General features: G+C 42.4%; 2 protein-coding genes across 2 annotated transcripts in view; both read left to right on the forward strand.

Annotated features, from left to right (window-relative positions):
* The first annotated feature begins 12,531 nt into the window (after positions 1-12,531).
* ahnak (AHNAK nucleoprotein) lies at positions 12,532-44,289 on the forward strand. The gene is made up of 6 exons (XM_086136894.1): positions 12,532-12,778; positions 19,430-19,493; positions 24,599-24,658; positions 24,746-24,902; positions 25,004-25,221; positions 25,552-44,289. Exons 4-6 carry the CDS (start codon positions 24,746-24,748, stop codon positions 43,378-43,380), a joined length of 18,204 nt encoding a protein of 6,067 aa, XP_085993020.1. The 5' UTR covers positions 12,532-12,778; positions 19,430-19,493; positions 24,599-24,658; the 3' UTR covers positions 43,381-44,289.
* Positions 44,290-51,533: 7,244 nt separating this feature from the next.
* The window catches only part of klhl4 (kelch-like family member 4), a 32,461-nt gene continuing 11,905 nt past the window's right edge, over positions 51,534-72,089 (forward strand). The window contains exons 1-4 of the mRNA XM_086136907.1: positions 51,534-52,344; positions 64,668-64,835; positions 65,639-65,775; positions 66,210-66,406. Of these exons, the coding sequence (XP_085993033.1) occupies positions 51,893-52,344; positions 64,668-64,835; positions 65,639-65,775; positions 66,210-66,406 (954 nt within the window). The 5' untranslated portion in view covers positions 51,534-51,892. The remainder of the gene's footprint in view (positions 52,345-64,667; positions 64,836-65,638; positions 65,776-66,209; positions 66,407-72,089) is intronic.

Below are 72,089 nucleotides of genomic sequence, written 5' to 3' on the forward strand. Positions count from 1 at the left end.
TGCTCCTACCGTGGATCAAACCATTGGGATAAAATTGAAACCAGCTTCAGCACATCAATACATTGCAGATGCTGCTAGTATTGAAGCTCTTTTTTTGGTTCAGCTTATCATCAGAGACGAGAAACTTATAATTAGAGAAGGGATGTGCAACTTTTTCTTCTTTTAAAAAGCTGAAGCCATGGCCGCTGGTCTTAAATAGACATGGCCTGCCCCTTTTGACATGTTTAAGGGCTCTGTCGTAAGCCTTTATGGCCTATACAAGTCAGTTGGCGGAGGAATGTCTGCAAGTGGACAAAAACAGCTCTTAGCTGCCACACATGCACAGAGCCACCCTCTGAGTTTTATAGAGGCTTCCTTACACTCCAGTTTTGGGGTTGGGCTTAAAAATCCCGCTAAGCACACAAACACGCTCAACTTCAGGGGCAATTAAGACAGGAAAAATGGATCCTTATTCAGCATTTGGGGGTTTTACCCCTAGACGTGGAACCATAGATGTTTTAGTGGTTCAGCAATGGCAATTCAGGACCTGGACAAAAAATAGTACAGGAATGCATATCTTGGGTTGTGTAACCGTATCCTAGGCGAGAAAGTGACTTCCAAATTGTTTTGGTGGTCCTTCTTGTCCCCTCCTTTTTTCGCTCAAAGCGACACAAATTTCCGTGGCATGAAATGCAGCGTAGTAATTCATTACCGGAATGCAATGAGGGAAGTCAGAGATGACTCTGTCACGGGGTGAACCCCCCGCTCCCCCAAAACAAAGCCCCAAGAGTGCACCCAGATACAAAATGACGTTACCAAAGCAGACACAGTTATGTAACAAAAGGAGGCGTTTATTTCTCAGACAGTTTGTGTTGCCTTGCGGCGTTCGAGTGTGTGATGGGAGGGAGGAGAGGCAGAGGTACATTGGAGGGAAAACAGGCAGCCCCTGCTTTTCTGGATGTGAAACCCCACAGTTGACTCGAGCTCATGTTACTCGAATCTGAAGGTGGAGCGTGATGACTTCCATGTCAGAGGATAGTAAAATGCAGGCGCTCTAGGATGACCACAAGAGTAAGAGGTATTGATATCGGCAGTGATCATAAAGTGTCATCACTAAGGCTGTAGTATAACAAATACTACACTGAGAACATATTGCGGTGTAAATAAACAATAGCTTCCCAGACAGTCTGTGGCTTGGGCGTGTACTGAATGTTCAGTCGAGGATTTGATTATAAGTTCTGCCTGGGCCCCGGGAATGTGCGCAGCCTCTCGCCCAAAGTCGGCCAGGATAGGCTCCATTTACCTACGATGTGAGGATGAGCAGTAGAGAGAATAGATGGATGAATGCTTGTCAAGTGTCCTCATTAAACAGAAGTACAAAGCCTTACACCGCCAATAAATCGAGTGGCCTACAGTGTGCTGAGGCCTGGACACATGCTTTTGACGACCCTCTCTGGTAAACGCTTCACCTCTGCTACATGTATTGACTTGCTGGTGGTGTCATTACACTCAGAGGAAAAAGAGTTGGGGTGTTGAAATATCTACAGTTACGAGTGGAATGCACAGCTCGGGAAGGCGCCTGTTGTGTTGAAGAGCAACAGATGGGAGGTGTTCCTCAGGGTGAAGCAAACTCTTGCAAGCCCCCAAATCGCTCACCTGTCACTCAAGGCTTCAAGGGTGTGAACTGTGAGTGCTTTGAATGGTTTATCAGGCGTTGTGGAAGAAGTGGAGTACACTGTGGTTTAATTAGTTGTGAACGTACGCACACGTGTCATAACCGTGTTTTTCTGTGGAGAGACATGACTGCCTCAATGCTGATGTGTTAAAATGGGTAAACAGCAGAACAGTGAAGGAGGTTTCTCAGTAACTTTGTTACTGTGCAATCGATGTGGTGGCAGAAGCAAGGCTCAACTTGCAAAGGGAGGAGTATGTCTGTCTGTGTGTCACCTCCAAGACAACAACAACAACAACAAAAAGAAAACGACTGTACAAGGCGGAACAAAGTTCCTTATTACGAAGTGCTTTGCGGCATGTGATATTTATCCATACACACAAAGGGCATTGCTATGGAAACAACCCAGCTAGTACCTGCCCCTTTGCTTATTTTGTTGCTATAGCAACCATCCCAGAATAATCTTTTCGCCCCCTCCCTGTTCTTCCCTCGTGTTTGTGAGTCATAACTGACTGTTGAAACCACAATCCAGTATGTCGCCTTTTCCTCACATTCTTTTCATGCCCAAGGACCAACTTCTTGAATCATCTCTGTGCGTGTTTTTTTTTTGGGGGGGGGATTTCCAGAAAGATTCATGACAGAAATACAACAGTGATACATTTCTATGGTGACGTATGCAACGTAAGCGGTCTGACCCAGGAGTTCTAACAACTTCGAATCCTCGGGTTCTACGCGTTGTCATCAGCTACCAGGGCCGAGTTGTAATCATGGAGTTTGTGACTTTAGTTTTTTTCTTGCTTTTGAGGAGCTCTAGTGTGTTTACTCCATCTGCTGAGTCAAAGTGCTTCAGGGCAAAGTAGCACAAAAATCACTTGTGTAACATACAATGGAACAAAGACTGTTGCCGGAGACAATTTGAATTAAGGATTTCTGTCTTGGTGCACAGCCACATTAATACAGTGCCTTTGTTTTACTTGGAGTTTATTCCTTAGAAAAGAAGATCAGGAGAAACTCATTTTTGGTGCTGAATGAATGAAATTAAATCAATGTCAATCAACAAAAGCTATGCACAATGTGGGTTTGTTTCCTAAGTTGGGCTGCAATTATTGAGTGCATTATGTTCAATTTATGTGAACTGAACTGTTACTAGCCTTTTGGTGCGCATGAGACTGTAAAGTTTTAATCAGTTGAGAATCATAAAAAGACACATTATATAAGTAGTGTAATCCTGCCCCTTCCCCCCTACCCCAAAAGTCATTTTGCAACATATCACGCGCCGTCTCACTTCTTCCACATACATGACATTGATTCATTCAGGCCACATTTACACCACTGGTTTGTATGCTGGTGTTCTTCTATGCAGGGCTTGGCTGAAACTCTTTGTCGCCACACGAACAATGTCGTATTGTGTTTGAACATCTTAAAGCGGCTGTTGTTGTTGCTCTCAATTCACTTTGCGGAGTGAATGAGCACTTTCTCAAAGTATTCAAGGATGCAAAAGCGATTGTTTCAAGACTTAATTGCATTTCAACGCAGCTGAAAAGCAGCAAACAGGACACATTTTGCTGTGAGCAGAAACTTGAAATGGGAGTGTTGTTTGTGTTAATCACAAATTTGCTTTGGTGAGGCGCCAAGGAGCATTGTAACTTTCAGTTTGCATTGATTTCATCCACTAAAATCACAGATCGTACAAAAACATATTTTAATACAATGGCACAACAGACTATTGGTTACCTGTCAGAATTACAAGCCATGTAGCCAAGTCGCATTGTATCCTTAGAAAGTAAAAAAAAAAATGCATTTATTGTTTTTAGACCAGCCTTGTGATTGGCTGGTAACCAACCAGTCCAAGGCTCCAGCTCTCCCAAGAACGCCTTCAGGACAAATTTCTCCATCGTGAGAGGATAAAGGTTTTCTTATCTTATCTTAGGACAAATGCTTGTGAATGGCCTTATTTATCCAGGGAACAAGCGAGACCAAATTTTATGGCAAATGGATTGATGGCCTTTTCAACCATCCATCCATTTTCAACGCCGCTTATTCTGAATCGGGTCGCGGGAGGTTGCTGGAGCCTATCCGAACCGGCAGATTTCCACCTGAACTGGTCGCCAGTCAATCACAGGGCACCTATAGAGACAAATGACCATTTACACCCACATTCACACCGTAACTGAGTGGGAACCGAACCGACGCTGCCCTCACACAAGCCAGACGAGTGCACCACGACCCCATCATATTCAACCACCAACCCCTTTTTGTCCAGGATAATGACGCGCTGTAACATGCCCATTGATCATTGACCATTTAAAACAGCAGTGACAAATTTTAAACGGGAATCATCTTTTTATACTTTCAAACACTACATAAACAGGTTAAAGAATGCAAATTTACTACAATTTGGCATCTCGGTTACTATAAAAATGTGCACCAGGTTTATCATTATTTGTTTTTGTTTTTTGTAAAACAGTAAATTAGAAAATTCACAGGAAGCATTAAAAATGAATGATACTTTACCTAAATATATTTTCTGTTAAAGAGCTACTGCATACTCACAGAAAGACAAGACATGATTCAGTAATTACCGGTTCGTTTCATTTAGGGCAACCGTGTCATAAACAGTGGGCGGGCCACTAATTTGTTAATTAGTTTTTTTTTTCTCTCTCTCTCCATCTCTTGAAGCTCCTACTCCAGCAAGCAAGAGCAATGACTCATAAACAGGATTTTTGACTCATGCACCTCAACCGTTGGCTGTGATTTAGCAACAATAGTAACTTAAATATGTGTACCGATGACGGTTCTTGAGTAAATGTTTTTTTTTTTGGTACGTAGCGTCAGTATAGTTGGAGTGTTGATTTGTACAGGGTGGGGATTCTATACTCCCTGTACAAATCAATATGCAAAGACAAGACTCAACATAATTTGTCTGTCCTAGGTAAAATCTTTGAATTTCTTTTTGAGAAATATTATCAAACAAGTGAAGCATCTTAACACTTTAACAGTAATGTAATAAGTACATTACATTATTAACAATTGTGATGATGACAATTTTCCCATTTTCTTACATTGATTTCTCAACAAATAAATTTGGGCCAATTTACAACAGAAAGTGACATAAAATCTGTCATTTTTAACCACTTCCTATAAACTCTGACTCATTTTATTTGTGGTACAAATCTCGATCCAATGATGTCCTCCATTTTGATATGTAGGTTGTTTTAATTTTACATACTTACATCGTGTAAATTATTACGATCCCAGTTTTTGAAGAGGTGAAGTTTGGTCTCCATGTGCAAGTCTCTTGTTGCTCACCATGGTCAGCGACGCCCAGGAAGTTGGTGTGAATGCTCAGACACGTAGAAAATCAGATGGACCATGAATGTGTGACTTAATTTTGTATCATATTCTCGCCAGACATTTTAGTAAATTGCCTGCTCTTTTTCCATTCAACATTGGATAACCCTAGCTTTGATGTAGTTCCAGACGGATTTCTGTGAAAAGTGAACTTGAGTCCAAAGTTGATCCGCATGTCAGCTGGCTCTCATGCCTGATTTAACAATTTAACAACAGATAACAATTGAATTCTCATGTTGACGTGCAATATCAATGTTCTGCAACGGAATGTACAGACATCTCTTCGTCTTCATAGATAAATGTAACAAATGCTCAAGCAGTCCCTCCCCAATCTGATCTTGATGTTCTCTCCTCTGCTGTCTGAGCTATCCTGTTTTCATTGTAGCCATGAGCGTGAATGACTCACAGTGTGCCGGGGCCAAGTTATTTGCTCTGTTTCAGGATGGCCGGCACACCTACGACCATGCAGGAAAAACACCCATTTCCACATATCCTCGTACTCCGCTCAAGTGGACCTGCCCTGGATTAGTGATAGACGGCAGGGATTTGGTTGCTTAAAACGTTTCGCCAATGCGGAAAAAAAAGTGAAGGAAATATCCTCCATTGTAAGACACAAAATCCCCGATTGCACAATCGTTTGGCTTGATTTGACTCTGTTTACCTGCTGATCGGATCATCTCAGTCCCACTGTTGAATGATTTCAGTGGGTGGGGATCAATGAAGGCTCGCTTAGATTTGTCTTATCATTTTAAAGACAGATTCCTGTAAAAGAGTAAACATAACCCCTTGGTTGCAAAGATGCAATATAGACAGTGTTTACCCACGACCTTATTCTGTGAGCAGGGAAATCTAAAGGGTTGCAAAGCATCTCGTTACACAAAAGAGCATGCATGCGACACAAAAGTTGTCCATCTGGAAGCCACAATAGCTCTGAGCTGAAACAGTTCTTCAAAGGGCCACGCCTCACGACTGGAAAAAGTCAAACATGCACGGAGCTGAGTAAACAGGTGCAGGAAACACAGAGAGAGGAGCATAACAAGAGACGCTTCTCGCGCACGGAAACACAAATGCAACGTGAAATTTTCTCATGGACAAAGTACCTACCTGTAATATCATGCAATGGAATCTGTATTCAGGGGAGTGGTTCTTCTGAATTGTAATTATTTAGGATCAGCATTTAAACAAGTGTTCTTCATAGCCCATGAGGACATTTTTTTAAAGATATTTTATGGTGTGGGAAATTCTTACTCTAAATGTTCTGATCAGCAACTGTATTTAGATTTTGAGCAGAATGGCAAAGGAAGCCGTGACAGAGACGTTCATGGATGTATGCAGCCAAGTGGTGGAATGCATTTGGATGGTTTTTTTCCCCTGATTAGTCAACAAGTGACAGTTCCTTTCATGCTTAGAAAATGGGCAAGTTGTATTTGTGTGAAGATTTTTGGGCAAATAATGCACACAGTGTGTCAGAAGAAGTTTTAGCCTTCAACGTGTGGATACACGATCAACCAACACATCTATAAAGAGATCGTGTTTGCTTCGTTCATTGCGCAAGAAGGTACAAGAGTCGTGGCAGGATCACTCATAGCTGCTTTCTCCATGACAACGCACCTGCTCACAATGTCCCGAGCATCTGACACTTCCTGGCTGAGAGGACCATCACCCTGCTTGTGCAACCTGGTCAACATCTTAAGGGGGTCTTCAAGGGGGCCCACTGTAAAGACACGGATGACATCAAGACAGCCTTGATGACGGAGCTCTGAAGGGATCTGTGTACAATCGTCCCATGAGTGCACAAAGATGTGGCTGAGCATGCTGGAAAAGTGCGACGCCAGGTGGCCTACTTCAAAGGCGAAAACTTGTTTGTAGTTTGAATATTTAGAATATTGTCTACCTTTTATGGGACAAGTGAAACTTGTCTGACACACCTCGTAGACTCAAATATTGATGCCGGAATCAGTAACCACTTAAAGACAATGGCAAAACAAAGTATTTATGTTGCAAACTAAAGTGAGGCGTATCCTTCATATTTGCGGACATCACGATTTCTGAATATGCTGCGACAAAGTGTTTTGGTGTTTGTGCTGCGGCCTCTCAGAATGGCCAGTTGTGTTTTCCTGTAACATTTCGGACTTAATTCGTGTTGGGCAACGTGCAAACTTACTCAGTCATAGAAGCTCCTTTCGGTCAAAGTCCTGCAGATTTGCAATGTTTGTTTACGACACAGCTGCAGTCCAAGGAGTAGAGAAACTTGACATGTGGTTTATTTAAGCTCACTCTGCAGCTTTTATCTCAGTTTGCACAGCGATTGACACACAGTAGCTTCTGTCTTTCACACTGTCTCTAGAATATCAAAACTGGCCTTCTTGGGCTGGCTGGTGGTGCAACATAACATTGAAGCAAGTGTACGTGCATGTGTGAGTGGAGATGTGCCACTCCCAGTTGTGTTGCAGCAAAGACACACTCACTTCCTGTCTGTGAAAAAAGAAATTGGGTGTGACTCTTGGACAAGAGGTGTTTAGAGGACACTGAACATTTGATGTGCGGCACAATCTCACTTGTGAAGTGCGCAGTAATCAACACTTTTCATCCAGGGTTTGCTTTAAAAGCCCCTGAGCTCTTTTTTTGACATGCTGATACCGGCCGGCCATGATTCCAACTTGAGTTGAAAAACGACGCACCCTCTTTGATGCTCACTTCATTGAAACTTGTCAAAGTGAATCACGCATATACTTTTACATCCCAGTCTTCGTCCTGTTTGTTTCCACACAAGCATCAAAGTGACGAACTTTTTAATGATGAATTGGAGCACGCTGCATTTGCTTGGGCTGGGTGTGACACGGGGCCTCATCCAAAAAGTCACCGTCTTGGATCATCGATGGTGAGATAGGAAACGCGTACAGGACCATGCATGCAACACTGAGCGGCTTTTGATTGGTCTCATGAAATTTGACCTGTTTCAAGATATTGGATTGGATGGATTGGATAAACTTTACTGTCAAATGTACTGTATGTGTAACATACAGCACAGATGAAATTTCTTCCCTCTCAACATAAAACAAGAGGAGCCGCTGCGGGTGTCCGTGCCGCTATCAAAAGAAAAGTTAACAAAAATATGTAACCACCTTTGTTTAACAAGCTGGAAAGGAAGAAAATACAGTACTGTGTGGTCTTCCTTCTTATAGTTACTGAAATTGCTGTATTTGACAGTATGTGAGGATGCAAGCAGATATAGCATGACGGAAAAAATGAGAGGAGTAAAGAGTAAAACATGATTCGGTTAGTATTTTAAAAACATACAAACCAAACATAAATACAAACAATTTTCAGCCAATGCACTCGAGTCCTAAAACGTTTTTGAATGCTATTGTAAATACGTTTCTATCACAGTGTGATGCCCATAAATGTGTTGGAATCCACGCAAGGAAGCCAATGCTGCTTTATCTAAAAAGAGGTCGTGTAAGCCAGCCAACAATGTGAGTTACTGAAGGCTAAAAAAAAGCATTTCTTTCCATCCAGCCATTTGCTTCTGTGCTTGTCCTTTATTGAAGAGGACCCCACCCATCTTTTAGGCCACTGCCCGGTTTGTCTGATCGGCATAATAAATACATAGATCAATAAATATTTAATGAAACATTATTATGCTCATCATTACGCTGACTGGAGCTGTATGTTGAGATACTGCTTTTTTTTCTTTCAAAAAACTCCTAAGGCTTGTCTTTTGATGCTGGACGCTTGGGTCCCATGTGCTGAAGCAGTTTTGAATGCTTCATTGTCTCGTTTGCAAACCTGTCGCGACATATTGCGCAGAGTGGGTTTGGTACAGGGCGGCCCGGTAGTCCAGTGGTTAGCACGTCGGCTTCACAGTGCAGAGGTACCGGGTTCGATTCCAGCTCCGGCCTCCCTGTGTGGAGTTTGCATGTTCTCCCCGGGCCTGCGTGGGTTTTCTCCGGGTGCTCCGGTTTCCTCCCACATTCCAAAAACATGCATGGCAGGTTGATTGGACGCTCTAAATTGTCCCTAGGTGTGAGTGTGGGCGTGGATGGTTGTTCGTCTCTGTGTGCCCTGCGATTGGCTGGCAGCTGATTCAGGGTGTCCCCCGCCTACTGCCCGAAGACGGCTGGGATAGGCTCCAGCACCCCCGCGACCCTACTGAGGATCAAGCGGTTCGGAAAATGGATGGATGGAGGGTTTGGTACATGTGAGTCACCATCAATAAACCTGCAACTTCAGCAGGGGTGCCGATATTGTCTCTTGAAGACAGATTTCTCTGAAATCATAGGCTCTTTTTTTCTCATTATTTAACCTGTTCACTGTAAAATATTTTGTTGTTGTTGTTGTCCGCATTGACTTTTAAAATTTGACAGAAGGGCCAGGTCAGCATGAGTTATGGTACATAATAAAAAAACTGCATTTGTTGACAGTCCATATAAACATCAAAAGGAACAAAAGCATGAAAGTACTGTATTAATATACTTTTTTAAATGACAACAGTGTTGTTGATAATCTATTTTAGCCTGTGCATTGCTGCAGATGGGTTGTGATCAGACCAGTAGAAGTAGAGCGATACATACCTGTAGGTCCTAGGTGGTCGAAAAGATCCCCCACCCCTCCCCATGTTCTGCAATTTCAAGTCAACGCGCCACCTGGCGGTGAAATGCCTGTCATTACAAGTACAATTGAAATGCATGCAATCATTCACATCGAACCTTAATTGTGGACCAACCTTCGGCGGGCCGGATTAAAAAGACCAATGGGCCGGATTCGGCCCGCGGGCCGTAGTTTGCCCACCTCTGCACTAGGCGATGCACCTGATGTTCCAAAAAAAAACTTATGTCAAACTCTGATCAGTAAAATATGTCTTGTTCAGTATCCCTGTTGGAGAGCTCAGCTCGAGAGAGTTTCAGGTGAGCAGACTTGGGCAAAAGGCGGATTACACCCTGGGCTGATCACCAGTCAACCACAGGGCAGTTGTTAATACACTCTTCCCTCACATTCACACCTATGATCAATTTAGAGCACGGATGTCAAACTTGCGGCCAAGGGTCCATATACCGGTACATCCCACGAGATATCTGGCAGACCCTTACTTTTAACATCAAAGTTTAATGGTCATGTCACTCCAAGGTTTTTGGGTTTTTTTGCCATCTTATTGCCTTGGGTGTTTTGATGCCAGCCCAGACACATCCAGACTCGATATCCAGTGGGACCCACATCACCCCTGATTGAGAGTCTTCAATGAGACTAACATGCATGTCTTAGATTGCAGGAGCAAGCCCGAGTACCTGGGGGGGATCTCTTAAGGCACAGGGACACTCCTCACAGGAAGTCTGTAGCTGAACCTTGAACCTTGAGTCAGAAATGACTGCCCAATATGTGATAGTGGACAAAAGTATTAGGGTGTGTGTGTATATATATATATATATATATATACCGGTACTGTTTATATATATATATATATATATACCTGTCTATATATGTGTGTGTGTGTGTGTGTGTGTATATAGTATATATATACACAGTATATATATACTGTATATATATATATATAGTATATATATACACAGTATATATATACTGTATATATATACACACACACACACACACACCCTAATACTTAGGTTCAAGGTTCAGCTGCAGAGTTCCTGTGAGGAGTGTCCCTGTGCCTTAAGAGATCCACCCCCACAGGTACTCGGGCTTGCTCCTGCAATCTAAGACATGCATGTTAGTCTCATTGAAGACTCTTAATCAGGGGTGATGTGGGTCCCGCTGGATATCGAGTCTGGATGTGTCTGGGCTGGCATCAAAACAGTGTGTGTGTGTACACACACATACATTGTATATCTCAATGGATATATCTATCTATATCTATATATCTATCTATATCTATATATCTATCTATATCTATATATCTATCTATATCTATATATCTATATATCTATATATCTATCTATCTATATATATATATATGTGTGTGTGTGTCTGTATCTCTTTCTCTCTCTCTCTCTCTCTCTCTATGTATATATATATACTGTATATATTTATATATATTAGAGCTGTCAGTTTAGCACGTTTTTATTAGCATTAATTTAAATGAATTTTAACGGGATTAAATTTTTTCTCGCGGGATTAACGCGGCACACGTCACAGCGGATGTTACTTTGCTCTATAAATAAACCAGAAACAAAACAACAAGCACACTGCACAGGTCCACACACGCGTGAGACACCGAAAACGGATACTTAAAGAGTTTATGAATGGAAAGTTTACTTTTAAAAAGTTGCCAGATTGTTCCACTGACAAGACCAAAGTTACCTGTATGTTTTGCAGTCGTAAACTGAGCTACCATCATAGCACGCCGAGTCTGAAATACCACTTAATGGCCAAGCACACAGCTGACGCAAGTACTCCGCCCCCTCGTCTCAGACGGACAGCTATGGATCATTTCAAAGCGAAGAAAATGGATGACATGACGAAGAACAAATTTGCTGAAGCCATAGCTAAATGTATGGCTACTGCATGCAAGCCTGTCAACATTGTCCACAGCTCGACTCAAGCTGAAATCATTCGCATTGCATCTAACGACTCCACTACGGATTGCCAGCGAGAGCCTCCATTACAAGCTGTGTACAGAGATTGTACGTAGCGGAGAAGGCTAAGGTACACCAAGCAGGTGAAGACACTGTTTCGGGAGAGAAATAAGAGACTAGGTTGATGAGCCTCTGGTGAATAAAGAGCAGGTAGCCTGTCGAATACGATGTATGCCACTGACGCGATTGTTACTTGTTTGGAACTATTTTGTGTGGAAGGTTACAGTGTTCCGTGTCCATATAAATAAAGCGGGTGGAGCTTCTCTGTGTTCATCTGACAGTGACGGTGCGCTGAGGCACGTCGAGAGTTCAGCGGTGCAGTGGTAGCGACCTAGCGAACACACTGAAAATAAAACGTCTCCAGTGTTGTCATCGAACCAAGTGTAGTCATCCGAAATTATGACCACACAAAACCATAGAGAAACCTCTGCGCAAGAAGGACCAACAGAATCAATATAGCCTGACTGCTGTGTTCAAAGCAAACTTGAGAAAAACAAAGTATGCAACCATGGCTTAAATCCACTATAGGCGGAGTCCCGGTACTAGTTTACCTTAGAGCATTAAAATGGGGAAAAATAGGACAAAAAAATATAAAAGGAAATTCAGAAACGATAAAAAATGTGTGAGTAATCACGATTAATTTTTTAGTTCATTTGAGTTAATTATGACAGTTGCATTTTTAATTAGATTAAATATTTTATCGTTTGACAGCTCTAATATATATATATATATATATATATATATATATATATATATATATATATATATATAATTAACACCGATTTTTGCTGGTTGTCTTCAGAGGCCCCCCTATGTGGAGCAGTAGTTTGTCCCTTGGCTGCGAAGGACCACTCCCTCGCACTGGTTCCCTCCCCTCTGCAAACTAGGAGTTCAACCCAGCACCCTATCCGAGCACTCTGCTCAGCCCAGAAGAGCAGCCACACAGGGAGAAAAAAAAAGTTAAAATCTACTCAGCAGAGAGAGGAGGGAGCAAACGAGAGCGGAGGAGGGTGGGGGGGAAAGAAAACGCCCTGGAAACTTTGCTTGATCGAAAAGTTGGAGAAGTCATAGAATCTCATCAAAGTTGAGAAGCGCTCTTTTGGGCTGGGGAGAAGGGGAAGACAACGACGTTTTCAAGGATGCTCAAGCTTGTGTAAGGCTTCTCGGGCGCAACGTGTGCGCACAGGTACAGATACTTTTGTTTATTCTATACATACTTCTTACTCGTGCTGTCATCTGAGCTTTGCCTCAAGTGATTGTCATAGGAGGAAAAACCAACAAACTCGGCAGTCTAGCATTCCTGTCATAATTCAGATGGCATTTGCGTCGAGTGTGGATCACTAGTGACGTGTTCTAACTTTTGTAAGGTCTTTTTCTTCTGAGGGCGGGGGTATTACAATGGTGTGTTAATTATTAATGTTATTATTATTTTTGTAGTTAAAATGGAGCAGGTTCAAAAAGTGGGTGTGTACCCCCGCAGGCTTCACGTGAAGGAACAGTACTGGAATTGCGCACTTCACTTTTCCTTGAACTGCGCAACAGCGTGTGAGTCAAAGGCACTGAATGCATAAAAGCTGAAGTCAGTGATAATTACTGCGTTGCATTTACATTTGGGATTTGCTTTACCAAAGACTCAGATACATTCTAATTCTGTCCAGACGCAACATGTGACTCGGTGCTTTTCAAGGGGCACTGGAGTACTCCTCACTCTTGATAAAGGTTGAATAGAGAAATGGCTGTCAAGATAAGAGTCAAATTGCCAGTGTTAGGCTTATCACTTGGTGTTTTCCTGTTGTCTGTCACCCTTTGCAAAGCGTTCCCTAAGGGAAGGCGTGCAAAAGATGTGGACGTTGAAGAAGTAGTTACGCAGCCATGCCCCGTCTGTAGCCACCAACCAGTATGGGTGTGGATTCCACTCCTTCGCCTCCTTCCACCCCCTCCTTTTTCTCTCTCCCTGTGTTCTTCTTCTCGTGGAGGCACACCCTTTCTGCAGCCGAAATCTCCATGCTTGAACATTTATGGCAAATCCACCAAAAATACCCCAATTTAAGTATCATGCTTGCTGTGAAAAGGAAATCTATTTCGATTCAAAGCGGAGTTTCACTTGTTTCTGCATTTGACAGCATATTTGGTTTGCCCAAAAATTAATAATAATTGAAAATGTGTGAGCTTTGTTTTTTGTTTTTTTGTTAACCTGTTTTATGACTCTTAATGGGGTTTGCATAACATTCCTGCTCATGAGTGTCAGACAGTAGAAAGTTTAAACAAAACGGTATTTTCGATCTCATAGATACATATTGAAAATGTTTTGTTTTCCAAATTATTCGTCTTTCTCCATTTCCTCGTGGGGCTTTTAACTTTGGTTCTTGGACTGGGGCACAGGGTGGTAGAGATGAGGGGAGAAGGCGCGAGGAAGACGGGAAACGGACGAGTAAGAAGGAGGGAGTCTGCGAGGAGGGGCAAGAGTGGGGGGGAGCAGGGGTGAGGAGGGGAGTCATGGAATGCAGTGGTTTGGAAAGACAAGCTAATTGAAACCAGGTTTAAGGCATGAAGGGGGAACTCAGACCCTGCACATTCGTGACAAAAAATGTTTTTTCTGCATCCAGAAGTTTGGTAAAAGATGACATATTTTCAGCTTTGCTTCTAAATAGATTCTTTGTCATCTGTATCAAATTCACCCACAGCGAGTAAAACGAGAGGGGGGAGGGAAGGGGCTAAAACAATTACAAGAAGTCATTCATCTCTTGTTGAGTTCTAGCAGAATTCTAACAGCGTTAAATGTCAACGTGTGCAGTTGCCTTGTCCCCGCAGCGCTCTCCTGCCACACCCAAAAAAGAAAAAAAACATTTCAGTGAACTGTTGCTCTTCTCTGCATACTCTTTGCTCTCCATTTTGTCTGCTGAGGTGTTGTAATTGTCTGGCGTTCCTCAAATTGCTCCTGTCAATTGTGACGTACGCCACTCACAGAGCCAACTACTCCTGGAGCGGGCGAAGGGTCTCATGTAGTGTACAGTACTTTGGCAATAGCACTCTTGGAATGTCATAATTCGTGTTTTACCTGGTGATAATGTGGTGATAAGTATTGTTTGACACATTACTCTGAGTGAAGGCTTGTGTTGTTCATGTATCTGCACGACACAAAAATGAATACATAAGCAACATCGATCGGAGGTGATGAATCGCTCAGAACTGGTTGTGAAAGACTCCCCACTGAACAGGGACTCGTTCGTGCTCCAGGCAAATAACGTTTGTTTAAATACTCGTGTTGCTTAGCAATGAAGTGACACAGAAACCACATTATGGTGTCATGTGAAGTCGTTGAAGACATTTTCATGGAACACATGCTCTTTTGCATCAAGTCATGTGATTTTTTTCCCCTTTTTTTTCTTAACTGACTTAACTGATCTTCAAAATACACCAGAAATACACCAGTAAGCACCAGAATATATATATATATATATATATATATATATATATATATATATATATATATATACACACACACACACACACACACACACACACACATCCTTCCATTTTCTAATGTGCACTAACACTCACAGCTAGGGACAATTTAGAGTGTTCCATTCACTTGCATTGTATGTTTTTGGAATGTGGGAGGAAAAACCGAAGCACCCAGAGAGAAGAACATGGAAACTCCACACAGGAGGCCCGAAGCCGGAATCAAACCCTGCACCTCTGCACTGTGAAGCCGACGTCCGAACCAGTCGATCACAATGCCACCCTATTTATATATTAATATCGAATCATTACTACTAAGATGACTTCCAACCTAGATCCACGAGGAAAGAAGAAAATGAAATATCGATAATGAAAGGGGTGGTTAGCACGTCGGCTTCACAGTGCAGAGGTACCGGGTTCAATTCCAGCTCCGGCCTCCCTGTGTGGAGTTTGCATGTTCTCCCCGGGCCTGCGTGGGTTTTCTCCGGGTGCTCCGGTTTCCTCCCACATTCCAAAAAACATGCATGGCAGGCTGATTGGACGCTCTAAATTGTCCCTAGGTGTGAGTGTGGGCGTGAATGGTTGTTCGTCTCTGTGTGCCCTGCGATTGGCTGGCTACTGATTCAGGGTGTCCCCGCCTACTGCCCGAAGACGGCTGGGATAGGCTCCAGCACCCCCCGCGACCCTAGTGAGGATCAAGCGGTTCGGAAAATGGATAATGAAAGGGCACGCAACTGAATCTGCGCCAGAAATGAACAGCTGATCACCCTTTTCCAAAGTTTTTGCATATTCTTGCTCACTAACAACATGACTATCATCCCTTCAGGCAGATGTAACTATCCAGCAGAGCAAGATATGCTGGGCACGTTTTGTAGCACCGCCTTCTCCGTATTATTTTCTTATTGCATGGCAATACTGCCCAAAAGGAGCAGTATGAGCCAGGGGGAACGGAAAGAAAGTTGCCTCTAGCTCACTTCCTCTTCCTTTTCCTCTGCTGGGTCTGTTAGATTGTTAATCGGAGGGTGGTCCAGTGTGAAGAGGTGACCACAATGCTCTTGGATCGATATAGCAGCTGAACTTAAAGAAGACGGCCGCTATTGCGCTACGGCTTGCTGTTTTATCTTGCTTTTATTTAACCCTGCACTTTGACAGCCATTCAGAGGCCTCAATTTAACTCTGAGACATCGCAGATCTGTGGAGAGAAACCCTCGTGCAGAGTGAGGAAATAAAACAATAGCAGTTTTGCAGATAGAAAAGTGTCTCTGTGAGGGGAGTTTACACATTCTCTAGCAGCGTATAAACATGTAACCATAGTGTGTGAAGTTTTTAAGAGCCCCCAGAGACAGTCCACCCTGCAGCCACTCCCTTTTCGTCCATCCAGTACTTGGGCTTGGAATGTCTCAGAGTGTCCACAGTGTGCATTTGTCTGCCTTGTTGTCCAGACAAAGTGATTTGAGAGGTTTGGTAATACATTTGCCATAAAACAAAAATGATTAACATCCAAAACCTTGCAAGCCAAATTGTCTCTCATGAGGGAAGACACGCTCGCAGGGTGTGTTAGGTCTACCCCGACCTCTGTTTGTTTCTAGCATCATCCAAAAACTACTTTCAGGATTTTCACTCAATGTCGAACGACTGGAAAAAAGCAGATCCAGGATTTTTGGAAACTTTGATCAAACAGCAACCGTTAATGCTCACCGCATAAGACATCGATGTTAGGCCCATTTTTTTTTCCAACCCATGCAATCTGATAAAGAATTCCAGGTGTAGTTTGCCAGGCAGCCTGCATCGAAGGAAGTCTAATATCTATAAATATACATTGTGAAACTATGCTTGCAATTCCGCCCTCCTCTTCACCTTCTGCTCTCCAGCGCTATGAATGGACTCGCACTTGCTCTTGTTCCAATGGCAGCTGTGATGGACAGAAACAAATCCTGACTTAATTATGAAGTGTGTAATGCCGCGAGGGATCATGTGCAAAAGCCTCATATTGCCATCTTATTTTTGTTGTGGCACCGTTTCACTCATTGTGATGTCAACCGAGTTGAAGAAAATGCGCCTCTCTTGATTTTGAGTTCCATAAGGATTTCTTTCGGCTTTATTATTGTGCAAAACAGTTATTTCGGCTTATCTTTCATCCTGATATTACGTAAATGGAAAGAATGGAATCTGTCCAATAAAAGCAACGGGACTTAACAAATCCTCGTTGTTTTGGAGGAAACACTCGCTCTCAAACATTAACCTCAGGAGAGGAAATTCAATCAGAGGTCCTCCCACCTCGCATATCCAGTAATGCAAGTGAAAACAATGAAAACCTGCCCCGGACATAACTTTACCTTTCATTTTGTCTGTTGAAGTTCCTTGTGCGTATGTCTAGTTTCTTTTTTTTTTCTTTCCATTTTCCGACGTCTCCCGAACTCACAACGGTTTTAACAAGCAAGCGTCAGTGGGCAGGCTTTGTTCTCATTCAGGACTTGCGGTTTGGTTTTGGGACGCAGTACTGCATGTGGACTGTGGAGCACTTATCTTGACATGCATTCCTTCTATATGCGCTCACACATGCATCGCCTAGCTGCATATTTGAAGGGAGACGGAACCGAGGCCTTCTCTCCTTACTTAGTTGCACAGTGTGAGAACAGGGAGTCCATTCTGTTTGACAATAATTTGCTACCTCCTTTCTTCCTTTTCTTCTTTGCGGCCTTTATTTTCAGGCTTTGCCAAACCCTACAAAGTGGCTTCCTCACTTACACTTGAGCCGTTACCACAGTCACACGGGTGCTGTTTTATGTTCATCAAAATGATTGCATTTGGCGATCAAATAGACGCGGGCTGACTTGAATCCCAGATTTCTTTGACCCAAATGGATTGGGTGTCTAAGCAAGGCGCATTTTTCTTTCCTTGCATGAGCCAGTGTAGCAAAGAGGTAGCCAACAACAATTTCATCGTGATTTTCGAAAACCCCCGATGTTTGAAAGTGTGTGCTAGAGATAGAAAGGAAAATGTTCGAATGTGTGCGCCGTTCTTGTTTATTTAAGCAGAACCTGCACATTGGGGGTGTGGTGGACTCACTGCACGAGGTGGGAGTGGGCACTCTTCTAGGGTGCATGCAGGCCTGGCGGTACAGAATGGAGGCCGAGTGAGGCAGAAAGAGAACATTTCTGTGGAGTTAGTCAGTGTGGGGAGAGGCTGGGCTCACTTCCAGCTGGCCCGACGGCTCTATCAAGGAATGCGTGCGAGTGGAGGCCTGGGTGGGGCCATGCTCTGAGCTTCTCCCTCTGCGAGCATAGGTGAAGCAATGTGAGCGGACTTCTGGACTCCAGGCACTGTGCTTTCTTCTGGACATGCGTTTTTATTTGTTAGCCCACTCTTGGTGTCCGCTTGTGAGCGTGTGGTCGCCTGATCGGTATCAAGGCCGGAGGAGCGGTATCTCTGAAATCAGCGCAAGCAAACCGGCACAAAATCTCACCCCAAGTGAGTTGTAACCTCATGCAGATCAGACACCCATCTAATTTTGTTTTCGGTAAATTACGCGAATACAGCTGTGAGTTTGTTTGCATGATTTGGTTGAATTGCTGCTTCAATAGCACCCTGACGATTATGATCCTGCAACAAGGGTGCGGGATGCAAAGTGTGCACAGCTGCTGTACCTCAGATCTCCTTATGCAAACAAACCACTGTTGGGTGGCATTTGTCTCGGCAACGTCCCTTCTATTTGAAAGGAGAGTCAATTCAAAAATGCACAAGGGAAAAATGAGGCAAACTAAGGTCTTATGAAGGCCGACAAGTTCACCGCTGTTTTTCTCCTCGTTAACTGACTATTGATAATGAACAGGATGGATGACTAAGGGAATGATTAATGCTGGAGCTGCAGAGCTTGCCGCAGAAATATTATTCCGAGGGGCATGTTCCCACTGGCAGATGCCTGCCTTTGTACACATTGAGTCTGGTTCTGCTTATACTTTGCTCTAACAAAGAAAAGGCTTTGTTTCCAAATGTGCGAGTGGGCTGAAGCAACAATTTGCGCCTGTCATGTAAGAGCTAGGGCAAGTCGCAGCAAGAAAACATATTAACATCGCAAGAAAAGTGAGACTTTAAAAATGGAGATAAGTTTCAGGCTGTGCAAATATTTACACATGCTCAAACTCGGCCTGTCGAATGTTAACAATATGATAAAAAGTTGGCGATATGTCATGGACAGTTAACCTTTCACTTTTGAACTGGAACTTCAGATCTAATCATCATCATCCGACTGTTTTTCTGGAGCAGCCAGCCAAGCAGCTGACTTGAAGAGTGAAGATTGTTCATTGCGATGAAAATGCAATGTGGTCATATCATGTTAAATACATTCTCATCCTGTCTGCTTTTCTGTCACCAGAAGTCAAGAAAACAAGTACCGACGCATCGGACTGAAGCCCGTGGCCTCGCTTGAGCTATCCAAGGTAATTGTCCTTGTCTTCATGTCAAATACGAATCCTCTCTACACATCTGTTACTGGTCGGGGAAGCAAAACGAGACTTCTGATCCCACCCTCCCACTTGTGCACTCCAAGGCCATCTTGTCAGTGTGACTTCAGAACAGCCCTCCATTATGCAGACAGAGAGCAACAAGTGCTGGAATGTTTGTTGCAAAGCCTCCTCTGACTCCAGATCGTGGCTGTGCCTTTCGAACTAGAACAGAAACCTGATACTTCTCTACCCCGTTTCCCCCTTTTTTCTTTTCCCTCCCCCGGCTACCACCTGTTGGGCTCCTCGCTCGCCCTTTCGGCTTTTTATGAAATAAGTCTATAAGAGCCTGCCAGGGTCGCCCGTTTTAAGTCAGCAGCATCGGATGATTTATTCCCTCTGAGCCGAAAAAAAAGGCGAGTAGAAACCACTATGCTGTCTCTGTTGCGCAACCTCCAACTGGGTCCCAAAGCGTCTCTTAAAGCCGCAGCGACCCGGGTACCTGCAGACCCAGTTGTCGGCTGTTGACTGGGAACTGTTCGTAGCCCGAAGGCACGCCCAACACCGCTTAGAGGTCGTTCCCGAGTTGGGCTGCTGTCTCGGTAGGCCAAGAGCAGAGCAGAGAGAGAGAGACATCCATATGTTCTTTGGTCACAGCCCAGTAAATAAAGGCCTTTGCCTGGCTCACTGTCCTGATCCAAACCACAGTACATACGATGATGGAGTGTTTCATCTCTCTGCTTTAATTTCCATCCCCTTTAAAGAGTTCTACAGGAAACCTGTTTGTGAACACAAAGAATGGGACACTGACGCAGCAAGAGAAAGAACAGATAATGACTGTCATGGTGTGCGGCTGCGTGCCTGTCTTATGATGAACACAAGCTTACTCATAGACGATCAGTCTGCATGGAATTACATGATCCTAGCTCAGGGGTGGGCACACTTCTTGGCTCGGGAGCCGCATTGACTTTTAAAATTTGACAGAAGGGCCAGGTCAGCACGAGCTATGGTACATTAAAAAAAAAACTGCATTTGTTGACAGTCCATATCAAACATCAACAGAACAAAAGCATGAAAGTACGGTATTAATATACTTTTTTTAAATGACAAAAGTGTTGTTGATGACCTATTTTAGCCTGTGCATCGCTGTAGATGGGTTGTGATCAGACCAGTAGAAGTAGAGCGATACAGAGGTACTAGGTGGTCGAAAAGATTGCCCCGCCCCCCCGTGTTCTGCAACTTCAAGTCAATGCGCCACCTGGCGGTGAAATGCCTGTCATTACAAGTCCAATTGAAATGAATGCAATCATTCACATCGAACCTTAATTGTGGACCAACCTTCGGCGGGCCGGATTAAAAAGACCAACGGGCCGGATCCAGCCCGCGGGCCGTAGTTTGCCCACCACTGTCCTAGCTGATTACAGGATGCCCGATTACAGTAGATATAAAAAGTCTCCACGCTCCAGTTAAAATGCTAGGTTTTTGTGACGTAATTCTTTTAATAAATAACCCCCCCCACCTCAAATTTCCACCCGTACTGTGACCTACAACCTGTACAACTCAAATGATTTAAAAAAAGACGCGAGTGGAAGTAAAATTGATTAAACAAAATAAGTGTGCACGCCTTTTTATAACTGGGATGATTCTGTGTTCTAAATGAACCAATCACACTCAGACTCTTATTAAGTAAGCGTAGCTTGGTGGCGGGAACATTATGGGGCTGTTCTTCTTCATCTTGAACCAAGCCCTCGTCAAGGCGGAGAAAATTATGAACAGTTCCAAGTACCAGTCACTGTTAGCACAAACCCCCCTGGCTGCTACAATAAAGCAAAGCAAAAAAAAAAAAAAAAAGTCTCACAATGTCTCAAAGCACAACTAGAATTTATTTGCGATCAGTCAGAGCCACGTTACATTCTCGAATGTGATTGGTTCAATCTGATCACAGCCATATCCCATTTATAAGAGGCTGTGCACGGTTGTGCATCCACATTATTTGCAGAGGGACATGTAATACTTGAGATGGAATTCTATAAGGGGTTGAAGGACTTGGACTACCCTTGAGGGCCACCTCCCACCAACCTCGAAGCTCAGTCTTGTTATAACCATGTGTTATATTTGCGTTACTGTTCTCTTGTGTTCTTCCACTCCCTCTCCGGTTATCTCTTAAGGTGACATTCCTCCAGTAATTCCTCAGCTATCTCTCCCACTTTTCATCTTTTCCCGTCGTTTACAGCCCTCTCCTTTCTCACTAAAGTTTGTTTCCTCCTGGCTCCGCAGCTGTTCGCCGTGGCCCCTCCCCACCTCCCTTCCTAGAAATATAGCAAAACTGTGACAACATTGTAGCCCAAATATTTCACTCAAGGAGAACAGCTAGAATCAAATTTGTAAAAGGGAAGAATGTAAACAAATATTAACGATTCCCCTCACAGGCCACGCACAGTCTAATAAGACCCAAGGAAAACATTTGCGCAAAAAATTGGATCAAAATCCAATGCAGAATAATGTTCAGTCATGACCACACAAACTCAACTCAATTCAACTCAAATATATTTATAGAGCAAACATTTTAAGTGTGTTTATTCTGCGTTTGCAATGCATCTCACTACACTCTAGTCTAGCGATTCTCATAATTGTTTGTGGTTCTGAATGCAGTCGAGGCAAAATGGAGTGCAATACTCGGCAGCAACCAGCAGATGAACACCTCATGGAGCTTTTTAGTGGTCTGTGCACGTCTGTTCAATTAATGACAGAAAGTATACTGCCGTGATGCAATGTCAGGAATGTAGAAGCTAAACACGACAAGGTTATGTGACACGTTGGACTGCTATTTTTTGCTTTGTGTATAATGAGTGCTTATAGTGAGGAGGATGAGGTTTAGGGTTAGCAACATCTCATGGGAAATTCTCTTATTCTTCCCAACACAGCCAGAATGGGATTATATGGAGCGGTCGGAATGAGTCTAATATGATCTAATTAGGTTCTTAAATGATGTTCTCAAGCAATGTAATCACAGTTTCTGTCAAATAACATGAGCCGTTACGCCTGAGGCCGGAATAGATTCGTATTCCAAGCCTCAGTCGAGGCAACGTGAGACACTAACTGAGCAAAAACGACGACGGAGGATCAGGTTGCAGATGCCTGCGAGTCATTGGCATAATCTTCGGTACGATCCTTTCACCCTGCATTTGCTGCCACATTGACCCTAGCTCTTTGTATTCATTCAGACCTGTGATCCTGTGAAAATTTAATTTGGAGAGCAAGATTCAGATTATCTCAAAGCTTTGCATGCTTTCTCCGGATCCCTTGAGTCACACGGGACCAATCTTAAAATGGACGTGTTTATTAGCATGCTGCACCCATGTGGGCAGTGTCCAGCTAGCGATGCTGGAATGCACCCCCTTGGTAATTGATCTTAAATCCAATGACATTCTCTAAATTCTCTAATGCAAAAGTTCACAATTTTGCTGTGTGCCTAATTATTAGTGTTGTCTTTTTTGAGTTTTAATTCATACTAACAGAGTGGCAATGGCAGATGTCTGCTGCGTTGTTTCTTCACATTTGCCTCAGATTGCCCTGTTCTTTGTTGCTTGGTATCTTTTAAAGAGTGCGACACATTCACTGATTGAGGAAGGAATATGTCGGTATTGAAATGTGGACTGGATGGTTAGACATAACAGACGGTTTACCTTCGCTTTATTTTAATATCATGAGAACAATTAGTGTCGACCGTGCTGATATTGTGAGGCATTTGGCCGTAATAGTTCCAATGCGGATAATTTTTGATCACTGGCTGACGGAGCAAAAACAATTATTATCTTCTGGTTTGAATTCCTGTATGTGTAATTGTCATTGTAAGGCTGCAGTTGATATCTTTTCGAAATAAATGTTTCAAATATAAATAAAGCCCATCATTTTACCATCTGACTAGACACATGTCTATAAAACTCGTACAATAGAAAACATGCTTGATTTTATTTCATGAAACTTTTTTTTTTAATAATGAAAACGATTGCTGGCTACAAAATGTCGAAATTGCTCTGATGATACGCCATGCATTGGCAAAGTTGCTCAGACCTCCCGAGTGAATGCATGCAGTAATGTTACATGTTGCGCTGTTGTTCACCTGTCGGTTTATTCCACATGAGGGCACTCAAAGAAGTTGCTGTCAGAATGTTCACGGGAAATAGCATCTTAAATTTGGGGAATTATCTTTTGAAATAGGAATAAACCTCACGCATATTCTGAGGCTGTCTATTGAATATTATCTCTGGAGTTACATTATTTTTGAACAATCTGTGATATCATAACGAGCATGCTCGGCTCATAAAGAAATGACCATGTGTGGTCCATATCTCCTGTTCATTCAGCATACTGTATGTTATAATTCAACATAACGTTACATGTGTTTCATTTGATATCAAGAGCATCCGTATCCATATTTTAATCTTCAATGTTGTTTCCTGGCCCTCCAGAAATGTTCACTTCATTCAGTCAACTGACTCTGAGTTTATGGATGCTGTCTTCTGCATACATCTGAAGTTTTATAAGATTTGATAAACAAGGGGACTTGTTAAATCCCAGTTGGTTTACTCTAATTCATGGTTTGATTAAATAGCATGATTATTTTAGGACTATGCACAGTAATGCAAGGCAAATGACCACACCCAACAGGTAACATTAGACCATTTTTGCGAGGCCTCGTACACTTTGTGTATTAGAATCCCTTTGAATTTAGGTCTTACACAGAACACTATGTTGTTGAATTCATGTATTGAGTGTGGCATAAGATCAGGGATAGTAGCACAGTATTCATGCCTTCATAGCCATTTTTCAACTTTCATCTTGGAAGTCGGCTCGAGGTGTCACATTCGGCTGCTTTTTGCAAACCAGGGACCGATGTGACTCAATAACAAAAAGTTTGTATTATCCAAAAAGACTTTCCCGTTCTCTCGTGTGAATCAATGGTAACTGCAATTCAGATTATTCGGGCATACAGTATACTGTATAATGAATTGAGACGTGAGAGAAAAACTTGTCTAAAATGGAAACGCAAGTCTTTTTGTGTCTGTGTATTTGAAATGTTTTGATATTTTCCGATGCAGGAAAACCAGTGGGTGACGTTCTTTCCCACCAGGGCTTGAAAGCACAAGAAACAAAACAAGGTACCTCTGATAGTTTTGCACAAGGTAAAGACATATTCAAACTTGCCAGCTCATACCTATTATGTGTGTGTGTGTCCATATTTATAGATGGCTGATGAAGAGGAAACTAGGGAAGTGCTGTTTCCAGACTGGGAGGGTCCAGATAAAACTGGCCTGACTATTGAACAGACACGTGAAGGAGAGATCTTTGTGAAAGAAGTGAAAGGAGAGTCACCAGCAGCACGATCTGGGAAAGTATATGAAGGTAGTTTTTCATTTGTTTTTCTTAAAATCTGTTCTTTTGTTTTCGTCGTAAAATTCTACAAGACCCTTTCTGACTAAAACACGTGCACTTTTATTTAATAGGTGACCAGATTGTTGGTGCGACAATCTATTTTGACAACATGAGCTCAGAAGAAACAGCTGAGCTGCTGAAGACACTGAACCGCCACAAGGTTGGATTAAAACTACAAAATAAAGACAAATCGCCAATCTGCTCTCCCTTGAGTACACCATGTCGTTCTCCGCTGGGTACTTTGACATGGGAGGGGAAGTTAGGAAGTACCAGTCCAGACATCCTTCTCGTAAGTTTTTTTTTTTTTTTTGGTAACATCTTACTTCTTTTCTACTGTTGAGTACATGAAATTATGTGGTCGAATCACATCATGTTGCTGGACGGATAGCTATTATTATAATTCTAATTATTTTTCAAAAATCCAAAAATATATCCGAAGCATTTGTTGAGCATTGAAAAAAAAAATAACGAAACACCTGACAGGTCCACGTGCTTGTTGTATTTACAGTCCATGGTATTGGTGAATATGTAGCACTTGAAAATCATTCTTTGCTACATTATGTCATCTGCACATTAGCAATTTTCTAATGCCTAATGCCTTCTGTTTTTCTCTGAACAGAGTGGGGATGATGAGGACTACAAAAGGATTTACACAAGGAAGATCAAACCAAGGCTCAAGTCTGAAGACCTTGCCGAAGGAGTGGATGTACGCACGGAGCGGCATAGCAGCACAAGTAGCGACGGCAGTACAATTACAACTGTTACCCGCCGTATCACCACCTACACTGTGGATATGCCAAGTGGCATAAGTGAGCAACTTGAACTTTCAAGTCCAGATTTCAAAGGGCAAAAGCAAGAGTCAGGGGATGGCTCTTTCGGAATGAGAATCTCACATGGCAGCCCTTCAGATGCAGGGGCAGCTGAAGGAGGAGTTTTTGACTTGGGAAATGTTTCTTCCAAGCTAAGGGAAAATTCAAACACTGGTAGTAGGCACATTTCAATGGGAGGCACAGGAGGTAGAGAGGTATTTACAACAGATAATGACAATGGAGGGTCAATTTGTGTGTCTGTACCAGAAAAAGGAAAGCAGGTTTTTGTGACATCCATCGAAAAAACACAAAAGGGTGAGGGAACAAAGGTGAAGTTACCTGAAATTACTGTTAGTCACCCGCATGAAAAGGAATCCGGCTCAATTAATATTTCAAACATCTCATTGAGCGGAGGTTTTCCAGATGCTGAAAGTCCATCTGCATATACTAACGTCAACATTCAAAGAAAAAAGTATCACATTCGTGGCCCAGAGGTAACTCTTGAACAGAAAGAAGGGGATTTCAAAATGCCTCAAATAAATGTAACATCATCTGGAACGGAAGGTTCAAATTTTGATGAAAAAACTCATGAAATTAAGATAAGTCAGACAGGCCCACCAATAAAAGCAAAAGTGAACATATCAACTCCAAAGATGGATGGGAATGTAAAAATACCAGATGTGGTCATTCAGGGTGCAGAGGTAAAAACTGAAGGGCTAAAAGGAGAAGGCGCAAAGATGAGTAAATATATTCCCAAATCTGACATTTCAGGCCCAAGCATTACCATGCCAAATGTGGAATTGAATCTGAAAGGCCCCCAAGTCAAAGGTGACGTAGATCTGTCATCACAGAATACTGAAAAAGATGTAGAAGCAGCAGAGATAGAACTCCAAAGACCAAAAACCGACATAAAGGGCACAATGGGTAGGATTGGCTTTGGGAAAATAAAAACGCCAACATTTCAGGAAGGGCAGGACCCAGACATTAACATAAAACTGAGCAAGACTGGTATTGATGTCAACGCTCCTGAGGTTGACATTCAAGGACCAATTGTTATCAAAGACCCAAAAGTCGACATTAAGGTTATTCCAGGAAGCATAGGTCCACAACTGGAGGCTCCTGACGTTGGCATCAACCTTCCAAAATCTAATGTTGACATAAATGTCTCTGAGGTTAACATTAAAGGTCCGTCAGTTGATGTCAGTCCTCCAAAAGGTAGTTTGAACATTCAGGGCCCTGCACCAACTATTGAGGGAGGTCGCATTGGCAGTACCAGTGTTAAAATCAAGGGACCAGAATTGCCTGAGGTGGATTTCAATCTGAAAGGCCCTAATCTCAAAGGTGACATAGATATGTCCGCACGACATATCCAGGGAGGGAGTAAAGTGCCTGAAGTAGATATCAAAGGTAAAAAAATTGACATCAAAGGCCCCAAAACTGAATTTAAAATGCCAAAAGTTAGTATGCCAGAATTTGGGTTTGAAGGTCCAAAATTGAAGGGCCCTGACATTGACATCAACATTAACAAGGCCAATATTGATGTCAAAATCCCTGACGTTGATATGAGTCTCCCTAAAACGGATGTGGACATCAAGGGTCCAGATTTAGACGTTGAATTACCAGATGTTGACATTGGCAGTCCAGGATGGAATAAAACGGGTCCAAAAGTGAAAATGCCAAAAATTTCAGGTCCAAATGTTAACGTTCCAGATTTGGATATCAGAGTAAAAGGTCCTAAACTCAAAGGTGATGTTGATGTGTCAGTTCCAAAAATCAAGGGAGATATTAAAGGGCCAGAAGTGGACATTAAAGGCCCAAAAGTTGACATCAAAGGCCCCAAAGCTGGAATTGAAATGCCCAAAATCAAAATGCCAGGATTCGGCTTTAAAGGTCCAAAACTGGAGGGCCCTGATATTGACATCAACCTTCCCAAGGCCAATATTGATGTAAATGTCCCTGATGTTGATGTCAGTCTCCGCAAAACTGATGTGGACATCAAGGGTCCAGATTTCGATGTTGAAGTACCAGATGTTGACATTGGCAGTCCAGGATGGAAGATCAAGGCACCAAAAATGAAGATGCCAAATATCTCAGGCCCAAATATAAACATGCCACATTTGGATTTCAGTCTCAAAGGTCCTAAACTCAAAGGTGATGTTGATGTTTCAGTGCCAAATATCGAGGGAGATATTAAAGTGCCGGAAATGGACATCAAAGGCCCAAAGGTTGACATTAAGGGCCCCAACACTGGAATTGACATGCCCAAAATCAAAATGCCAGAATTTGGCTTGAAAGGTCCAAAACTGGAAGGCCCTGATATTGACATCAACCTTCCCAAGGCCAATATTGATGTAAATGTCCCTGAGGTTGATGTCAGTCTCCCCAAAACTGATGTGGACATCAAGGGTCCAGATCTCGACGTTGAAGTACCAGATGTTGACATTGGCAGTCCAGGATGGAAGATCAAGGCACCAAAAATGAAGATGCCAAACATCTCAGGCCCAAATATCAACATGCCAAATTTGGATTTCAGACTAAAAGGTCCTAAAGTCAAAGGTGATGTTGATGTTTCAGTGCCAAATATCGAGGGAGATATTAAAGTACCGGAAATGGACATCAAAGGCCCAAAAGTTGACATCAAAGGCCCCAAAGCTGGAATTGAAATGCCCAAAATCAAAGTGCCAGGATTCGGCTTTAAAGGTCCAAAACTAGAGGGCCCTGATATTGACATCAACCTTCCCAAGGCCAATATTGATGTAAATGTCCCTGATGATGATGTCAGTCTCCCCAAAACTGATGTGGACATCAAGGGTCCAGATCTCGATGTTGAAGTACCAGATGTTGACATTGGCAGTCCAGGATGGAAGATCAAGGCACCAAAAATGAAGATGCCAAACATCTCAGGCCCAAATATCAGCATGCCACATTTGGATTTCAGTCTCAAAGGTCCTAAAATCAAAGGTGATGTTGATGTGTCAGTACCAAATATCGAGGGAGATATTAAAGTGCCGGAAATGGACATCAAAGGCCCAAAAGTTGACATGAAGGGCCTCAAAACTGGAATTGACATGCCCAAAATCAAAATGCCAGGATTCGGCTTTAAAGGTCCAAAACTGGAGGGTCCTGATATTGACATCAACCTTCCCAAGGCCAATATTGATGTCCAAGTACCTGATGTTGATGTCAGTCTCCCCAAAACTGATGTGGACATCAAGGGGCCAGATCTCGACATTGAAGTACCAGATGTTGACATTGGCAGTCCAGGATGGAAGATCAAGGCACCAAAAATGAAGATGCCAAACATCTCAGGCCCAAATATCAGCATGCCACATTTGGATTTCAGTCTCAAAGGTCCTAAAATCAAAGGTGATGTTGATGTGTCAGTACCAAATATCGAGGGAGATATTAAAGTGCCGGAAATGGACATCAAAGGCCCAAAAGTTGACATGAAGGGCCTCAAAACTGGAATTGACATGCCCAAAATCAAAATGCCAGGATTCGGCTTTAAAGGTCAAAAACTGGAGGGTCCTGATATTGACATCAACCTTCCCAAGGCCAATATTGATGTCCAAGTACCTGATGTTGATGTCAGTCTCCCCAAAACTGATGTGGACATCAAGGGGCCAGATCTCGACATTGAAGTACCAGATGTTGACATTGGCAGTCCAGGATGGAAGATCAAGGCACCAAAAATGAAGATGCCAAACATCTCAGGCCCAAAAATCAACATGCCAAATTTGGATTTCAGAGTAAAAGGTCCTAAACTCAAAGGTGATGTTGATGTTTCAGTGCCAAATATCGAGGGAGATATTAAAGTACCGGAAATGGACATCAAAGGCCCAAAAGTTGACATCAAAGGCCCCAAAGATGGAATTGAAATGCCCAAAATCAAAGTGCCAGGATTTGGCTTTAAAGGTCCAAAACTAGAGGGCCCTGATATTGACATCAACCTTCCCAAGGCCAATATTGATGTAAATGTCCCTGATGTTGATGTCAGTCTCCCCAAAACTGATGTGGACATCAAGGGTCCAGATTTCGATGTTGAAGTACCAGATGTTGAAATTGGCAGTCCAGGATGGAAGATCAAGGCACCAAAAATGAAGATGCCAAACATCTCAGGCCCAAATATCAGCATGCCACATTTGGATTTCAGACTAAAAGGTCCTAAAGTCAAAGGTGATGTTGATGTTTCAGTGCCAAATATCGAGGGAGATATTAAAGTGCCGGAAATGGACATCAAAGGCCCAAAAGTTGACATGAAGGGCCTCAAAACTGGAATTGACATGCCAAAAATCAAAATGCCAGAATTTGGCTTGAAAGGTCCAAAACTGGAGGGCCCTGACATTGACGTCAACCTTCCCAAGGCCAATATTGATGTCAAAGTCCCTGATGTTGATGTCAGTCTCCCCAAAACTGATGTGGACATCAAGGGGCCAGATCTCGACATTGAAGTACCAGATGTTGACATTGGCAGTCCAGGATGGAAGATCAAGGCACCAAAAATGAAGATGCCAAACATCTCAGGCCCAAAAATCAACATGCCAAATTTGGATTTCAGAGTAAAAGGTCCTAAACTCAAAGGTGATGTTGATGTTTCAGTGCCAAATATCGAAGGAGATATTAAAGTGTCGGAAATGGACATCAAAGGGCCAAAGGTTGACATTAAGGGCCCCAACACTGGAATTGACATGCCAAAAATCAAAATGCCAGAATTTGGCTTGAAAGGTCCAAAACTGGAGGGCCCTGACATTGACGTCAACCTTCCCAAGGCCAATATTGATGTCAAAGTCCCTGATGTTGATGTCAGTCTCCCCAAAGCTGATGTGGACATCAAGGGTCCAGATCTCGACATTGAAGTACCAGATGTTGACATTGGCAGTCCAGGATGGAAGATCAAGGCACCAAAAATGAAGATGCCAAACATCTCGGGCCCAAACATCAACATGCCACATTTGGATTTCAGACTCAAAGGTCCTAAAGTCAAAGGTGATGTTGATGTTTCAGTGCCAAATATCGAGGGAGATATTAAAGTACCGGAAATGGACATCAAAGGCCCAAAGGTTGGCATTAAGGGCCCCAGAGGTGGATTTGAAATGCCCAAAATCAAAATGCCAGAATTCGGCTTAAAAGGTCCTAAACTGGAGGGCCCTGATCTTGACACCAACCTTCCCAGGGCAAATATTGATGTCAAAGTCCCTGATGTTGATGTTAGTCTCCCCAAAGCTGATGTGGACATCAAGGGTCCAGATCTCGACATTGAAGTACCAGATGTTGACGTTGGCAGTCCAGGATGGAAGATCAAGGCACCAAAAATGAAGATGCCAAACATCTCAGGTCCAAATATAAACATGCCACATTTGGATTTCAGTCTCAAAGGTCCTAAACGCAAAGGTGATGTTGATGTGTCAGTACCAAATATCGAGGGAGATATTAAAGTGCCGGAAATGGACATCAAAGGCCCAAAAGTTGACATGAAGGGCCTCAAAACTGGAATTGACATGCCCAAAATCAGTATGCCAAAATTTGGCTTTAAAAGCCCAAAACTGGAGGGTCCTGAGGTTGACATCAACCTTCCACAGGCCGATATTGATGTTAAAATTCCTGAGGTTGACCTTCAAGGCATGAAAGTTGATGTCAGTCTCCCCAAAGCTGATTTACATGTCAAAGATGCAAACATTGACATCAAAGGACCAGAACTTGACGTAGACAGTCCAAGTGGATCGATCAAAGGACCGAAATTCAAATTGCCAAGCATCTCCATGCCTGATGTGGATTTCCATCTGAAAGGTCCGAAACTCAAAGGTGATGTTGATATTTCAGTACCGAATGTTAAAGGAGATATCAAAGCTCCAGAAGTGGACATAAAAGGCCCAAAAGTTGATATAAAAGGTTCAAACACTGGATTTGAAATGCCAAAAATCAAAATGCCAGAATTTGGCTTTCAAGGTCCAAAACTGGAGGGCCCTGACATTGACATCAACCTTCCCAAGGCCAATATTGATGTCAAAATCCCTGAGGTTGATGTGAGTCTCCCAAAAACTGATGTGGATATCAAGGGTCCAGATTTAGATGTTGACCTCCCAGATGTTGATATTGGCAGTCCAGGATGGAAGATCAAGGCACCAAAAATGAAGATGCCAAACATCTCAGGCCCAAATATCAGCATGCCGCATTTGGATTTCAGTCTCAAAGGTCCTAAAGTCAAAGATGATTTTGATGTGTCAGGACCAAATATCAAGGGAGATATTAAAGTGCCGGATATGGACATCAAAGGCCCAAACGTTGACATGAAGGGCCCCAGAGGTGGATTTGAAATGCCCAAAATCAAAATGCCCGAATTCGGCTTTAAAGGTCCGAAACTGGAGGGCTCTGATGTTGACATTAACCTTCCCAAGGCCAATATTGATGTCAAAGTCCCTGATGTTGATGTCAGTCTCCCCAAAACCGATGTGGACATCAAGGGTCCAGATCTTGACATTGAAGTACCAGATGTTGACATTGGCAGTCCAGGATGGAAGATCAAGGCACCAAAAATGAAGATGCCAAACATCTCAGGTCCAAATATTAACATGCCACATTTGGATTTCAGAGTAAAAGGTCCTAAACTCAAAGGTGATGTTGATGTTTCAGTGCCAAATATCGAAGGAGATATTCAAGTGCCGGAAATGGACATCAAAGGCCCAAAAGTTGACATTAAGGGCCCCAGAGGTGGATTTGAAATGCCCAAAATCAAAATGCCCGAATTCGGCTTTAAAGGTCCGAAACTGGAGGGCTCTGATGTTGACATTAACCTTCCCAAGGCCAATATTGATGTCAAAGTCCCTGATGTTGATGTCAGTCTCCCCAAAACCGATGTGGACATCAAGGGTCCAGATCTTGACATTGAAGTACCAGATGTTGACATTGGCAGTCCCGGATGGAAGATCAAGGCACCAAAAATAAAAATGCCAAACATCTCAGGCCCAAATATCACCATGCCACATTTGGATTTCAGTCTAAAAGGTCCTAAAGTCAAAGGTGATGTTGATGTTTCAGTGCCAAATATCGAGGGAGATATGAAAGTGCCGGAAATGGACATCAAAGGCCCAAAGGTTGACATTAAGGGCCCCAAACCTGGATTTGAAATGCCCAAAATCAAAATGCCAGAATTCGGCTTTAAAGGTCCAAAACTGGAGGGCCCTAACATTGACATCAACATTCCCAAGGCCGATATTGATGTCAATGTCCCTGAGGTTGAACTTCAAGGCCCGGAATTCGATGTAAATCTCCCCAAAACTGATTTGGATGTCAAAGGTGTTAAAATTTATGTTAAAAGACCAGAACTTGACATACACAGTCCGAGTGGAAAGATCAAAGGACCAAAATTCAAATTGCCAAGCATCTCCATGCCTGATGTGGATTTCCATCTGAAGAGTCCGAAACTCAAAGGTGATGTTGATGTTTCAGTCCCAAATATCGAAGGAGATATTAAAGTACCGGAAATGGACATCAAAGGCCCAAAAGTTGACATTAAGGGCCCCAAAGGTGGATTTGAAATGCCCAAAATCAAAATGCCAGAATTCGGCTTAAAAGGTCCTAAACTGGAGGGTCCTGATCTTGACATCAACCTTCCCAGGGCTAATATTGATGTCAAAGTCCCTGATGTTGATGTCAGTCTCCCCAAAACCGATGTGGACATCAAGGGTCCAGATCTCGACATTGAAGTACCAGACGTTGACATTGGCAGTCCAGGATGGAAGATCAAGACACCAAAAATGAAGATGCCAAACATCTCAGGTCCAAATATCAACATGCCACATTTGGATTTCAGTCTTAAAGCTCCTAAATTCAAAGGTGATGTTGATTTGTCCGTACCAAATATCGAGGGAGATATTAAAGTGCCGGAAATGGACATCAAAGGCCCAAAGGTTGACATTAAGGGCCCCAAACCTGGATTTGAAATGCCCAAAATCAAAATGCCAGAATTCGGCTTTAAAGGTCCAAAACTGGAGGGCCCTGACATTGACATCAACATTCCCAAGGCCGATATTGATGTCAAAGTCCCTGAGGTTGAACTTCAAGGCCCGGAATTCGATGTAAAACTCCCCAAAACTGATTTGGATGTCAAAGGTGTGAACATTGACGTCAAAGGACCAGAACTTGACATAGACAGTCCGAGTGGAAAGATCAGAGGACCAAAATTCAAATTGCCAAGCATCTCCATGCCTGATGTGGATTTCCATCTGAAGAGTCCTAAACTCAAAGGTGATGTTGATGTGTCTGTACCAAATATCGAAGGAGATATTAAAGTGCCTGAAATGGACATCAAAGGCCCAAAAGTTAACATTAAGGGCCACAAAACTGGAATTGACATGCCCAAATTCAAAATGCCAGGATTCGGCTTTAAAGGTCCAAAACTGGAGGGTCCTGATCTTGACATCAACCTTCCCAAGGCCAATATTGATGTCCAAGTCCCTGATGTTGATGTCAGTCTCCCCAAAACTGATGTGGACATCAAGAGTCCAGATCTTGACATTGAGGTACCAGATGTTGACATTGGCAGTGCAGGATGGAAGATCAAGGCACCAAAAATGAAGATGCCAAACATCTCAGGCCCAAATATCAGCATGCCACATTTGGATTTCAGTCTAAAAGGTCCTAAACTCAAAGGTGATGTTGATGTTTCAGTGCCAAATATCGAAGGAGATATTAAACTGCCGGAAATGGATATCAAAGGCCCAAAAGTGGACATTGAGGGCCCCAAAACTGGAATTGAAATGCCCAAAGTAAAAATGCCGGGATTCGGCTTTAAAGGTCCAAAATTGGAGGGCCCTGATCTTGACATCAACCTTCCGAAGGCCAATATTGATGTCAAAGTGCCTGATGTTGACGTTAGTCTCCCCAAAGCTGATGTGGACATCAAGGGTCCAGATCTTGACATTGAAATACCAGATGTTGACATTGGCAGTCCAGGATGGAAGATCAAGGCACCAAAAATGAAGATGCCAAACATCTCAGGCCCAAATATCAGCATGCCACATTTGGATTTCAGTCTAAAAGGTCTTAAAGTCAAAGGTGATGTTGATGTGTCAGTGCCAAATATCGAGGGAGATATTAAAGTGCCGGAAATGGACATCAAAGGCCCAAAGGTTGACATTAAGGGCCCCAAACCTGGATTTGAAATGCCCAAAATCAAAATGCCAGAATTCGGCTTTAAAGGTCCAAAACTGGAGGGCCCTAACATTGACATCAACATTCCCAAGGCCGATATTGATGTCAAAGTCCCTGAGGTTGAACTTCAAGGCCCGGAATTCGATGTAAATCTCCCCAAAACTGATTTGGATGTCAAAGGTGTGAACATTGACGTCAAAGGACCAGAACTTGACATAGACAGTCCGAGTGGAAAGATCAAAGGACCAAAATTCAAATTGCCAAGCATCTCCATGCCTGATGTGGATTTCCATCTGAAGAGTCCTAAACTCAAAGGTGATGTTGATGTGTCCGTACCAAATATCGAGGGAGATATTAAAGTGCCGGAAATGGACATCAAAGGCCCAAAAGTTGACATTAAGGGCCCCAGAGGTGGATTTGAAATGTCCAAAATCAAAATGCCAGGATTCGGCTTTAAAGGTCCAAAACTGGAGGGTCCTGATCTTGACATCAACCTTCCCAAGGCCAATATTGATGTCCAAGTCGCTGATGTTGATGTCAGTCTCCCCAAAACTGATGTGGACATCAAGGGTCCAGATCTCAACATTGAAGTACCAGATGTTGACATTGGCAGTCCAGGATGGAAGATCAAGGCACCAAAAATGAAGATGCCAAACATCTCAGGCCCAAATATCAGCATGCCACATTTGGATTTCAGTCTCAAAGGTCCTAAAATCAAAGGTGATGTTGATGTGTCAGTACCGAATATCGAGGGAGATATTAAAGTGCCGGAAATGGACATTAAAGGCCCAAAAGTTGACATGAAAGGCCTCAAAACTGGAATTGACATGCCCAAAATCAAAATGCCAGGATTCGGCTTTAAAGGTCCAAAACTGGAGGGTCCTGATATTGACATCAACCTTCCCAAGGCCAATATTGATGTCCAAGTCCCTGATGTTGATGTCAGTCTCCCCAAAACCGATGTGGACATCAAGGGGCCAGATCTCGACATTGAAGTACCAGATGTTGACATTGGCAGTCCAGGATGGAAGATCAAGGCACCAAAAATGAAGATGCCAAACATCTCAGGCCCAAATATCAGCATGCCACATTTGGATTTCAGTCTCAAAGGTCCTAAAATCAAAGGTGATGTTGATGTGTCAGTACCGAATATCGAGGGAGATATTAAAGTGCCGGAAATGGACGTCAAAGGCCCAAAAGTTGACATGAAGGGCCTCAAAACTGGAATTGACATGCCCAAAATCAAAATGCCAGGATTCGGCTTTAAAGGTCCAAAACTGGAGGGTCCTGATATTGACATCAACCTTCCCAAGGCCAATATTGATGTCCAAGTCCCTGATGTTGATGTCAGTCTCCCCAAAGCTGAAGTGGACATCAAGGGTCCAGATCTCGACGTTGAATTCCCAGATGTTGACATTGGCAGTCCAGGATGGAAGATCAAGGCACCAAAAATGAAGATGCCAAACATCTCAGGCCCAAACATCAACATGCCGAATTTGGATTTTCATCTCAAAGGTCCGAAAGTTAAAGGTGATGTTGATGTGTCCGTACCCAATCTCGAGGGAGATATTAAAGTACCAGAAATGGACATCAAAGGCCCAAAGGTTGACATTAAGGGCCCCAGAGGTGGATTTGAAATGCCCAAAATCAAAATGCCAGAATTCGGCTTAAAAGGTCCTAAACTGGAGGGCCCTGATATTGACATCAACCTTCCCAGGGCCAATTTTGATGTCAAAGTCCCTGATGTTAATGTCAGTCTCCCCAAAACCGATGTGGACATCAAGGGTCCAGATCTTGACATTGAAGTACCAGATGTTGACATTGGCAGTCCAGGATGGAAGATCAAGGCACCAAAAATGAAGATGCCAAACATCTCAGGCCCAAATATCAGCATGCCACATTTGGATTTCAGTCTAAAAGGTCCGAAAGTCAAAGGTGATGTTGATGTTTCAGTGCCAAATATCGAGGGAGATATTAAAGTGCCGGAAATGGACATCAAAGGCCCAAAGGTTGACATTAAGGGCCCCAGAGGTGGATTTGAAATGCCCAAAATCAAAATGCCAGGATTCGGCTTTAAAGGTCCAAAACTGGAAGGCCCTGATATTGACATCAACCTTCCTAAGGCCAATGTTGATGTCAATGTCCCTGATGTTGATGTTAGTCTCCCCAAAGCTGAAGTGGATATCAAGGGTCCAGATCTCGATGTTGAATTCCCAGATGTTGACATTGGCAGTCCAGGATGGAAGATCAAGGCATCAAAAATGAAGATGCCAAACATCTCAGGTCCGAATATAAACATGCCACATTTGGATTTCAGTCTCAAAGGTCCGAAAGTCAAAGGTGATGTTGATGTGTCAGTACCAAATATCGAGGGAGATATTAAAGTGCCAGAAATGGACATCAAAGGCCCAAAAGTTGACATTAAGGGCCCCAGAGGTGGATTTGAAATGCCCAAATTCAAAATGCCAGGATTCGGTTTGAAAGGTCCTAATCTGGAGGGCCCGGATATTGACATCAACCTTCCCAAGGCCAATATTGACGTCAAAGTCCCTGAAGTTGAACTACAAAGGCCAGAGATTGATGTTAATCTTCCAAAAGCTGATTTGGATATTAAAGGCCCAAAAATGGACATTGAAGGACCAGATCTTGACATTGACAGCCCCAGTGGGAAAATCAAGGGACCAAAATTCAAAATGCCAAAGATCTCAGGGCCAAGTATCTCTATACCTGATGTGGACTTCCACCTTAAAGGCCCTAAACTTAAAGGTAACGATGCATCACTCCCCAATATCGAGGGAGAAATAAAATCTCCAGATATTGATATGAAAGGTCCCAAGGTTGACATTAAGGGTTCGAAGAGTGGTTTTGGATTACCCAAGTTTAAAATGCCGGACTTTGGCTTCAAAGGTAAAAAACTCGAAGGTCCTGACATTGACATAAACCCCCCCATGGCTAATATTGACATCAAGGCCACGGGGGTAGACACCCAAGGGCCTGGAGTGAGTGTCAGTATTCCGAAAGCTGATTTGAAAATTAAAGGTGCAGAATTGGACATCCAAGCACCAGATGTTGATATTGACAGTCCCAGCGGTAAAATCAAAGGACCAAAATTCCAGATGCCCAAAATTTCAGGACCAAGCATTTCCATGCCTGATGTAGATCTCCATGTGAAAGGCCCGAAATTGAAAGGTGATGTTGATGTTTCTCCACCAAATATTGAGGGAGATATTAAAGTGCCGGAAATGGACATCAAAGGCCCAAAAGTTGACATTAAGGGCCCCAAAACTGGAATTGAAATGCCCAAAATCAAAATGCCAGGATTCGGCTTAAAAGGTCCTCACCTGGAGGGCCCTGATATTGACATCAACCTTCCCAAAGCCAATATTGATGTCAAAGTCCCTGATGTTGATGTCAGTCTCCCCAAAGTTGATGTGGACATCAAGGGTCCAGATCTCAACGTAGGAGTACCAGATGTTGACATTGGCAGTCCAGGATGGAAGATCAAGGCACCAAAAATGAAGATGCCAAACATCTCGGGCCCAAATATCAGCATGCCACATTTGGATTTCAGTCTCAAAGGTCCAAAACTTAAAGGTGATTTTGATGTGTCAGTACCAAATATCGAGGGAGATCTTAACGTGCCGGAAATGGACATCAAAGGCCCAAAAGTTGACTTTAAGGGCCCCAAAGCTGGATTTGAAATGCCCCACATCAAAATGCCAGAATTAGGCTTTAAAGGTCCCAAACTGGGGGGCTCTGACATTGACATCAACCTTCCCAAGGCCAATATTGATGTAAATGTCCCTGATGTTGATGTCAGTCTCCCCAAAACTGATGTGGACATCAAGGGTCCAGATTTCGATGTTGAAGTACCAGATGTTGACATTGGCAGTCCAGGATGGAAGATCAAGGCACCAAAAATGAAGATGCCAAACATCTCAGGCCCAAATATCAACATGCCACATTTGGATTTTCATCTCAAAGGTCCGAAAGTTAAAGGTGATGTTGATGTGTCCGTTCCCAATCTCGAGGGAGATATTAAAGTGCCAGAAATGGACATCAAAGGCCCAAAATTGGACATTAAGGCCCCCAAAACTGGAATTGAAATGCCCAAAATCAAAATGCCAGGATTGGGCTTTAAAGGTCCAAAACTGGAGGGCCCTGATATTGACATCAACCTTCCCAAGGCCAATATTGATGTCAATGTCCCTGACGTTGATGTAAGTCTCCCCAAAGCTGATGTGGACATCAAGGGTCCAGATCTCGACATTGAAGTACCTGATGTTGACATTGGCAGTCCAGGATGGAAGATCAAGGCACCAAAAATGAAGATGCCAAACATCTCAGGCCCAAATATCAACATGCCACATTTGGATTTCAGTCTAAAAGGTCCTAAACTCAAAGGTGATTTTGATGTGTCAGTACCAAATATCGAGGGAGATATTAAAGTGCCGGACATGGACATTAAAGACTCAAACGTTGCTGTTAAAGGGCCTGGATTTGAATTGCCTAAAATGAAAATGCCACAATTTGGGTTCAAAGGACCGAAGTTTGAAGGTGACATTCAGGTTCCTGGGATTGATTTTCAAGCTCCGGATGTTAATGTCAGTGTTCCCAATGTTGACTTGGACATTAAGGGCACAAAATTTGAAATCGAAGGCCCAGATGTTGAAATTGATAGCCCTAGCGCAAAGCTCAAGGGACCGAAATTCAAGATGCCAAAACTCTCTGGACCAAACATTACCATGCCAAGTCTGGATTTACATCTCAAAGGCCCTAACCCTAAAAGTGATGTTGAGGTATCAGTACCAAACCTTGAAGGGGAAATAAATCCACCAGAAATGGAAATTAAAGGTTCCAAAATTGAGATTCAGGGGCCAAAGAGTGGATTTTCACGACCAACATTACATATGCCAGAATTTGGTCATGTCGAAGGTCCTGACGTTGACATAAGCCTCCCCAGTTTTCAGGGTGATGGTGAAGGAAACATTCATTTGCCAAAAGCTGAGCTCGATGTGGAAGATCTTGACGTTCCAGGATTCAGCAGTAAGAAATCTAAATTCAAGATACCAAAGTTCGGTTTCAGAGGGCCGAAGATAAAGAGCCCGGAAATTGATGTGAAACAGACACATGAAAATATCAACATCAAAGGAAAGACTGGTAGTTTTGAAGGAGTGGATGTAGACATGGATGTAACGGGCCCAAAAATAAAAGGACCCAAATTTAAGATACCAAAATTTGGTTTTAAGGTGCCCAAGGTTGAAATTCCAGGAGCGGATCTTAATCGAACTCGGGGCAGTGGAGAAATACATTTCCCAGATGTTGACATTGGAGGACCAGAAGTAAAAAGTGGGGATCCTAATGTTAAAATCAAAGGAACAAAGCTCAAAATGCCATCGCTCGCGGGAACAAAATTTTCTCTTCCTGATGTTGATTTTAATCTGGAAAGTTCAAAAGTCAAACTTGACACAGACATGTCACTTCCAAAGACTGACATAGACATAAAAGTACCAAGTGGTGATGTAAAAGGTCCGAAATTTCAGGGGCCAAATAATGACATCAACCTACCCAGGGCTGATATTGACATTAAAGGCCCAAAAGTTGATTTCAGCCTACCCAGAGCCGAATTGGCTGTTAAAGGCCCTGAATTGGATTTTGAAGGGCCTGATGTTGACATTGACAGTCCCAGTGGTAAGATCAAGGGGCCAAAATTCAAGATGCCAAATCTCTCAGGACCCAACATTTCATTGCCTAATGTGGATTTCCACATGACCAGTCCTAAACTCAAAGGTGACATTGATATGTCTGTACCAAATCTTGAAGGAGATATTAAAGCTCCAGAATTGGATATAAAAGGCCCCAAAGTTGACATGAAGGGCCCCAAGACTGGAATTGAAATGCCTAAAATCAAAATGCCAGGGTTTGGCATTAAAGGGCCAAACCTGGAGGCCCCTGACATTGACATCAAAATTCCCAAGGCCGATATTGATGTCAAATTCCCTGAGGTTGAACTTCAAGGACCGGAATTCGATGTAAATCTTCCCAAAGCTGATTTGAACATTAAAGGCCCCAATGTTGACGTTCAGAGTTCTAGGGGTGGATTTGAAATCCCTAAATTAAAAATGCCGCAATTTGGCTTCAAAGGTCCGAAAATGGAGGGCTCTGACATTGAGATCAACGTTCCCAAGGCCAATATTAATCTCAAAGACACTGAAGTTGAACTTCAAAGCCCAAATATTGATGTCAGTCTCCCCAAAGCTGATCTTGACATAAAGGGGCAAAAACTCGAATTTGAAGGTCCAGCTCTGGACAGTGACAGTCCTAATGCTAAGATCAAGGGACCAAAATTCAAGTTGCCAAAAATTTCAGGTCCGAATCTCAACATGCCAAGTGCGGATTTCAACCTAAAACGTCCTAAAGTTGAAGGTAATGTGAATGTATCAGGACCAAATATTGAGGGAGACATTAAAGCCCCAGGAATTGACATCAAAGGCCCAGAAATTGACATTAAGGGCCCCAAGATTGGATTAGAAAAGCCAAAAATCAAAATGCCAGGATTTGGCATCAAAGGTCCCAACCTGGAGGGCTCTGACATTGACATAAAACTTCCCAAGGCCAATATTGATGCCAAAGTCTCAGAGGTTGAACTCCAAGGACCAGAAGTTGAAGTAAATCTTCCCAAAGCTGATTTGAACATTAAGGGCCCAAAATTGCCAAGTGCAGAACCAAAAATCTCTGGATTACACATTTCCATACCTGATTTCAATTTGAAAGGTCCAAAAGTCAAAGGCGAAGTAGATTTGTCAGTACCTAATTTTCAAGGAGAGATAAAAGCACCAGCAATGGATATCAATGATTCAAATGTTGACATTAAGGGTACTATGGGTGGATTTGAAATTCCTCGATTAAAAATGCCGCAGTTTGGCTTCAAAGGTCCAAAACTGGAGGGCCCTGACATTAATGTCAATATTCCCAAAACTAATATTGATGTCAAAGTCCCAGGGGTTGGCGTTCAAGCTCCAGAACTTGATGTTAGTCTCCCAAAAGGTGACATTAAAGGTCCAACATTCAGTGTTGAAGGACCAGACGTTGACATTGATAGTCCCAGTGGTAAGATTAAGGGACCAAAATTAAAGATAGCAAAAATCTCAGGCCCAAACATCGCCATGCCAAAAGTTGATTTAAATTTGCGAAGTTCTGACTCAAAAGGTGACATACATATGTCAGGAACCAATTTTGAAGGAGAAATCAAAGGATTGGTTATCAGTGATCCAAAAATTAAGGGTCCAACAGGGGCATTTGAAAGTTCAAACATGAAAGGTGATTTGTCATATCCTGATATAGATGTCAGCATAAAGGGGAAGAAGGGTAAATTCAAACTTCCGAAAGTAACAGGAAAGGCAAAGAAATCAGACTTTGACACAGAGGCACCAACTGTTGATGTAACAGCAGGAACATCGAATATTAATGTCCAAAGATCAAAAGTAAAAAAGCCAATTTTCGGTAAACTTCAATTTCCTGATGTAGAACTTGATATCAAATCTCCAAAAATTAAAGGTGATGGATTTTTATCTGAGGAGTTGAAATCCCCCACTGCAGAGTTGCAGGGTTCTGTTACCAGCAGTCCAAATGTTAGTTACGAAGGCTTAGATGTGAAGCTAAAGACTCCACAGTTCAAAATGCCAGACATTGACATTTCTCCGGCAGGCGGCATTTTTAGAGGCCTTCAGTATCCTGAAGGTACAGTGACATTTCCCAAGCTCAAGGTTCCAAAATTTGGTTTTATGCTGCCCGAGATTGTGAGCCAGGAGGGTGAAGGAAAGGTTGCAACGAAAGTTGCAGCTCGTGGAGAGCTTCAGTGCTCAGCGGATATTGCCGTTTCCAATCCAGAAATAAGGCAGGGTGAGGGAAAGACAAAGGTGAAGATACCAAATTTTTTTGGCAAATCAAAAGCAAAGGGCAGGAGTGCAGGGGACCTTCGGGGAACAGAGGTTGAACTCAGTACCAGTGGAAAAGGAGAGGTCTCTAAAGATTTCAGTGTACATAGTGGAGAAGGAAAATTACAATTTGAGGGTGATGCTGGACTCACCGTTTCACCCAAAAGCAAGTCAGCTTCACTGGATCTTTTCAAGAAGTCAAGACATCGATCTTCCTCTTTGAGCGACGAGGGTGGACTTGCAGTTGTTTCCCCTTCCGGACACTTTGAAGCAGAGGGCAGTGATATTTCATTAGATCTAAGTGGACCAAAGGTCAAAGGAAAGAAAGGCAAGTTGAAGTTTGGCACCTTTGGAGGTTTTGTTTCCAAGTCAAAGGGCTCGTATGAAGTGACATATGGTGAAGGCAGTGAAGCAGCAATGGAGGGTAGTGCAGGTGTGTCATTGGCCACCCCAAAATCAAGATTGTCCTCATCGTCCAGCAGTGATAGTGGGTCAAGGGGTGCTTTGAAGTTCCCGAAAATTGAACTGTCTGTATCACCAAAAAATGAGTAAATTGTTCATGACCTGAACTCAAACCCCAAAAGACCTTCCCTCCATATGGATATGACAGACAGCACATGACACTCTTCAAAGCTCCGTTCACAAGTAAAGAGAGAAAATGCAATCATCTCATTTTTAAGCTTACCTGTGATAAGATAAGATAAGATAAGATAAGATAAGAAAACCTTTATTAGTCTCGCAATAGATAGAAATGCAATGATAGACAGAAAGGAGAGGGATGCCTTAAGGCCCCATCAAACTGTAAATAAATTGTATTGTAATAAATATTGTTTTCCTGTACATAGTCAAGATTTATTAAGAATATACCATTTCACGAAATTTTCCACTAACAACGTGTTACCGGTATTATTTTGTCCTGCTTCATTCAATTAAAAGTTGTTCACGAATGGGTGTGGTATAATTTTATGCAGGGTCTGTTTCGCTGAAGAGTCAAAGTAGTTATTTTGAAGGAACATGTAGTTTATACAGTTAAACACAAATATAAACTGTTTCCAGTTTTAGTTTGAAACTTTGATTTTTGTATCATCAGTTAGTTTTGCATCTTAAAGCTGGGTCTGTATAACATACTCTGGTGATGTTTTATCGATTGCAAATGCACAGACAAGTCACTTATGTTATATTTTCAGTGCAACTTGTCCTCCTTGAATGACTGTCCACATTTGCTTCTCATCTGTTATTTTTATCATTCTAACCTGTTTATTGTACAGTTTGCCCGGTCATCTTTTGCACCATTCATACAGCATTAATGTTACAAAAAAAAACAAAACGTAATTGATGGTGTGTTTAGTAAAAACTTAATTCAGAGAGTTTTGATCTGACATGTGCAGACAGAGTATGAATTGTTTGTTTTCCATTTTTGTGCATTCTGCCTGATAAACTAAATAAAATGTATAGTATATATGTTGTTTCACGATGACTGTTCTTCTTTATTTCGTCCATTTGTGTCTTATGGCTCTGTAAGGCCGACCCACTGCTGCATTGGGTCAGTATGGTTGATGTGCTCACCACCATGATGGTTGAAAGGCACAAGTTCAGTTTGATGTGATCATGAAAAAAAAACTGAGTTCATTACAAAAAAAATCCAGATGAATAAATCGGGGAAAAAAGATATGAAAAAAAAATGTGTGTACTAAATCTTTTCATCAAATATTAAGCTCTTTAATTGTTTAGGCAACTTGTAACTGTAAATACCTGTATTGCAAATGATAGTGTCGGTGGTCAATAATACACAAAATACGCATACTAAATTAGATTTTAAGAGCTGTTACATGAAGAAATTATATTATTATCGTAATGTAATACATGACTAATTATTTATTGCCCCCTCGGAACTGTACCTATTTGTAAAGTTTGAGCTACATCGGTTGAATTCATTCATTCAAAATGCCCTAGGTTACTGTGTAAATTCATCTCACTGGAGTTGTTCTTGTTTTGATTTTCTTTTTCCAAGAATGAAATCATCTTTTTGTTTTCTTTATTTTCGCTTTAAGTTGCTTTTCTCTTGGGAAAATTCATCAAGCTTTTTTTTTTCAAGAGCAGGTGACTTTTTTAAAAAAATAATCTTTGATCTCCTTTTATCAGGTTTGCAATACAATTTGGGTTGGAAATTGCCAGCAGGCCCCATTTCATGGGTGTAAAAGAAATGCTGATCTCTGTCATTTGTATGTAATAATTTGGAAATGTGCCACCCAGTGGCAAAAATGAGGTACCGTCTTCAATAAACAGGCAGTCCTGCAATTAGAGCCGATGCAAATAAGATAAGAAAACCTTTATTAGTCTCGCAATGGAGAAAGTCCCGATCCACAGCAGCAAAGTTATGAAAGTAAGAAGTAGAACAACAAAATATAGGAGCTGCTGGAAAGGCAGCCACTCACGCGGCGCCATTTTGAAGTCAAAATAACAAAAATAACACAACACAACACATAGGACACAGAATGTTGCTCACTTTGGGAAAATTAATACAGTGACCTTTAAGTGCAAAACACAACAGCAAACACATTTAAAAAAACATGATAACAATGAAATAAACACGACTGAAAATTAAAATCACAGCTAAACATCATGGCATATTAAAAAATAAAAAAGCACCAAAAAATTACCAAACAAAACATCAGTTAATCACAACAACAAATAACTAAAAAAACAAAAAGACAACTAATAACACAGCAGCATTGTAACAAACAGAAGCAACAATCAATGAGTAAAACCAACAGCATCCATCCATCCATCTGAGGCACTAAGCTAAGAGAGGACTTTCCTGTTCAGGAATAGCTTTTGCTGCCTGCCCAACCCTCTCAACCTGCCCATTGCTTTGATCATAATGTGCCCTAGTTGTCAACTGGACAGTCATATTCTTTACTGAACTGACTGAAGTCCTCTGAAACTATTTGGAGGTCAATTATCGCTCATCAACACGTCTGGACTGCCATAACGTGCAATCACAAATTTTTGCTTTGCATTGACTTGCTTGTTTGTGGTTAGCGGCACATATAGGACCTCAATGTACCTAGAATGGTGATGTGTGTATTCTGTCCATATTTAGTCATGCTGTATAACTTTCCCATGCCCGCAGCGAGACTTTGCGCAATCATCAGTTAATACTGATTCACTCCCTACTGGAGACCTTGTGGAGACACACAGACCGTTGGAACACGCCAGGTGATGAAAAGCTAACAATCGGTTATGAGGAAACAAAAGTTCTGATGCCACACCATAAGTTTCAGTACCGCCCTTCTGATGATATACATATGATGTGAATCCCTTGCTTCTTTGCACTCGTGATCCGCAGCCATTGTCTGTAACTCACTGGTGCCCGGAATATTCTGTTATTAAAAGCTTCAAAGAAACTGTTCATCGACTCCAGCCAGTATTTGGACAACCAACATCGACATCATCCGAAATTAACGGAACATGCGGAGGAAGACAACAGGCCACCTTCCTCCCAACAATAGTAATCTGATACTCCCAAATATGACTATTTACTGATGTCCTGTGAGATTCTCGGCCACCATACTGATTGAATGGCTCTCTGTCTAAAATTTACCAACCACTGATGCCCTTCGTGAATCCTCACTTTGTTGCTAAAGCAGGACTGCGCCCAGCCCGTAATTGCTGACACCACGGTGGGTCTGGTTCTCTGTTTGATTGTATCTACCGTCTTTATGTTATTAATTTACTCCTTTAACTGTCTTTGTCTTTATATGTCTGATTTTTACTTTATGTACAGAACTTTGTATGCAGCAATGGTTGTTTTCAAAGTGTTCAAGTATGGTTGAGTTGAGTGTGCTGTGAAAGAAGCATTTCACCGCAAAAACTGGACAATGCTTGCGTGATTGTGGTGACTTGAAGGCAACTGTTGATTCAGTGCAGAGGAAGGAAGAAACTGCTTCCTTTGGAAGAGGAAAGTGCCCCCCTTTCCTTTTGGAGTAGCAAGCATTTGTGTGCCGAAAGAGACAGAAGACAAAGGGTTGTGATGGTATTGCATCTCAAAGTTTGTTTCAAACTTTGAATCCATTTTCAGGTAAGGTAATATCATCTTACATATTCATTTGAGGTTGCTTGAACATATGGAGCATTTTGGTCATCACTGCTGAGCTAAATATTGTTTGTGTGGTTATGTAAATGTAGCACTTCACTGAATGAAAAAGTAACTTCTAATTACTATAATGAATGGATGAACTAAATTTGTTTGACAAACGTCATGATGCCAAGTTAATGTCATAGCCATGGTTTTCTCTAACGATCAAAATCACTGAAGTTCTAACATCAATAGCTTTGTCAAAAACTGTGTTTTGAGGAATTCCATGTTTTATTTCTGTCTGCTATGGTCATACGATGCACTACTAGCGGTACCAGGCATTACAATTATAACAAGGTGATCTAATTATTTCCAAATTGTGTGGAAAATCACCAATACCGTATATGTATTTGTGAACGATCATTTTGAAGACTCACTGCCCTAGACGGGTTTTGCCTGGAAATGCCACATTTACCCAGATTATTGCACTGTAAAACTTGAACAAATTGTAATTGAAAAAAAAAACCTAGATCTCAGATCACGTTACCAACTATTGGAAGGCAAAGGCTTTTCGCACACCAGTGTAACGTCTGACTACGTATGTGTCTTGTGGAGTGCAGCCAGATGGTGTCCTTGACTCCTGTACGTGATGAAGAGGTGGCCTGGACTAATAACTATAGCTTCTATGTAATAGGTCATACCTCATTCAAATAGATTTGTCCTATCATAATATAATGAGACAAAATGGTTTATTTGTTGCAAGTATTGTGATAAGAGGATGCGAATGCATTGATAGGACAAGTTGACATTGTATGAAAGCAATGGGAGCATTTGGTTGCATATACAGTTGAGTTACAGTACGTGGATTGTCTCTGGACATCTATGTTTATTGGTTGTCTTGACCGCCCCACATCATATTTTGTGTGCTGGGAGAAGTGGTTCACAATAAAGACGTTCACTGCCTTGTTCTTATCAGAGCCTTTTCCTGTGGTTGCAGACGCTACTACTTGCCACAAAGTGGTCAAATACGCTCGTTGTTATCAGCTCAACCTTAGCAGAGGTCTGCACTCTCCTGAGTGCTATTCTAGTTACCTACTTCAAAACAACTGATAAAACACATACCCAATCTGACTGGAATTGCCAAAGCTGCTGACACAATGCGCCAGATTTTAGTGCAAGTGCAATAAAAGGTAGTCAAGTTGGGCTAGTGACACCAAGTTAATTACCCTTTCATGGCTGTGATTAAATTCTTTTTGGAAGATTCCTATAAACCTGCTCGTCTATTTTCATGCCATTAATTGCACTTAATGAGCATGGCACCGAAGTGACGACTATAAGATTAGTTTTATGGCTTTATTATATCATAGCTGTATTTTGTTGCTCAACAATCAGTCAGAATGAAAAGGTGAAGATGAGGTAAGGTGAACTCCACTTGCACAGTGAAAAAAAAATCTTGTTTCTCACAAAAGGAAAGAAAGAAACCCTGCAGGGATTTAACCATACTGTCCACACACACACACACACACACACACACACACACACACACACACACACACACACACACACACACACACACACACACACACACGCACGCACGCACACACACAAACACACACTCATGGCATGCATTTCAACCCTTTCATTTATCAGGCCTCATTTTGGAACAGATTTTGTATGCGAGCCCCTTTGGGCTCGAAAACAACATCACACTGCAGTCCATAAAACTTTTTTTTTTTTATGACTAGACATTGCACTTATTAATAATGTATTGTTTTGACCTATGACCGTAAATAAAAATTGTGTTTTTACCTCCGGCACAAGCGCTCCACTCGGAACAATGAAGACGAGTGTGTATGCTTATTCAAATCCTTCTTTTCTCTGAATATTTTGGAGAGCAAATTTCTTAGTTATGTATTTTGGATATTTTCTAGCATGCTGTACATGAAAAACACACACGAAAAAACAGTTTTGCTAATAGTGTGCTGTGACAGTCACGCGTGTATATTTTCATCCTGGATTTCTGTGATAGCCTTTTTACTCGCGAAACTCATTTGAACATAAAACGTATGTCTCATTCAGACTAGGGAACGGGGTTTCTTTGTCCAAGAAGTACGGTATTTCATTTTCAACCCTCAAAATGACAGTGTCACTGACTTTGCCTCAATTAACATTCTAACATTTGCAAACAACCTCCTCCATTCACTCCAGAGTCCTCATTTTTATCTATCGTTGGTATTGTGGCATGGCAACAACATTTTTTCAACATATACATGTTATTGTTCATCCACTCTTCTGCAATTTTTTTTTTTTGGTGGGGTGTCAGGGGGGATGAATGCTGTGCGTTTCAAACACGTTATCAGTAATCAGGAAATAGATGCAATCCGTAGACAATGAACAGAATGTTTTATAGATGTTATTAATTTTTTCATGTAATTACCCCATTATATTACCTTGGCATGGAGGCCTTAATCCGATGCCTGTGGACACAGGAGTTGGTTACAAATAACCCTCCCGCTGACAATGCCCACACATGCTTCCTAACATGAGGTGGGAGGCAGCGGAGGCGGACGAGAGCTTTCGAGGTGCCAAATTGAAGCAGCGTGAGTGCAAGTTGGCCCTTTCATCACTGCAGAGACTGTTTTTATGGTTCACAACAAAAGGACTGTTTGCATTTTGATGATTGAAGTTGAGTAACCTGCACATGTACTACATCTCAAATAAGAAAAAAATGTTGATAGTGACACCAGTAGCAGAAAATGGAAAAATCGGCCATTATACAATTTAAATGCACTGTCAGTTAGACAGAGTTCATTTAGGTTTAAATTTGACATATCCGAGGCCTTCAAAGGCTGTTTTGAGGTCTTAAGGACAACAGCTAGAGAGCATGTTAGCTTGGTTCCAACGGAATGCCTTCACAAACTAATTTTCGTGGAATTCAATGTCTTACAACTTATTAATGTGTCCCCTTGCGAGCACTGCTGGCTTTTGATAGGTGGCTTATGCATAAGCATGGTCTGTTCTTGAAATGTAAAATAGTGCTCTGAGGTTTTGACAGGCAGCTCACTGACCTTGAGGATTCATCAGTTTATTTATTTAAATTTGGGTGTTCTCATGAGGGGGCTTCCAAGACTGCGAAGGGGAATATTTATCTGCATGGTTACTTTTTAGGAGAGAACCCACCACCTCACCTTCTGCAATCCCCCGTGGGAGTGTATTTGATGTGAGCGTCACAGCAGCTGTGTACAACTGCATGAGGTATTTTGGTTTGATGTGGTGATTGCAGATGTATATAAACATGAACAAAACTTTTGGTGCGATCCCGTTACAGAGATCACTGCATTAACTTAAAACTGACTAAAGTACAGTAATATTTTTATAATACCTGTACATTAAAAAAAATATATATATATACAATTTCTGTAAATTGCAAAGCCTCAAGGGGGGAAATGTCCTTTGGACAGATGAGACCAAACCGGAGCTTTCACGAGACACACAAAATGAAGCATTCAAAAAGCATTGTTACATCCATTGAAACATGGAAGAGGTTGAATTATATTCCAGGCCCGTTTTGCTGCATCCAGCACAGGGTGTTTTGAATTAGTGCGATGTGCCATTAAATATAAACACTACCGACTACTACTCTTCCGGGCTCCGTGTTGATGACGGTCCTCTTGTCGCAGCTCCTCCCGTTATACCATCACAGACAGTCGAACAGTGCAGACTTTTTTTTGTTGAACTAAAGCAGGGTTGTTGTAAAACGGTTGTTCTCAGGCTCAAACCAACAAGCGTTACCATCACAGTCAAGGGGTGACAATTGAATGGTCCTCACTTTCTCCTCAACAAAGACAGTGATGTTGCAAACATGCTGCCGTAATGGCACAACCACAGAGCACCGAGATTCTCCTCCAATAAATATAACGGCCAAAACCACTGAAAACAGTCCGCAACAGGTCCAATAAACTCGAAATGACACACATATTCACAAAACACAAAAAAAGGTGCAAAATACAATTTTTGAAGTAAAAAATTAGCCAATGTCTTACTGAAGGCTGCCAACTCAAAAGAGCCATTTGAAAACCCTTTGAAATCCCAATGAGCAGCTGTGGAAAGAGACAACAAATGCAGTCTGGACAACGCGCCCACCAAATATCAGACACCTGGACCAGTTCACAGATGTGGTGCAAAAGTCACATTGAGAATTACAGAATATATAATATACTGTAGGTAATATAAAAATACATTAAGATGTGATATGTACAGCAAAAAAACAAAACACTATTTTGTTAAGGTGTGACCTCATCAACCTTAATCCACGACACCGCACCTTCCTTGCAGTAAGAGCAGATAGCTCTATTATCTCTCTCTCTCTCTCTCTCTCTCTCTCTCTCTCTGTCATACACACGCACACATGAGTACGCGCGCACACACAAACACACAGAACACCGAGCAGAGATGGGACTGGGTAGGGGTGGGGACATTTTCACATTTTGTCAAATGCACTGTCTAAAAGTGTGTGGTAGCATGTGTGTGTATGAAGGATAGACAAGCAGAGAGAGAAAGCGAGAGTGAAAAGGGGTAGAGAGAGAGAGACATGGGTGGCAAAGGGGAGGGAGTGTGGATCATGCATGCGCATTAACTCAGCTCCAGCGGCGCAGCAGCAGCAAACAGCAGCCGCATCACCAGCAGCAGCAGCAGCAGCAGCAGCAGCACAGGAGGCAAGGAGAGGAAGGAAGGCAAAGGAGGAGAGTTGGAGGCAGACTGCTAAGATCAAAAGCTGCAGAGGACCGCTCTGCATCACTAAAAGAACAATAGAGGTGTAACAGAGAAGGGAGGTAGGGGGTGGTCATGAGTGTAGTGAGACAATAACGGAGTGGAAGAGGAACCCTGTAGTCAGTGAGGACTGAAACCGAGGCTCCCGTCTTGTCTGCTCTCCATGTTTTTGGGCGCTCACCATACTATTGCCCTTGTCTCCAAAGCCAGGGGAGAATGTCGGGGAAGAAGGAATTTGATGTGAAGCAGATCCTCAGGCTCCGCTGGCGCTGGTTCAGCCACTCGTCCCAAGGTTCGGCAGGAAGCGGTGGTGTCGGCGGGGTGGGAGGTTACATCCAGCAGGATGGCAGCGATCACAGGGGGACCCCGGTCCACAGTCGGCTCAAGAGTCAGTCTCGGGAAAGGGGTGGTGGAGGACCGCGGAAGTCGAGCAGCCCGGCCCACAGTATCCTGGCGCCGACGTTGGGACCCACGCCTGTCAGTGTCAGAACGGGTCAACAGTCATGGCAGCAGCAGCAGCAGCACACCGTGCCAGGCCTTCAGGTCAACGAGGACACATCCAAGGGCGCTCCGTCACCCAGCACCCCCAGGAAGGAGGACCCCAACACGGGCAAAGAAGATGTGAAGAGCAGCACGGAGGAAACTTCAGAGGTGGAGGCCAGAGAGAGGTACACCTGTTGACCTCGTAGACCATGTGTTCATGTGACTTCTTCACTTTCATCAATCATTTTCAGACATTAACTCAACAAAATTAGGTACAGCCTCACAATTAAAAAGAAAATCTGCAGGTTCGGAGATTCAGAAACACGTTTCTTGATGTGCTTGGAGTTTGGGGTGGTGTAGAACTGCACTGTCTCACATTGGAAACTAATTCTAATATTTTCTCTCTTGCTGAGCCAAATATAGTACCCGATGCTTGAAACACCTCTCCATTTGGAACAGCACAGCTCTATATCACGGCAAACTATACAACCACAATCGTAAACACAGGCAGCAGTCGCTCCAGTAAGCCTGGAGGCTTGTTTGCTTAGAGTCACAGGTTCAAGACCTGCTGTGGAGAGAAAAATATGGAAATTGAGGACGGTTGTTGGAGGGAAGCCAGTTTACTTTGTGAAGCCCCCTCTGAGCAACACAGCCTCTTCGTTTTGACATTTCTCCACAGACTACTAGCATGTTAAAATACTGTTCATGAAAATGCCTTTCTCTTAAAGTGTTAAAAAAAAAGCATCAATGTTCCCGAAAAGTATTCATTTTCTGGGGAACACAGCATTTACCTTATTTTGATGAACTGAAGAGTGTGTGCTGTGGATGTTAGATTTGCTTTGAAGCATTTGGCACAAGTGAGTCTAATGAACAAGGTAAGCCATTGCTGACCTCGGGACTCACTTTTATGCTCCGTAGATTGTTGGACAGGATAAATCATTGACGCGTTACCTTAATTATTCAGTAGACATAAACATCAGCTTCAGTTTTGAGCCAATCTGCTGTTCTCCAATTTGTCACGTTCTTACATTGACTGTGTCAGACTTTCATGGGGTTAATGTGTTAGGCGAGAAAAAGCTGTGACATCACTTAAGAGCCAGCGGCCCTCGAAAACAGAAAGCACTGTTATCACACGAATTACCCCGATGCCCATTAAAGTGACTTCACAGGTCAAATGCCATCATAACAAGTAGCTGCAGTGCAGTATGATTTATCACAAGGAAAAGTGTTTTACAAACCCTGGTTGCAATTGTCCAGATGTTCATATAGGTCTTGTTAAAGTTTTAGTTTTTATGAAGGGTTAAATGGGCTGATCAGTGATCTGTTTGTGCGTGTGTGTGCTTGAGTGCTTTCTGGCTGAAACCTAAAAGGAAAGCGCCTTGATATCAAGGATGAACCCATCCTTTGACATCATTCTTCGGTGATTGGCTCTATGCTTGCTTCATGTAGTCGGTGAATAATTAAGCAGTTCAATGCAACTTGTTGCTTTATTTTAGAACAGACTCAAAGGAAGTAAACTGAATGCAAACAATGTGTCAAGCAGGGTTCACTGAAAGTCAGGATAGTAGAACGGACTGGGAATTCTAAATTAGCATATGCCGTTTTGGAATCAGCTCAACATTTTGCTCTTCATAATTGGCAGATATTCATATTTGGTGGGGGTCCGTATGTGTGAAGAGTACATGCATAAGAGATGTGCTCACAGTGGGGGAAAAAAATGTGTGTAACTCACTGGCTCTCAAGGGGACCATGAGTTCATGCTGGTCATGTAAAATACAGCAGCCCCATCATATTTGACAACGATGCTGAAATATTAAAAAGGGGTTGCACTCCGTGAGATCATAAAACATGCCCTTGGCCTTCCTGCACTTGGTTTTAGTAACATGCATTTATGGACTTCATAACCGTGCAAAGTAATCTCATACATTAAGTCAGTTTAACGAGAAAGTCTTCCTTTGCACACATTAAATTGATAAACGTCATCACTGATCTTTCACTATTATGAGTTCAACATAAACTAGAATGACCATCTATATTGTGCAGGCCCTTTCCGAGGCCAAAAATGTTCTCATCTGGATGAAAATGAACAATTTATGCACACTTTGCTTATATTTTGTTGAGATTCATGACAAAATAAATGATTGATTGAATACATGATGGTAAATGGAATTGTCGCACCTTTATCTAAAGCTGCATCAAATTTATAAGGTTTCACGAAAAGGGTTTTATCCTTTTCGTGAAACGTAATCCTCCAAATGGATGAACAATGTATCAGGCTCGTTCAGTCAACACTTTTTTTGGGGAGTAATACTGCAAACTAACAAATGAATCTTTCTGTCTTAAATTTCCTTCACTTCCTTCCTCTTTCACCCGATTGTACAAGGCTGGAATGGCTGTTTGCATAATTATTCAGTAGTTAGGTTGAGAGTAGAAATGATCACAGGAAGTACCTGTATGTTCATCATTATTGTTGGCTTTTTAAAAGATTTTGCTCATTGGAATACTGTATGTCTCTTTATGTATGCTAGCTCTTTATACTGACAGGCAGAAAAATCCAATGTTCTTCCCACGGATGACAAACTGTACAATCAGCCTGTGTATCATTTCACTAGTCATACTTTTATATATTTTTGTTTGCTGGCTACCCATGACAGTTTTTCGGCAACAGAAAACAGGTACATTGGCTCATAAAAGCAATAATCTCATAAATAAGAGAAGAAGTTATTCAAGAAGTCCTGACATTGGGATGGGGCGTTAGTGTGGAGAGTTGCAAGTCAAAGTAGGCCAATGGCTTTGTGACACGTTGGCAGTGAAGCAGATGTGACCGAGATACACATTCATTTACTCTACCAGCCTGATGCCCCTATTCTGTCTCACATCCTAAATCCTTGACACATGATTTTTCACAATGTCTCAGGTTAAATCTACGACTGATTTGTGCTGAATGTGAAAAAAGTACAATAGCTTTCACTTTCTCTCCCTTCTTGGATAGTACCTCAGGAGCATTAGGATTTTTTTTTTTTCACATAATGTGGAACCGGCCATGGTTGAAATTTTTGTCATTATTCAATTTGACCACAAGCGAAAACTGTGAAACTTTAAAATTCAACACTATGAGATAGTTTCACTTTAAGCCTCCCTGCTGTTACACTGGCAGCCCCTGACATACCTTTTGATGGAGAGGAGAAGAGAAGGGATGGATGACTCCGGCAGCCAACAAATCACTGATGTAGGTTGTAAAGTTTACTAGAAGGTCGGGCCCAGGGGAGGAAGTCGATCGCACAGTGATATGATGGCTAAGCGGGACGATAGTGTGCCTGAGACTTACTAAATACAGTACTTTCATGACTTACTAAGGCATGATAATCATGGGAGAACCAAGGAAAGAATGGGAGGAGAAACACAATGTGAAGGATGTGGGACATTGGAGATGTGGAACTCAGAAAACGAGTGTGACAAAAAGAGCTCCAACTAACTATGGTCGGCAGCCGACTGAGAGCCACGACATAATGACATTAGCCGTTTGCCGCAGGGCCGATTAATAAAAGGAAAACAATTCCAATGTATTTTACTTGGATTCCCACAAGGAATAAGCACGCCTCTGTGCTCTTCCCCGAAGCAAGTGAATAACGATCATCCAAATAAGCACTAGGCTGCTGATTGAAAACCAAATAACAGTTCAGCAGGAATCTGCCACAAGCGCCTACCTTCCCGGAATAATGTTTGAGTTACAGCATGTTTGATTTTTGGTGAAAAGGCAAAGCTGTAGCAGGTGAGATGCTCACTGCCTGATGAGAGGTGGGGAGGTGGGTTGGTGCAGGCGGTGAGTGATTGGCCACGACTGAGCTGCTGTTGAGTCAAAAGTGGTGGAAATTCTCTCAATGCAGTCCACAACCTCCCTCAAGTGTGGAAGTAACAGGGTAAAAGTATTAAAAGACACCAGGCCACGCCGAATAAAAAATAATATAAATGAGAATGAAAATAAAGGTCCAAAGCAACTGACATCATCAAAGACCCAGAAGCAGTCAAAGTCAGAGTAAGTCGGCCATCACTAGAAAACATTGTCAAGGCGCACTGTTCAAGAATAACTAGACTTTATGGGGCTTGTCTGAACTCAGAAATCTATGTTTGTGGCACTTTCAGAGCAGTCTGTATGGGTGGAACAGTTAGCATATGCAGACAAGCAGGAGCAAAGAAAGGACTACTGCAGTGTCTACTGCGGTGTCTACTTGGGCATTTCTGGTGAATTTGATGTATTTTGGTTCAAAATTTTCATTCATTCATTTTCCGAACCGCTTTATCCTCACTAGGGTCGCGGGGGGTGCTGGAGCCTATCCCAGCCGTCTCCGGGCAGTAGGCGGGAGACACCCCGAACCGGTTGCCAGCCAATCGCAGGGCACACAGAAACGAACAACCATTCGTGCTTACACTCACACCTATGGACAATTTGGAGTGTTCACTCAGCCTGCCATGCATGTTTTTGGAATGTGGGAGGAAACCAGAGGACCCGGAGAAAACCCACGCAAGCACAGGGAGAACATGCAAACTCCACACAGGAAGGCTGGAGATGGAATTGAAACCGGTACCTCTGCACTGTGACATGCTTACCACTCGACTCCCGGGCCGTCCGGTTAAAATGTTTATTTTGATAAAAGTAATGTTTCGATCTTGCTTTAGTACTACTGGTATTTTTCCTCTAATACACAAAATTCGTCAGTCCCTCTTTTAATGTCACACATCTAGCATTTTGTACAGTTTTTGCAACATGATGGCATTAGAAAAAGTCTGGATGGATTTTTGTTTCAGTTTTGGGAATTATTTAGTTATTTGTTTGCCCAATATTAAATATCTGTAAAAAATGCACAAATTATTGCTACTGGTATCATTTGTAAAAATATTTTCCATTTGATTCGGCAGTCAGAACATGATCAAACATGACATTCAATCTCGAAAATGACTTAAATAACTCAATTTACGAACATGTTGCTGTCCCTTTGTAGTTTTTAATATTGGAGGGGTAGTTTGAAAATTGGGCGGCCCGGTAGTCCAGTGGTTAGCACGTCGACTTCACAGTGCAGAGGTACCGGGTTCAATTCCAGCTCCGGCCTCCCTGTGTGGAGTTTGCATGTTCTCCCTGTGCTTGCGTGGGTTTTCTCCGGGTACTCCGGTTTCCTCCCACATTCCAAAAACATGCATGGCAGGCTGATTGAACGCTCTAAAAATTGTCCCTAGGTGTGAATGTGAGCGTGGATGGTTGTTCGTCTCTGTGTGCCCTGCGATTGGCTGGCAACCGATTCAGGGTGTCCCCCGCCTACTGCCCGAAGACAGCTGGGATAGGCTCCAGCACCCCCCGCGACCCTAATGAGGATCAAGCGGTTTGGAAAATGGATGGATGGATAGTTTGAAAATTCATACAAAATGTAATTGTAAACAAATCAAATTTCATTTAAAGAGGGAATTTCCATTGCCAGAGGGAACCTAAGCTGTGTGGGAAGATTTCATTAGAAACATATTGACTCATTCATGCTGTGCTCTCAACCTACAACTAGTCGTGCTCTATTAGGTACAGGGTGACTTTTAACAATTACAACTACACGCCCCCGCCTGCTGTTCCTGTGGAGAGTTGCTAAATCGAACTTAGTAGAGTAAGTCACAGCCAGTCTCACTTTCGTCCACCCTTGTGTCTAATGCAGCCACATATCTAATTTGTCCTGTCCTCATCCAAACTGGCTCCATAGTTGGCACACAATATATAGCCCACGTTAACCTGAATGGAATGGAAACCCTGACCTATTGCACATAAACACTAACAGAGGGTGGAGTCAGCGGTTGTTAGTTTGAATGATATCTCAATTCCCTCTCCGCCGCCTTGGAAAAGAAATACCGGCACCTCTCCCATGTCAGCAGCAGTAAGTCAGATATTTGTTCGAGGCCTTATATCGCCACAAGCGTCACCATGTGTGGCACATGCTACAGGGCAGCAAATGACCAAATAAAGTGGAATTGTCATCTCAGAATGACATCTTTGTGGATAAGATACATTCACGATCGTTTTGTAATAGATTCTAAACATTTTTTTAATTATAAACTCATCTTGAATAAAGGATCAGATTCTACTGAGAAGAGATACAGCAACTCGCTCTCTCTCTCCATACACGTAATGACATGCTGGACATATTCTCTCTTTTCGGTAAAAATCAGCGTCTGTTCTTTTTCCATCCTTGCAAATTGAGCTAATTCAAAGAAAATAATCCCTGACACAGTTTTTCATGAATTTTACATGGATGCTATTAGGAATGACCGTGACTCAGTCCTGCAATATCCTGAGGCACTCATTTCCAGTCATTTGCATTGAAAAGAATCACTGAGCCATGGATAACAGTAATAAACTAAAAAAAAAAAAAAGACTTTTAATTCATGGATTTCATTTCATTTAAAGCACATATTTATGCAAGATATATTTACATTGTTTGCTAAATGCTGGTGAGGAACGACAATGATTAATCTAATGATTACCACCTAAACACATACATTTCTTATGAGAACACAGTAATAGGAAGCAAAGTATGACATTGACTAATGACAACAACAGACTATGAGAGTTAACCATGGAAAAAACTACCATGTGTGACAAGCTTTCTGAAAAAAATCTGCACATTTTCACCATAAAGACTCCCCCAACATTGACAACTGGCACACTTACATCATTTACTAGCGTCAGATGGCAGGATGTCACAGCCACATCGAACCGTTAACCACCGATAATTTCAAATAGTGGAACTATCATCACAGCATGTAGGAACAGCATTTGCTCAAAACTGAATTTTTCCATTTCACACACACTGGGTGCACTTTGGGTAATAGGTCCGTCAGCCTTCTTTTGGACAGCTGACACTGCTTTGATTTACTTAAAAGAGAAAAATCTGCTGTGTGGTTCTGGAAGCACTTTGATATCTGTCTGTGAGTCCAAATTAAGTGTATTCATGATATTTTTACACTTACATTTGTTTTTTTTTGGGGGGGGGGGGGTTATTTATTTATTTTTGCATAAAATGTATCCAAATTTAGGATACTAGAAATGGACATACTGCCCATTAGCCATTAAGGATTCTTTCAATTTACACTTACCCAACTCTTTTATACTGTAAATCTGGTACAATGAGTAATTCAACTCTATTAACATCCAAACTACATTTGAGAAAATATTTCTTACTCACACTTTGGAAAATAAGTTTGGATGGTAAATGTTAGTTTGTGAAAGCATGTTTATACGAAGTAATCAAGTTATATTTTGTTCACTACTTACACGTTAGAAATGTTCAAAAGTTCCAGTGCAATTTTAACTGAAAAAATCCTGAAATTACAAAACAGAAAAGACCATTTCTCAGTATTCGTCATTGCAGCCTCTAAGTTTGAATCTCATTAATACACACACAGTGTTTGTACTAGAGTATTTCCCCCCACCCCACTTACACAACTTCATCATGCATGACGGCCAGTCCACTGAGGTGGAAGTAGCTCGTGAAATATATATAGAGTATAAAACTGCATGAGGCTTTTCAACCCAATCATCTGTCTAGAAGCCCTCAGTGGCAAATAACCATGGCTTGACTTTGCTGCCTAGGAAGCAGCTGATGCTTCACTGAGATCCCCTGTAACACGACTGATTCATATTCATATTTCTTTACCCAGCAGGTCTAATCTGGGATGAATCATCCAATATGAGGAGCAGTTTGACTGTTGCTGCACAGGAATGACGTGATTATTTAAATCTGCTCTAAAGATGAGATATTGCTGTGTGCCATGGTGTTCGACTGGTTAGCACAGTGATGTCCAGCTCCGGGCCTGGAGGGCCACTGTCCTGCCTGTTTTCCATCTCTCCCAGCTGCAACACACCTGATTCAGATGATCAGCTCATCAGCCAGCTCTGAGGCAGCATGAGAACAATCCTGATGATTTGAATCAGGTGCGTTGCTCCTGGGAGAGCTGGAAAACAGGCAGGACAGCGGCCCTCTAGGACCGAGTTTGGACACCCTTGGGTTTGCATGTCCGCCTCAGAAGCGCAGAAGTCGTGGCTTCGAATCTGACCTCGGCCTTCCTGTGTTGTGTTTGCATGTTCACCTGCATGGGTTTTGTCCGGGTACTCTGGTTTCCTCCCATATTCCAGAAACATGCACGGCAGGCTAATGGAACATTCATTTTAAATGGTGTGATTGTAAAGCGTGATTGTGAGCGTGAATGGTTGTTCGTTTATGTGTGCCTTGCGATAGGCTGGCAACCACTTCAGGGTGTCCCCCGCCGACTGCCTGAAGATGGCTGGGATAGGCTCTAGAATGCCCGCGACCCTCGCGAGGATAAGCCGATTATAAAATGCCTGGATGTGCGTCATCAGCTAATAAAGCTTCATACAGACCTCATGGCAGTAGCATGAAGCCTAAGAAGAGGCTTTTGATGAAGGCGAAAAGATGGAAAGACGGTTGAAAGCCATGCAAACTACTTCCAGAGGTCCAGACTTTTTGCATTAGTGTAGAATTTCGAGCGTAGAATGGATGTTTAATTTTGTGACCATCTCATGGAGCTAAACAATGTAATGTCAATGACAACAAACTCGAAAATATTGCGCAATATGTCAAGCAAAAAATGCACGTATAGTATAGCATTTTAGATAACTGCAATGTATCGCAACTTACCTCTGCATTCTAAGTGGATAATTATGGTGTCATTGTTCATAACAACAATAACAAAAAAAAACATCACTGATTATTTGCTGGCGGCACAGTGGTCGACTGGTTAGCACGCCCACCTCACAGTGCAGAGGTCATAGGTTCGACTCTGGGCCCCTGCCTACCTGCGTTGGTTTTTTCCGGGTATTCCGTTTTCCTCCCACATTCCAAAAACATGCGTGGCAGGTTCATTGAACACTCTAAATTGTCCCTAGATGTGAGTGAGCGCGGATGGTTGTTCCGTCTCTGTGTGCCCTGCGATTGGCTGGCAACCAGTTCTGGGTGTACCCCACCTACTGCCCGAAGTCAACTCCAGCATGCCCGTCATCCTCGTACAGATAAAACGATTCAGATATGGATGGATGAATGGATAATTTGGGGCGGCCCGGTAGTCCAGTGGTTAGCACGTCGACTTCACAGTGCAGAGGTACCGGGTTCAATTCCAGCTCCGGCCTCTCTGTGTGGAGTTTGCATGTTCTCCCCGGGCCTGCGTGGGTTTTCTCCGGGTACTCCGGTTTCCTCCCACATTCCAAAAACATGCATGGCAGGCTGATTGAACACTCTAAATTGTCCCTAGGTGTGAATGTGAGCGTGGATGGTTGTTCGTCTCTGTGTGCCCTGCGATTGGCTGGCAACCGATTCAGGGTGTCCCCCGCCTACTGCCCGAAGACAGCTGGGATAGGCTCCAGCACCCCCCGCGACCCTAGTGAGGATCAAGCGGTTCGGGAAATGGATGGATGGATGGATAATTTGCTTGTGTCAGCTATCTGGTGCACACATTTTGCTTTAAAGTCAAGCAGTACTTACTCTCTGAAAGTTTTGGAAACTGTTGAAACATTTTGTCTAATTAGAGTAATTTATATTGCCTCAAGTGAACTGTGGCTTTTGCAGGACAGACCTCTCCAGGCCCCGGTAGCGTCTGTGACTCTGAGTCAATTGGTTTGTTATCTGCGATGTATTGCAGTGGGCCACAGTCCTTTCCCTGAGACGGGTGTTGTGATGCTTTAATGCCTCAATAAAATCAGGCTGTATACCTTTGATGATTCCACCCACTCCTGCAAACGAAATATACACCACTGAGAAATTTACCGTCCTCTGGAATGTGAGACCAACGCAATTAGTGTCAGCGAGATGAGCACGCATGGAAAATCCTTTTTAGCAGGCCTTAGAGCCAATACAAAGGGAGCGCGCCTCCGTTTTATAGCCCCTTTGTCATTCTGTCTTGTTTGGTGTTCCCATCCAAGATGAAACAGTCATTCGGGAATTATCATGACAGCACTATGTATCATGCTTTGCACTTAAACACACCGTGTAGCACAAAGACTGACCTGGTGGGACTGGAGACCAATGTTAGAAAGTTCCACAGACAGGTTTTCATGACTTTGAACAAACAATTCAAAGAGGAAAGTCAGACACTTGTTATTTCTTCTGTTTATCATAACGTTCATATAAGCAACCGTCCCTCCATTCGACAAATCAGGGAAGCAGCCATTCTATTTCAATGTCTCCAATACAGTATATGGTAAGTGCTCAAAGTAATATGCTCATCAAATAAGCTTTGAGAACGATCAGCTTTGAATACTGCTTAGTTAGCTTGGATTAATGTATCGCTAGTTTACACAAGATTTTGTGCATGTAAGGCATGTAAGCACTTGTGCATGTAAGACAGGGGTGGGCAAACTTTTTGGCTCGGGGGCCGCATCCATCCATCCATCCATTTTCCGAACCGCTTGATCCTCACTAGGGTCGCGGGGGGTGCTGGAGCCTATCCCAGCTGTCTTCGGGCAGTAGGCGGGGGACACCCTGAATCGGTTGCCAGCCAATCGCAGGGCACACAGAGACGAACAACCATCCACGCTCACATTCACACCTAGGGACAATTTAGAGCGTTCAATCAGCCTGCCATGCATGTTTTTGGAATGTGGGAGGAAACCGGAGTACCCGGAGAAAACCCACGCTGGCCCGGGGAGAACATGCAAACTCCACACAGGGAGGCCGCAGCTGGAATTGAACCCGGTACCTCTGCACTGTGAAGTCGACGTGCTAACCACTGGACTACCGGGCCGTCGGGGGCCGCATTGACTTAAAATTTGACAGAAGGGCAAGGTCAGCACGAGCTATGGTACATTTAAAAAAAAAAACTGCATTTGTTGGCAGTCCATATCAAACATCAACAGAACAAAAGCATGAACGTACTGTATTAATATACTTTTTTAAAATGACGACAGTGTTGTTGATGACCTATTTTAGCCTGTGCATTTCTGCAGATGGGTTGTGATCAGACCAGTAGAAGTAGAGTGATACAGAGGTCCTAGGTGGTCGAAAAGATCCCGCCCCCTCCCTCCCTGTGTTCTGCAACTTCAAGTCAATGCGCCACCTGGCGGTGAAATGCCTGTCATTACAAGTTCAATTGAAATGAATGCAATCATTCACATCGAACCTTAATTGTAGACCGACCTTCGGCGGGCCGGATTAAAAAGACCAACGGGCCGGATTCGGCCCGCGGGCCGTAGTTTGCCCACCTCTGATGTAAGACATTTTGTTGCAGCTCTGGATAAAGGTGTGGATTTCTAGATGCATCATTGACGTGGAGGGGGCCAAAGTGACACTTTTTTTCACAGGACTCCGAATCCCATGCAGCGACCCTGTGCATGAGTTACAAAGCGTGGACTTAAATAGCAAAGATTTTGTTTCTCTCAAGAATGATCAGTCTTTACACAGCACAGCCACTGTGCTGATGACAGTGAAATCCTTCTGTGACATGATGCGGTTCTTTTTTTGTGCTGCGAAATAAACAAGCCCAAATGTCAGAATGGAGCAGCTTTGTGAAGGGCACGGAGTGACCCGATTGCATTGTTCAGCAAGCGTCAGAGGGATATACTGGGATGCTGGTGAAACAGAGTGTAATCTCGCAGCCTGCGGAGACGGGGATGCGGCTTTCTCACAATGCAGCAATGAACAGGCGTCTTCGCTTGTTAAGTCTCCGTGTGATTGGCACGCTTTTGTATGCGCACAGATAAACACAGGCCTGTTCTGAAAGGGAAGCTGTGGATTGTGGTGCTGGTTGTCCCACCGGACTCAGCTACTTAGTTATCCACTTATTCACGGAGTTTAGTCCACAACCAGTTTATTTTCAACTTGGAATGACGCAGAAGCACCATAGAGGACAGCTGAGTTTTGAGTGTCGCGTGTTTGAATAAGCACGATGGTCCTCCTCCCATCATTCTTATGCTTGCCTCGTTTTGCTTTGGATCGCAAAGGACACGGGACAATGGAGAAAGAGGAACGTTAGTTACTGTGGCTATCAAACGAATTCTACAACCTGGTTTCAAAAGATTTGATCCTGGATTCATGTACACGTAGACATTTTTTGTAGGCACTTAAAATTTGAAATTGAAATTCAATTCTTGAAACCTTTAGGAGATGATGTCAAGTCAGCGGGCAGCACAGAGAACTAGTGGGTTAACACATCTGCTCGCAGAATTGAGGTTTTGGGTTTGAACCTCAGTTTCGGGCTTCCAGTGCGGAGTTTCCATGTACTGAATTCCCTGAGTTTGAGCGGGTTTTCTCCGGGCACTCCAATTCCTCCCATAAAAACATGCATGTTAGGTTGATTCAAGATTCAGAATAAATATTAAATGGTGTCAATGTGTGTGCCTGGTTATTCTGTCCATTATCTGGCAACTAGTTCAAGGTGTAACTTTCAAGAGGAAACAAAAGGACTGAAAGAAAACATGAAGTTAAGAGTCCATAATGGCGGTCCTTTTTCATCTTGTCTTCTCCAGGTTAGCTCTGAGCGCATTCACCAGAATGAACAGCAACTCCTCTGATGAATTCTTTCAGGCCACAAATCATGCTGAGCAGACCTTCCGAAAGATGGAAAGCTACCTGCAGCATAAGCAACTGTGCGATGTGCTTCTCATAGCAGGTGATCACAGGATACCAGCTCACAGGTCAGCGCTCCTCTCGAATTTGATTTACTATTTCATGACATTTGATGTGAAATGCACAAACTTCATTGAGATTTCCAGGGTGAGTGTTTGGCTTTTCCCTGGTCTTACAGGGTTGTCTCGTTGAGCAAAAAAACAAAAAAAAACAAAAAAACAATCAAATAATCCTTTGGAGACAGTTGAGCCTACAGATGAGCAAACACATTGTTCACCACTCCGCAAACAAATAAAACCCACTGCTGTGATCTATTTACATCTCTACCCTCTCACATCGACATGTTACTTTTGAGACGCAGACGCGGGGATCCAAATCACAAGCATGTCATTATGTGGCCGGAAGAAAGCGGGAAAAACCATGAAGCATTCTCTCATAGCATCAAGCCAAAGTGAGCAGACAAACATGAATGATGAATACCGTGCTTTTTGCTGGATCACGTTAACTTATTCAGGTGCACCTGGTAAAGTGACTGTACGGTTCCAGCTCCATACTCAAATTAAGGAGACTGGGGGAGAAGAATGAAACATCTCGGGCAGGAAAATGCTTTCGTGCTTCTCTTTGCGCTTATTTTAATGAAGAACAGCTGTCCATTTCTACCACAGCGCTTGCACTCCAATCTTTTCCACATATCTAAAATCAATTCATCGCCCGCTTTTACATTTTTAATCCATCAGAGTGAACACACATATTTTCAAAACCACACAGTACTACATTGTATAATAATCATGTTTGAACGCACGAACAATATTCAGTCATGATGTACACAGTATGTGCCGCTCCGACCTTACTTGAATTGTCTCTGCATCAGACTTGTTCTGAGCGCCGTCTCCGACTACTTTGCTGCAATGTTCACAAGTGATGTGAAGGAGGCCAAACAGGAAGAGATCAAGATGGAGGGGGTGGATCCAGATGCCCTCACCTCCCTGGTTCATTTTGCCTACACTGGTGAGTGCTCATAAAGATATTCACAAGCGCTTGCAAGTCGTTAGGAGACCTCTGGAACGCGACCGTGATTAAAATGGATCAATCACTGAAGTGAACGACCGGCCACCCTCATGACTTCATGTTACTTTATCGCACAATTCCCCTTCTGTATGTGACAAAGCATTTCCTTTTTTCGCTGCATTCTAAATACCTAAAATTAAAAACAGAATGTTATGATAATTTGTTTCCGCTTTTTACGATGGGGATTAAAAAAAAGCAGTTTGGTTTTTATTACGTCAATGAATGTTATCGCCGAGGAAAAGGATTTATGCTCATTTTTATCTATTCGATGGTGGGGTGGCAGAAATTATGAGTGACACCATTACAGTTTTTGCCGGCGCAGCTACATTTGGTCGTTGCATAAAAAATATAGCTTGCGCACTCTGACATTGCAGGTGTCCTTGAGTTGAAAGAAGAGACCATCGAGAGTTTATTGGCGGCAGCTTGCCTCTTGCAGCTCTCTCAAGTCATCCAAGTTTGCTGCAACTTTCTGATGAAGCAGCTTCATCCCTCCAACTGCCTGGGAATACGCTCCTTTGCTGACGCCCAGGGCTGCGTGGACCTTCTTAACGTGGCTCACAACTACACCATGGTAGGCAAACGTGGAGAAATACAAGAATGAAATGGCCGACTCTCCAACACCATAGCTTTGAATGCAAATTCTATTGACTTTGCCATTACCGGTGCGATGATAATAATATAGCTCAGTTTTGATTGACAGCTATTCATTGATAGAATGGATACTATCGTGGTTACGGTTTGCAGCGGTGTGTCTAAGAATTTATCTTTCGTGTAGCTATTGTGTGAACATCTTAAAGAAACAGCTCTCAATATAAAACAGCGCAGTTCTAAACCACTTGTAATTACTACCACAGTAATGAACATAACGTGAAATAAATCCATTTTGAGAGAGTGGTCAGTTTCAATAAATGTTATGTATATACGCTACTGCTGAAATGTTGCGTCTTCGTTCTCTATTGCTTTTTGATCTGTGGTTCAAAATGAAGAGACAAACAATCGTCTTATTTGTTTCACTGTATTTATTCATGCTATTTATTGTGTTTTTATTTTTTCATTGTAGTCTCAAGCCTCACCACAAAGTAGCCAGTGCTAGACATCTGATATGCATCACATTTTAAAGGCATTTAGATTTTAATTTTATCATAATTTTAATGTCATGAATATAAAGAGTAGCGCACATACATAAAGCAAGAATCTTTTTTTTCTTCTCAGTGTCACAAAACTGAAGATATATTCCCTGTACACTGCTTGTGTCTCACTCTCGCTCTTCTCAGGATCTTCCTTCATCTGTCTATCTCTGTCCGTCTGTCCTGTTCTGTGTCACAAATAATTTCATCCAAGTAGTCTGCCTCTCTCTGTGCGGTGCTCTCAACTTGCTTCTCTTTAGCTTTCTCAACGCCGTCGTTTGACTCTGTCTTAATGTTTTCCTGAGTGTTATTCACATTTCTGGTGCAAAAATGTAGTTCTCATCCAACCTTCTCTTCACTTTGAACTATAGACAAAAACATTTTTGAGAAACTCACAACATGTGAGCATAGAAATTTGTTATAAAAAGCTACTATTGCCGGCTTGTTTGCTTTTGTGTTGTGGTAAGGTTAAATTACATTACCTAGAAGCATGCAGGTTGCCATATATTGGCCTCCTCAGTAAAACTGGTCTAGAATCACCCCTGGTGACAAACATGGTTAGTGAGTGAAAGTGATTTTCAGTTTCGTGTGTGTGTGTGTGTGTGCGCGTGTGTGCGTGTGTGCGTGTGAGATTCCATACTTAATCTCAAACACTTGCCCTTGACATATAAAGGTAGGCACAGGATATAAACTTTTCAATGGAGCATTTTGTTACAGAAAACAACATTCAATATACATTGTTATTTCAGTCGCCGTAATTTAACGTCAGTTTGGTGTTGCGTGTTAGTGTTGAAATCGAGGGTTTCACGGTACCTTTTGCATTGCTTATCTGGAATCGTATTTCCTGTGCCTTAATGCAAAGTATAAATGTCAAAGATTTTGCATGCATAAATACAAGATGACAAAACTAAAATGTAAATGCCTAAAGTGAATTCTGATCTGTTTTGCATTTTGAAGCTAAATACATATATTAAGTACACCTTCTTGCCACCTAACAATCCTTCCCAATGAGAGTGAGCAATAGACAGGTTATTTTCTCTCTTGCTGTAATTCTGCCAGAGTTTCTGGTTGACAGCTCAGTGTCAAGCAGCTCCTCGGGCATCCTTGCAGGTTGGCCATGTAGACTAAGAGGCTAAGGACAAATATCAAGGTGAACAAAACAACAGAGGCAAAGACAGGCCAAATTGGTTGAATACAGTTGAGGCAAAAATAGTTGCATCTGACAGGTGATTAAGATTGCCTCTCATAAATCATACATGGGCATGAAACCAGATTTAAGTAGAACTGCATGTCTGAAGGACATTATCCAACCAGGTACGATACTTTAAAGATATAGTACCCTAGAACATACAATATATTGTAGTACCATATTGCAAGAAGTTGTTTACTCCACTTAACAGGAGTCTTCTAATGTCACCAAGTGACAAATAATGCATTTTTTATGCATCTGTACTTCTTGGCTATTAATATATCTCACAACTTTCATTTTTGCACAGCGTTTCCTAATTTACATGTATAATTTTACTCCCAGATCTATGTCCCACTGAGCAAGAAAGACGCCTTCTCATTAAGGCCACTCCTATCCTGTCTGGAAGAAATCAAAACCTGGATGGCACAAAATTTCTTGAGATTCAATGAAAAGAAGACAGAGGTGATATTGTTTGGTCCCAGTGGCCCTTGTACATTCCATCCTGTAGACTTGGGCCCCCTGTCTCCTTATCTTAAGTCAACAGTCTCAAACTTGGGCCTTAAACTGGACAGTGATTTCAAACTCGATCGGCAAATTGGTGCCGTTGTTAAATCCAGCTTCTTTCACCTTAGACAGCTGGCCAAAATAAAACCTCTCCTCTCACATGAACACTTTGAGACAGTAATTCATGCCTTTGTCACATCCCGGCTCGATTACTGCAATGCCCTTTACTTTGGAGTCAGCCAGTCCTCCATTAAGCGCCTTCAGCTGGTCCAGAATGCCGCCGCTCGCCTCTTGACTGGTACTCGTAAGAGGGAGCACATAACTCCTACTCTGGCATCCCTTCACTGGCTCCCCATTCATTTTAGAGTTATTTTCAAGATCCTCTTATTTGTTTTCAAATCTCTGAATAATCTCGCGCCACCTTACCTCTCTGAGCTCATCCGCCCCTACACACCTGCCCGGCGCCTCAGGTCTGTGGACCAGACTTTATTAGAAGTACCAAGAACTAAACTGAGGCTCAGAGGGGATCGAGCCTTTTCTGTTGCTGGTCCCTCTCTCTGGAATGACCTCCCACTAAACATTCGGCAAGCCTCCTCGCTGCCCATCTTCAAAACCCTCGTCAAAACTCACTTGTATTCTTTGGCATTCGACTCAGCATGACTTAGATTTGTTCTTGGTTTTACTGTTTGGTGCTTTCTACCGCCTTTATTACCGATTTGTCTTACTGTTTATTGTGCATGTTAAATTGCTCCATGTACAGCACTTTGTATGCAGCGATGGCTGTTTGAAAGTGCTCTATAAATACTGTTGACTTGACTTGACTTGACTTGACTATAAATTTCTCCTAGCCATTTTTTATTTCTCATTACTACAAAATAGAATTTTAAAAAGTCGTCCATTAACTCAGGCATTACGCCTGAGCCGCAGCGCAAAAAGAGAACGACTATACATTCCTGTACTGACACAAAACAAATTAATGGAATTTAAGAGGGAAGCACCTATTTGCAGACTGCTGCTCACACAGTATCTCAAGCATCAGATGACAGCCAAAATGACTTGGCGAATTATGTATGTTTGTACAGCATAATGTCACACACCTGCCGGCCTCTTTACCGTCATGTTTTTTTTCTTAAAATTATGGCATCATTAAGTCTAGTAGTAATTAATTAGTTTAGCTTGGAAAAAATAAACCTCTGTATCGATATATTTCACTTTTATGGTAACATTTTCAACACACGTGTACGTCCTTGATGGCTCCAATGAGACTTAATGTGTCATTTACTGGTGGGTAATAGACACACACTGGACAACGAGTAGGGCAGAAAGACAAACTATGCCAAAATGCATCGCAAAAATTTGCAAGGGGTCGACAAGTAAAAGCTAACCAAGTATATATACACTGGCATGGTTTTCCACAATTCTTTTTTTTTTACAAAATAAATGTACAGTACTTAAGCATGTTTTGTTGATCCTCATGTGCAGGCAGTTGATACACAGTGAAGACAAGCATGTCATGTTTGTGAACATTTCCGAGACATAGACTGATTAAACAGTTTGAGATGAGACAGCCACGCTGGTGACAATAACTATTTTTAACAAGCCAGAGGCAGGAGATGAGCTTAACTGCCCTTGGGAGGATCTGAGTCCCCGGCACTGGCCGGCGGCGGGTATGGCTCTTATGTCCATAACGATTGGAGCTGCACTCGATAATGGAGAATGAAGCTGCTCAGACACCTGGCAAAAGTTGCTCTCTGATCATTTTGTGCATTATATATATTTCAATTTTCCAGTGTTGTTCGTGGGGTTGTGTTTCATGGGCAAAACAGCACTTCACGGATCGCAGGTTCCCCTAAGTGTATTTTGTGACAAAAATAGACCATCCTGCACTGCATCTTTTCACATCAAAAGTGGAATATCACTTGGTTGACTTATTTCATTGATGTTAACTTTCAGTCGTTGCGAGAAGTCGTGATATTCTTTCAGTTCATGAGCTTTAATGAGCTTATTTAGTCAAATGGTTAATATGCTGGTGAAGCTAACTTGTGCTAGTTAACACTCATTGCCATCACTGAAATGTTTTACTTAAAAGTAGAATGTGTAGAATTCAGTGCCCTCTAGCGATGGACTAACATAATGCAACTATCTAAGCTAGAAACGCGTGTATTTTGAAGCCTCTTGCAGCTCTATGGTGCCGTAAGAGAGACCACACTTCTCAAAGCCAAAGACCACAGTATTGTTTTGAAGAGGTGCAGACAACATGTCATCCTTAACGTCATCAAGTGACGAAGTATGTGAGTTGCATTTGTTACACATGCTGTTGTAATTGACAAGTGCATTCGCTAAGTTTGTCTCCTTCATTTATCCGTAGCAGAAAGATGTCAGCGAAACATGGCAGCCCTCCCTACTTCAAATACATTTACATTAAAAAAGTAGGTTGATGTGATGGAAATTTTTTAAAAGAGATATATTTTTGAAATCAATAGTTTATTTTTTAAAATAATAAACTGTGAAAAAAAATGTTCCACACTGTTCCTTTCACCACCAAAATAAACAAAATAAAGAAATCTTTCACTGGGTTGCGGGCATGGTGCAGCCTATCCCAGCTGTCAACGGCAATATACGGGTACACCCTGAATGGGTTGCCAGCCAATCGCAGAACACACATAGACAAACAATCATTCACACTCACAATCACATCTAGGAATAATTTAGAGTGTTCCATTACCCTTCTCATGCACGTTTAGGAAACCAGAGTATCCCGAGAAAACCCCTGCAGGCAAAGGGAGAATATGCAAACTCCACACAGGAGGGCCGAGGCCCGGAATCAAATCCATGACCTCTGCACTGTAAGGCGGATGTATGAACTCGTCATCCACCATCCCTTAAGTACATTAGATGCCAGAAAATTACTTTTGATACTTACAGCAAATGTCAGCTACTTTTATTGAAGGAATATTCCACAAGGTGATTTGAATTTTGAACCTCTACCAACATTTTTTCTGTTAAGAATCTTAACTTAAGATACTTGCACCTTTACTCAAATATCGCTTTAAGGTACTTGATACAAGACTGCTAAAATCGTTTACATGAGTCAATTGATCCAAATTTCCTTACATCATGCTTTGTGATGTGTTTTATTCCCTGCTTTCCGATATATCTATTCAAAAAGAGCCAGGTGAGCAAACCATTCGCTTATTGGTTTGATTCGTGTTGCATCATCCTTTCAGTCTTTAACATGTAAAAATGGCAATTAACCACATTGTTGTTGTTTTTCTCCTTGATGTCATTTATCAGTTGGTAGTTTGTACTATGCATTATTGTCCACTCTGAGTCTCTCTCAGCCATTTTACACTAATTGTGTTAAATATAATATCTAGCTTTTCCAATGCAGCCACACCTATTGAGAAAATTCAGAACAATATGCACACATTCCC

This window comes from Hippocampus guttulatus, chromosome 2 (genome assembly GCF_054856545.1).
Source record: "Hippocampus guttulatus isolate MCC_2025c chromosome 2, RoL_Hgut_1.0, whole genome shotgun sequence".
Classification (NCBI taxonomy): domain Eukaryota; kingdom Metazoa; phylum Chordata; class Actinopteri; order Syngnathiformes; family Syngnathidae; genus Hippocampus; species Hippocampus guttulatus.

Coding starts and splice junctions, on each gene's coding strand:
- ahnak (XM_086136894.1), top strand. CDS start 24,746: ATGGCTGATGAAGAGGAAACTAGGGAAGTGCTGTTTCCAGACTGGGAG. Junction 24,903..25,003: donor ATCTGGGAAAGTATATGAAG/GTAGTTTTTCAT, acceptor TTTATTTAATAG/GTGACCAGATTGTTGGTGCG. Junction 25,222..25,551: donor CCAGTCCAGACATCCTTCTC/GTAAGTTTTTTT, acceptor TTCTCTGAACAG/AGTGGGGATGATGAGGACTA.